The sequence below is a fragment of the Diadema antillarum genome, unplaced genomic scaffold (assembly GCF_040938485.1).
Source record: "Diadema antillarum isolate AM-2024a unplaced genomic scaffold, OU_Dant_1.0 seq00001795_RagTag, whole genome shotgun sequence".
In the NCBI taxonomy this organism is placed as follows: Eukaryota; Metazoa; Echinodermata; class Echinoidea; order Diadematoida; family Diadematidae; genus Diadema; species Diadema antillarum.
Window position 1 is genome coordinate 424,525 of NW_027272473.1, and position 72,089 is coordinate 496,613.

General features: G+C 38.1%; 1 protein-coding gene across 1 annotated transcript; it reads left to right on the forward strand.

The window, feature by feature from the left end:
* The first annotated feature begins 18,316 nt into the window (after positions 1–18,316).
* On the forward strand, positions 18,317–53,746 carry LOC139712372 (beta-1,4-galactosyltransferase 5-like). The gene is made up of 8 exons (XM_071624199.1): positions 18,317–18,434; positions 24,294–24,518; positions 34,737–34,790; positions 36,880–37,148; positions 39,312–39,428; positions 46,563–46,750; positions 47,110–47,334; positions 53,518–53,746. Exons 1-8 carry the CDS (start codon positions 18,317–18,319, stop codon positions 53,744–53,746), a joined length of 1,425 nt encoding a protein of 474 aa, XP_071480300.1.
* The last annotated feature ends 18,343 nt before the right edge of the window (positions 53,747–72,089 follow it).

Here is a 72,089-nt window from a genome sequence, read left to right on the forward strand (position 1 = left end):
GGAACAAGTTTCATAAAACTCTCCCTTCATTTGAATAGTGTCAATTGAATTCTTGCAATTCAAATTTTGACATGACACGATGTAGGCCTACATGAACACATTAATGCAAGTTTATCACATGCCTACAGTATAAAGGTTGTCAACAAAAGCAAACAAAACAAACTCATTGGGCTATGTTTTGCGCTAATAAAGTTGATTGATTTTAACTGTAACGTTGTTTCAGTCTGTTGTGGCGTATCGGGGTGATGTGGTATGACAGTCCGACAAAACACACGTACACAAAAAATGCACACACACACACACACACACACACACACACGCACAATTTTCTTTTCAATACATGTAATAATCTTATGTCGTAGCGTCAGGTAAGAAACATAGCCAGTGTGCTACATAAGTGAAGCGACGTCTAGACAACGTACAGGTAAAAACAAAATTTCCTGAAAATAATTACGATGTTATAAAGCTACAAGCATAAACACTGCAATGATTATTAGCTTAATGTGAGAAACAAAGACATATACAACACAATCAACTGTGGTTGTTCAAGTAGCACCTGAAGAAAGCGTGGATATACCACATAGGTATGATTATATTGTATAGTATTATTGAAGTGTAACTTTATCCTACATGCAGAGAAAGAGTGATAATATAATTGTATATATATATGAAAGAAATCAGATTTGAGGCGGACGTTGCTCTCTTCTTCTTCTCCTTTTTAATCGAGGCACCGTTTTGGGCAAAAACGACCTCTCGCACTATATAAAGTCCCAAGAATTTTATCTCAAAACGGGGCTATTTCATTTCTAATAAGTTAAAGGGATCGTATAGTTTTGGTTGAGACCTAATTTCAGGTTTCTAACATTTTTTGGTGAGATAATTAGAAACCTCTCATGAAGTTTGAAAGAGCATGTAATTCTATGAAGAATCCAACGTTTATTTGATGAAAATTGGTTTTGAAATGGCTGAGATATCCAAAAAAGCCTGCGATTCTAATAAAGTGTGGGACCCACAAATTATTACGATCGCTTTGTTTTACTTTGTTTTTTTGATGTTTCAGTCATTCCAAATCCGATCTTCATCAAATAAACTTTGAATTCCCCTTAAAATGGTATGTTCTGTACTATGTCATAAGTGTTTTCTTGGTATCTGGCAAAAAGTTAAAAGCCCAATTCTCATCTCCACCATGTACCATCCCTTCAAGATATTTGTGATTAAAGCTGCAAAAAGTGACAATGATGAAAAATAATTGCATAATGTAAATCATAACTTCAAGACAATATAAGGCATCACTGGAAAGGTTCTTTTTTGTTGTTGTTGTTGTTCTATCTGATGATGGACTTCACAGTTTAAAAATAGTGCTTAGCCCATTTTGTGTTGGAACTCTTCATGTATGATTTCATACATAGAACCAATGTTCTTGCACTGGATTTTTCAAAAGCCTTTGATGTCATCCCACACAAAAAGCTGATTCAGAAGCTAAATTTCTACGGAGTCCGCTCTAACACCTTACGATGGATCACAGCTTTCCTTACTAAGCGTTTTCAACGTGTATCATGTAAATAGAAAGAGCTCTGAATGGTATCCAATTTTTAGTGGTACACCACGAGGTACAGTGCTGGGCCCTCACCTGTTTCTACTGTATATCAACGACATCCTGAAAGAAGTCACCAGTACTGCTAGGCTCTTTGCTGATGATTGTCTATCATATCGCCCAATTAAATCACCGGATGATATGATTGATCTTCAAAAGACCTTGACGTAATGGTAATAGTCTCACAGACGGGGCATGCAGTTTAATCCCACCAAATGCGAATCCATGCGTGTTAATGCAGAAAGAGGTCTCCAGGTAAAACATCCTACAACATCAGTGGTGTTACTCTCCATGGACCAAGGAGATCAAGTACCTAGGCGTCAAAATCCAAAACGACCTACGCTGGAATTGCCATACTCACTACTCAACTTCTAAGGCTGCGAGTGTTTTGAACTTCCTCCGGCGTAATTTTCATCATTGTTCGTCTACTCTCGAGGAAAAATTATACTTCGCCTTAGTTAGTCCACACTTGGAATACGCTGTTGCCGCATGGGATCCTTACACTGACAAAAATAGTTCGTCCATCGAAAGAATCCGGAGACAAGCTGCACGTTTTGTCACCAACACTTACAGCGGAGAATCTAGCGTCATCAAACTTCTGAACTCTCTTGGATGGAAGTCACTACAAGCAAGACGAGAAGCACATCGTCTGACTTGCTTTCACAAGATGTTAAATACATGTAATAGGTTTGATATTGATTATTCATCACACACTAAACCCAAACTCATTAGAAGTAGACGCGGACATTCTCATTATTTTGAAGTAACATCCTCCAGACTGGAAGTCCACAGGAACTCACTCTTTCCCCGCACAATCAAAGCATGGAATGAACTTCCCTCTTCTGTAATCACATAAACTGATTCCGCTAAATTTAAAGAGATGTTACTTAATGGAATAATTGTTTAAACGTCCACTCTCCGGCACCTCCAGTTAAAATTCCAGTGGGAGTATTCAGGAGGATCCCAACCAAGTACCAAGAACCAAGTACCAAGTACAAATTAAGAATATAATATGAATAATATGTAATATATGTGTATATAGAAAGCTACACCATTATCTTAGCAAAATACATATTCGATTATCATATTGGCAAGCAATCAAGGTCCCTATTGCAAGTGAGTGACGTTCTGCTTGATGTCCTACTTGCTTCCAATTAAACAGTGAAGAAAAAACGAAAGACAGCGAGAGCTCCGCGTTAAACGTAATATTGGGGAGTAAATCACGTATCAAAGGTGTGACAATGGTCAGTAGACTTCATGAACAACAACCCGAGAGTTATCATTGTTATGACACCCTAAGTAGTCCGGTATTCGTTCTTTGTTTCGACCTCCACAATATAAAACCAATCGATACGACCAAACCGACGGGGCACTGTCCACGTCTGCGTAACTGCTGAAGATGAAAACGCGAGGTAAATTATTGGTCTGCCATCCTTTGAATAACTTTATTACACACGCGTAAGCGTCTCTTCCTTTTTCTGCTAACACAGAGGTTCCTATAACGCATCAATTCATAGCGGAATAGTGTGAAAAGGTACATGAATAAATTCTATACAAATTAATGACGAAAGCCAACAACGTTGACGTTAAGCTTTCTGTAGAGCATCAACATGATCAATACCCCGTTGTACTCCTTGATAGAAACAATAGCTGTAGTGAAACGTCTTACTTAATCACACACACACACACACACACACACACACACACAAGCACACACACAAACACACACACAAACAAACAAACACACACACACACTTTTTCTTTCATTTCCTTTGATTTTATTTCGATCTTATTCATTGCTATACATTCCACTTGAATGTTTAAATAATTATGTAAAACTAATATTGTACAAAACATAATATCTCATGTCCATGAGTACACTAAATAAAATGTGGCCCTGCACCACAAAACAAACAAAAAGTCGCCGAACGTAAATTTTTAGTTAAGACCATAATTATTCTGAAAGAGCGGACTGTAAGCTTTAAAATGATGTATAACTCAAGTCAAATGGACTCTCCTAACCTATCTAGATATTGGAAAGAAAGCACAAACTCAGGAAAAGTGTGAACTGAGAAAAGAGGCTCTGAAGTACAGTGCCTACTCAAGCGCTTAATGTTTACCAAACCGTGCTGGCTGTGCGATGAATGGGACAAAAACAGGAAGTAAACCGCCCGAGCAACAACAATGAGGAGATTATCAGATTAAACTGAAATTAAGCATGCATCATTAGCACATTCTGTCCATAATTAATGCCAACTTTCAAAGCAGTAGCCTTATCCCTTCAAAAGTTATTAGAGTCGAAAATGAAGAGTTTGTACAAGGTTTTTCAGAAATGAAAATGGGACTCTAAAGACATACCTACTCACACTATTCTACCAAAAATGTTCGAGACAAACTGCTAAAAAACACACTTTCCCGCCCGTTTTATGATCCCAAATTTTACAATAATGTAGAAGAAGACCTGCTCTCTCAGAAAAGATCGACTATAGGTTGACCCATTTTACTTATTTTCGATCATCACCCAAAATCAGTGTATGCGAATTTTTGTTCGTTTTGTGATGCACAGTCACAAATGTAAATGATATCTTTAAAACACAATCACACACACACACACACACACACACACAAACACACACAAACAGACACAGATATGCCTTTATTATTATGTGAATCATAGAATAATACCAAATACACATTTTTAATGATATTTCAGTCGTGCTATAGCTTCACTGTATGACGATGCCAGGTGTCATTTCGATCCATATACAGTCTTGTCGCTCTCGCACTCTTACTTTAATGCTAATCATGATAGCTCAACAGCTTGTTTAAATTTTATGTTCTTGTCTGTTTTCAGACACCTATATTATAGTCTATATTTTTCAAAAGCCCCCTTCTTCAGTGTTTTTCTGTTATTGTTGTTGTTTCTTCTGCTTCATCTTGCTTTCACTCCCTTCCTCACTACATAAGATGCTCAGATTTTTCTCAGTTTTCTACTTCTTCATTTTCTTTTCTAAACGTGTTCATTTTCTCATGATAAAAGCCCACTTACTGTGATTCATCTAGCCTTGTCTTTTTTTCTCTCTTCCCTCTTTTGTTCGCCATTGCACATGCTTTGCAATCATTTTGCCTCTTGATTTTATTTTCTGTATACTTTCTGTCTTCTCTTGAAATCCTTTTGTTCATTTTGCGAAGAGCATTTTGGATTCTTTGTTTTTTTTCTTCTTCTTACAAAGCCACTAATATCCCAAAAGCAGAAGGACTTTCTGGAATACCTGAACTTAAAGAAACAAACCAGGATTGCCTGTAAGGAAGCATACAACAACTACCTTACTGACATTGTAAGTCCAGAATCCAAAAGTAATCCAAAGCGATTCTGGAGCTTCATCAATAGCAAACGTTGCGAACGTACTGGAGTAGCTCCTTTAAAATCTCCTGAAGGGATAACATACACAGATGGACATACCAAAGCTGAGATCCTGAATGACCAGTTCATTTCAGTGTTCAATAAGAATGAAAACCTACACAACATCAAGGACAAAGGCATCAGCCCTCATACTGCCATGGAAAATATCACTATCTCAGCAGCTGGTGTCCTTAAGCTCCTCTCTGGTCTACAGACTCACAAAGCCACAGGACCAGATGGACTACCAGCTAGACTGCTGAAAGAGCTTGCTTTGGAGCTGACTCCCATCTTCACAATCTTCTTCCAAGCATCATTGAACCAAGGTGAAATCCCAGAGGACTGGAGGAAAGCAAATGTAGCTCCTGTCTTTAAAAAAGGAGAAAGGAACAAGGCTGAGAACTATCGGCCGATCTCTCTGACCTCCATCTCATGCAAAGTGTTGGAACACATTGTCAGCAGTAGCATAATGAATCACCTTGAAGAGAAAAACATCTTATCAAACGCACAACATGGCTTCCGAAAAAAAACGCTCCTGTGAGTCACAACTCATCTTGGCTATTCAAGATCTTGCTAAAGGGATTGATGACAAACAGCAACATGATGTATTACTGCTGGATTTCTCCAAGGCGTTTGATGTGGTCCCACACTCAAGACTTCTGTACAAACTGCACTTCTATGGCATTCAGGATAAAACCCATGACTGGATCTCTGCCTTCCTCCGCAATCGCACCCAACAAGTCACCCTGGAAGGAGTTTCATCAACCACAGGCCATGTAACTTCAGGCGTTCCACAAGGTAGTGTCCTTGGTCCCTTGCTATTTCTTCTATATGTCAATGACCTACCAGAATGCATATCTCCAGATACCACTGTACGCTTATTTGCAGATGACTGCATGTTGTACCGTAACATCAAGTCTGAGGCAGACACAGTCAAGTTACAACAGGATCTTGACTCATTACAGCAATGGGAGGAAGACTGGCTCATGCAATTCAACCCCAAGAAATGCCAAACTCTTCATGTAACCAAAAAGAGACGTCCGATAATCAAGTCCTATAACATCCATGGTCAGATCCTCGATCAAGCTGATACTGCAAAGTATCTTGGTGTCCATCTCACTCATAACTTGAACTGGAACCATCACATCAATGTCATAACAAAGAAAGCAAACTCAACCAGCGCCTTCTTACAACGCAATATCAGGTCATGTCCAAGAAACACAAAGGAGTTGTGCTACAAAGCACTGGTACGCCCCATAATGGAATATGCATGCACCGTTTGGGACCCGTTCACTCAAGACAATATACACAAGCTCGAGATGGTGCAACGTCGCTATGCTCGCTTCATCTGCAATGACTACAGACGAACAAGCAGTGTTGCAGCCATGCTCCACCAGTTACATTGGCCTACACTTCAAGAGCGCAGGGCTCAATTCAAGGTAGTAATGCTGTACCGCATCAAGTACTCACTCATTGACATACCCCCAGATATCATACACCCTTCTTCATCAACTTCACTCCGCGGACACTCTCACAAGCTCTTTATTCCATATGCACGAACTGTTAGCTACCAAAGGACATTCTTCCCAGACACAACCAGACTATGGAATGCTCTGCCCCAGGATACCTTCAACTGCACCACTTTAGCTCAGTTTAAGCAAGTGGTGCAGGATATTCAACTCCGCTAGAAGGGAATGGGATGTTTTTAGCTGCACTCTAGAAAATGTAGTCATTTTAACCTGCACTGTACATAAACACCTCCACACCATGCCTGCCAACAGTACGACAATACACCAAAGGTGGACTGTACTGAACAGGAAGAAGAAGAAGAAGATTGTAATCGCATTCTCAATGGCAAGCAGTGCATCGCATGGTGCTGCATGCTGCTAGCCGACAGAGTGAAATTGTTCGAATCACTTCCTTCTATAGCAGAGCGATTCACCAAAACAAGGACAAGAAACGTGAAGAAAGGGAAAAGGGGATTTTGTGGCGATTATAGGGACCAAGTGAAGTATAAAAGAGCTTACCCATACACTGGCTATTATTCTCGAGCTCAGATATCACGGAGTTGCCTCTTAAAAACCACCCTTTTGCTCAACGAAATAGCTATGGATCACTGGGTAGCCCGCAGTCTCCGTTCATAGTTCTCCGTGCCTCAAACAATGGCTACCCTAGAGGTGGCCAATGCTTTGCATACTAAAAGGTTTGTCATCTACTGCAGATGGTTGGAAGCTGCACGCTCTAATGCGCTCATTGCTTGGGGCTACGCGGCGTCCAGGTGGACATGAAATAGGTATAGCTTATGTAACGTGTGCTTGAACCAGGTTCTGCGAAAATTGCGCATCCGACTTTCTCGCGCTTTCGTGTTTTAAACCAAAATACAAATTTTAGCCTCGTTTGTTTATCGACTTTACTCCCGGGAAAGTTTTAAGATAGCTTTGTCTATTTCTTATCTTATATTTTTTTTAAAGAGTGCAATGATATTAAAGTGGAGTTAGACGGATGATGTATTGATTTGAAAAAAAAAAAGTGATTCTTCGTCGGTGTATGCGTGTATGTCAATCATCTTTCGAGAGGAAGCGATATGTGCTTGGACTTGTAAAGGATTATTAGTCCTGTACGGCGAATGAGAAGCGTATATCAGGGAAATTGATGCCATCCTGCAGGAGGAATCAAGCTGAAAAGATTGACGTTTAAGAGGAAGTTTTCACCGCATGTGTTGCAAGCCAAGCGGCCTCTCCCCCTACCAGTGACGTGGTAGTACCATTGACCAGGTGGACCGACCAGGTAAGCCCATTACACTAACGTGTCATTGTGACATTGTAACGTGACATTTTCATGTGAGTACATTGTATATACAATTTGTACATGGACTGGGACTCAATAATGTTGAGGTACACAGAAACAGGACTACAGAATCAATGTCTGTTTATCGATAATGTTATTGATGGAACTGTTTTGTGGGGTGGAAAATTAGAGAAATCTATTTTCTTACCTTTTAAGTCAATATCGGCTGTTTGATTGCTCTAGCTGAGTTTTCAATTTCAAACTTTTTTTCAGCAGTACGGACTTTGCCCAAAGGAGAAAAGGAGAGGGGAATAGTTGAAACCGTGTTAATGCTCATAGTAAGATCCTCCTTTATAGCCCTGAGGGGTAAACCTTGGGGCATCTGCATTTTTTTTTATTATTATGGACGCGATATGAAAACTTTAGTTGATAGAACATATCTATTAAATATATCCTGCATGCTTAAACTCTTCCGATTCTTTTTTTTTTTTTGAAAATCATTAAAAGACCATATTTTTTGATGAGGTTCAACGAAACTCTACATTTGAACGTAGCAGGGGCGGATCCAGGAATTCCGTAAGGAGGGGGCGCGTTTACAAAATTAAAGGGGGGCGCATGCACCCCTCCCCCATTTTTTTTTCTTTTTATTTCTTTTGTTTCAACAAAAAATAAAGGGGGGGGGGCGCGTGCGCCGGTTGCGGTCCTCCCTGGATCCGCCACTGCGTAGGCTACTTGTATGTTACTAGTATATCTCAAACAAGGTGTAGAAGTATCATATAGCAGACCCGTTGACAGCGATATCTTATAAATCTTCTAAAGAATGACACTGTGACATAACTGTAAAACATTTTAGAGTTTTAAAACTTGCAATTATTTCAGTGGTGCATCTTTCAACATTTGGAAAACATGTCCAAGTTATTTTGGAGTTACGGTTTTCATGTTCGACATCAGAGCCACAAGATATATTAATTACAACCGTTATCATGAATCTAACCTTCAATTACAATGTATATACCTACCGTTAATAACAAAAGATTTAATGAAACGAAGATTTAGACGTGCATTGTATTTAGTGTTCTCAGTTTAGACTGAAAAACTCTGTTTCAAATGGTGCTCAAACGATGTGTTCTTTGATCTTCAGCTAACAATTGCAAGTATGTAGAGTCTACCTTTTTTCCTCAAAATATTCACTAAATCAATCTTGTGATTGAAAAATTTAGACATCTTTATGATATCGCATGTCAAGGAAATATGCATACAAATACAAATAGACCTTATTCGAACAACTGACTACATTTAACAGTTTAAAGTGAAAAGAGGAAAATTCTTTATCAATTCTCGACTGCTGCTACACAGCAATCTTCCAGTATCTTCGGTAAAGGTTGAAACTATAGATGCGACGTGTTATACACTAACATTTTTAACATGAACAATGAAACCAATAGTACAACTATCATCATTGTGTGGTTTCGTGTTTTTAACTATCACAAACTTTAATATCGTGCTGAAGTGTGATTAATTATCTCTCTTGTTTGAAATGAATATACGAGTCCATCGAATTGCCTATTGATCAAAATTAACTAAATGTATACACATTCGCAAAATACAGTACCGTAGATGTAAACAGGTTGTCAAAGGAGACTTCCGGATGATTTTCAGGCTTTTGCAACTAAACATCTTTAAATTGGTTATACTGGGTACAGAGTCTCAGAATTTATTATTGTGGGGATAAAGAATAAGAATACTTACAAAATTGATAACAAATCACAACGATTGAGAATGATGACATACATGTAGCAGCTTCGCTAATAGGAATGCATATTTGGATGCTGAAGGAAACAGAAGAAGAAAGCATGCATAAATTCTACACAGGTGAAGTTGTTGAGCAAGAGGTATTGTAAATGACACTGCAAGGCTACATGACTGGGATACATGTACGACGTACAATGTATGTGGCCTCCCATGTCATCATCCTTCTTCAGTGTCTTACAATGTATGTTCTGGGTTTTTAGAGTATTGGTGTATCTGCTAAAGCATCATATTCAACTTCACGATTCTATACATGACACTATCTGTTATGAAATTATGCAAATTGCCTGAAATGTTTTTTTTTTAAATCTTCAACACAAATATCACGTCCGTATATTCATGTGCATGTACACTGTATGTTACTACACTGTAGAAATAATGTTTTATCTTGACTCTTATAAAGAAAGCGGGATATACATGATATGAATGCATCAACTTTGGGAAAATTAGTATGTCTGGATATTTTGAAGATAAGTACAATGCGTATGTTCTGTACATATTCCTCATGAAAGTATTTCATTTATGTTTGTAAATATTAAAAAAAAGGATCCCGAAATGTCCAATGTTTTTTAAAAATTATCTGAACACTAAATGTTTGTTGAATAAGGAGGCAGAATTATTGAGTGGCAAAAGGATAGGGGAAATTAAGGTTACATTTTTTTGACTGGAGGTTTGATCTTTGGTTTGATATTGTAGGTTGCTGTATCTTATGCATTACAAGTCTGTACTTGCGGCAAACTACGTTTTTTCTTTATTTATTTTCTTACGATTGATTGAACTGTATCTACTTTTTTCTAAATCAACCAAAATGGAAAGGAGAGAAAAGGCGAGATATGGTTATACTGTCATAGTACACATCACAACTGCTCTAACGTTGAATGTATGACTACAGTGGACACCCGTTATAACGAAGTCCAGGGAACCGGCAGTTTTCTTTCGTTATATGGAATTTCGTTATAACCGAACAAAAAATAAACACACACACACACACACAAACACACACACACACACACACACACACACACACACACACACACACACACACACACAGAACGAACGGATAGTGTTGCAGCCTGAATTTTTATTTCGTTGTAACTGGAATTTTGTTATAACCGTGTTCGTTATAAGGGGAGTGCACTGTACACACTCATTTTGCTATGACGACTCATGATCGACAAGTAATTCGCGGCATTTCCTTTGTAGCTTGGTCCCCTTGCAATGCTGGTATTAGTGCTATGCAATCATGTTTTATTCCGTTTGATTTTGCCGATGCGCTATATTACACTTTGCATTTTTAACTCTTTTTCTTCTGTATAGGCCCCCTACTAAAAATTCACAAATGACGCAGTTGAATATCTTTCCGGTCTCAAGTGTAAAACGTCATACTTATCATCTGAGAAAAAAAAAACAATATTCGAATTTCTTAAATGTTTCTTGATTATATCTCCACTCACATCTCGAAGTATTACATATGTACTAGGCTCAACGATTACAATTTGTGACGCAACAGTTTATGATACGTTTCAACAAGCCATACAAATATTACGTCTGATAAATCCTGCTTGTTTTCAAATAACATACCTGGTACACCTTATATCTTCATTTTCCACAATTGTTTGCGGAAAAGACTCCGAAATCATATCTCTTGGAAGAAGAGGCGTAAAGCGGTGCTTAATTTGCCCCTCCAGATTATTATTATTATTCTTATTATTATCATTTTAAACTATGGTACCGGTATTCTAAACAGTTCCTTATTTTGTTGCTGCATAACCTTTGCTCAGAGAACTGTGGACTTTCTTTTGTCTTCTCAGTCGTAGCCAACTTACAAACTATCCCCCCCCCCCCTTGTTGTTTTGTGAATTACATCATTCATTTACTTGCTTTTGTTCCTTCTTTCTTTTTTCTCCCTTGCTTGTTATTGTTTTATAGGTTTTTTTTTAGAAACTCTTGTATTTAATTAGTTGTTTTAATACTGTGAGGACCCCTAATTTCACAAGTTCTGCTTTTTTATAGAGTCTCCTCGTCTTTCTTCTTTCTCTCTGATTTAACCAGTGTATTCTATTATATTTGTATACTTGTTATTCTCTTGTTACATGTAATTGTCAGACACATTCAATGTATTATTGTAAGGAAGGAAGAAAGATGAATAAACTTGAAACTTGAAACTTGAAACTATATTCCTCTCATGTAATGTTTGTATTATGGCTGTATTTTAGGGGCTGGCTGTTCTAATGATTACAGCTGTAGTAATTCTCAAGGATAGCTTTGGACTGATTAAACTTGATGCTCCAACTGCTTTGTCTGGCAAGAAGTTCAGTTGTTGCAACTTCAAAGAGAGACAAACTTGTGACGTACTTGTAGCATACAAATTTGGATCTACAGCCATACATGTCCAGGCTGTAGGTCTTCTTCTCTTTCATTATTTGTTCATGGAGTCCGATGGAGTACACGTGATTTCAGTAAGGCATTAGATTCAGTCCCGCATCAACAATTGCAAAAGAAAATGGGAGCCAAGGGTATGCATGGTAACCTATTGAGCTGGATTAGGAATTTCCTGACCGAACGTAAGCAGTGTGTAAGTGTGGAATTCCTCAAGGAAGTATATTGAGGCCATGTCACTTTGTTATGTAAGTGTATATCAATGACCTTCCAGAAAAACTGAGGGTTCATGCAGAGATGTTTGTAGATGATACCAAAATATCCACGAGGATCTACATTGTATAAGGATTTCAACATACTGCAAGATGACCTGCATAGCTTGTGTTACTGGGCGGAGGAAGATCAGCTGAAATTCGATATCGGGAAATGTGGTATCATACACTGTGGGAGAAAACATTCACCCATGACACGAACAACGGAAAAAACTTTCCTATATCTCCCTCTCCCAACTACAATGTAAATTTGCCATATTATTCTACACTAGCTCAATCTTGTTGAATTACGCACTGATATACTCGCACACAGTTGGCAATTAAGTGGTGGGGTATGAGTAGTGTAGGGACATAAGGAAGTCTTGCCGAAAAAAAAAAATGTAACAAAACTAGAGACAAGAAAAGAAGAGAATGGTCTTGGAGTCACTTTCGACCCCACGTTGAATTTTGGCAACCATGCTGGAAGAGTGGCGAACAAAACTAATAGGATTGTTCTTCTCTCGAGAAGGATTTTCAATTGTATCGATGAAGACGTATTCACACCCTCTTCAAAGCTTTGGTGTAGGCCACACCCTGATTATGTTCACTGTGTATAATGCCCCCAACTCAAACGTGACATAATCACCATTGAGAAAGTTCAAAGAAGAGCAACAAAGCTGGTATATGCTTCGTGTACATAGCCTGCCATATTATTATGCTGCTATATACACCTGTGAGAATGATGTGTCTACTCTAGCCTAATAAGACAGCTACCCTCAGAGGTGACATGATTCAAGTCTTCGAGATCATTTTGTGGTTTTATTGAACCCGCCGTTCCTAGCTCTTCAAGACGAAAGATGAAAGAATGTATCTTCGTGGTAACGATTTTAAGATCCAGAAGCAACAAGCAGAACTATATAGACATCAGGAAAAATAACTTCACACATAGAGGAGTCGTGATGACTCACTGGAACATGTGCTACCAACGTCACCCTCCTGGAAAGAACACAGTGTGCCACAGTGTGTTCACAGTGTGTTCATATGGTCGACTCTGTGAAAAGGCTCGAATTTAACGGTGTGATGATGATTTCAAACTGGTGTGGTTTTCACAGAGTGTTCACATAGTAATGCTTTGTTTCACACCGTGAATTCATAACTCACATTGTGTTCACACTGTTAAAACGCTCCAATTTAACAGTGTGAAGAGATTTCACACTGTGTTCACAATGTGTTCACACTGTGTTTCTCACACTGTGTTCTTTCCAGCAGGGCAGCAGTGGAAGTATCCACAATCAATAGTTAGAAATCAGAAGTTGATGCCTTCGGACACGACAGGTACATCGTAAATGGTATGACTACTTTCTTGAATATATTGTATACAGATAGACTCTAGCTTCATTTCAACCGCCAAGGGGAATGATCAAGGAACCATCGGCCTCTGTATAAGCTATTTAATAGAATTTCCTTTTTTCTGCGATATAGAGTTCTTACTGCCTGTGTCACTAGGATACTTATGACGTAAGATCGGATAATCGAGGTCGGATTGTATTGTATTTTTTTGTCCCGGTTATAGAGGCCTACCTTTGAAATCTGAAAACTGAAAACTGATCACAAATTTATGTTTTGTGCACTGTGTGGCGGCCACTGCGTGCAGATGGCAAATGACACTACATCAAAGGAGCCATCTTTATTTGTACAACGAGAACTTCTTACTTCATATACAATGTGCATGCACTTGTGACGTTATTATTATTTTTTTTTTGGGGGGGGGTCAAAAACTAGTCTTTAGTACTGTACATACTTGTAGTACGAAAATACTCTGCCCACAAAGTCCGTAATTCATCTGGAAGAAGAAGAAGTCGAGAGAAGAAGAAGAAGAAGAAGAAGAAGAAGAACAAGAACAATAATAATAAGAAGAAGATAGGAGGAGAAGGAGAAGAAGAAGGTGAGGAAGTAAAATAAATAAGAAGAAGGAAGAAGATAGAAGAAGAAGAAGTAGACAAAGAAGAAGTAAAAGAAGAGAAAGAAGAAGATAACACGAGTTTTTGACCTCCGCGATGTTTTGCGTCATTCCTAGAAAGTTTCTACGTGTACTAAAAATTCCTTTGACTCGTTCACTTGTAAGGTCAATCCTTATTAAAGGTAGGTAGATTACAATGCACTTACTTTTACCCGAGGGGGACGCCTGAGGGAGACGCCTATTGTATTTTCCTACAATCACAAGATCATAGTATACAATAGATGGCTTCTCTCCAGGATTAGGTACTTGTAAAGCCCAAGGCTAAAAGACTGCAAGAAACGCTAAGATATGTTGGCAAAAAAGCTACCCACAGTGATATCATTTGCCTGCGGTTACACAGTTTAGCAGGCAAAAAATTGTCAGGATATGTTGATGAGAATCCTGAAAGAAGCTACAGTACATACGAACATGAGGCGATGTGTTACTTTTCATGTAAATTTGTAATTATGCAGGAATTATACGTCTTACAGGTACGGGTGAGAATGGGAGGGGGGGGGGGGGTCGGTACGTGGCATTCGAGGGCGTGGCCCGGGGTTGGTGAGCCTTTCTAGCCTACACCTTCACCACGATTATATTCATATGAAAGTAATAAGAAATTGATATCGGCTGCTTTGCACAAAGTTTAGACATAATAATATGCGAATCATCTCAACAACGGTGATATCACTGTCTATTTGGGTATAATTATTTTTACACAAAAGCGCACCAGCACTTCTTGTGTGTTATGAAGGAACGAGTGCTTTTCGAATAAAACGGCTGGCTCTAGTCCTTAGGTAAACTGACTTTGAAAGTAAATATTTTGTAGTATAGTTTAATACTTTGAATGATGGCTATACAAGATGGGAAATTAAGAGAATGGACTTATCATTTCGTACGATGTCGTCGCTGAATACCCGATTTTAAAGGCAAATATTGCACCATTCTCCTGCTGGTTTGATAAATGGAATAAAACCAGAAAACAAAAGGGACCGAAATTTTATCTAATACAAATCTTGGGCTTGTGTCATAAAGATCGGGCGTTTGCAAGAGTGATCTTACAAATGATGCAGCCCCCCCCCCCCCCCCCCATTAAAAAGTTACGCTCGATCTGCTCTTAAGTTTGTGCTTCAAATCAAGCGTAAGTATCTTTTGGAAACAGACCTACCATCAGCAATGACACTGATTAAGGAATCAGCGGAACGATCGGTCTCGTATTATTGAAAAGACCTGGACTGGAAGAATGAGTTAGATATACTCCTCTCCAGATTGCACGGCCATTATCAATACCTAAGGATTTGCACGCCTGGGTCTCGATACAGGAAGACTATAGAGGGAAAATGATCTTGATCAAAGATAGAGGCACCCGGCGGGATTAATGGAACCACGACCTTCTCGTCACAAATCTAGTGCATCATCCACTATACCACCGTGTTCCCAGAAAGATCTGTATATGTTAAAATATCTCCATTGGGCATGCATCGACGATAACATAATACTTGTCTGTCATATTACAAAACACTAACAAATCGTCATTTATTGTGTCACTTTGCTCACCTGGCACATATTTTCCAGCACATATCATTTTGTGCAGGAAATAGTGGTTATACAAATTTAGTGTAATTGTCAGGATGATAAAACTGGGGGAGGAGGAAGAGGGCAACATCCCGCATGCCAGATCCCCCTCTCTCCTTTCTCTTTCTCTTATCTGTTTTGCTGTTTTGAGATTCTTACTTTCTCTGGTCTTGGGGTTAATCTTTCTTCTCACAAATTTGACTGCCAAAGAATCTTTACGTCTTTTCTTCCTCTCCACATTTCAAAAACGCTTTCATCCCCCCCCCCCCTCATCAAAATCGGCGGCTTTGAATCGCAAAGTCAAAGGAAGCAAACACATTTTGTCATCTTAATTCACCAGGATACCACGGGCAGATGTTTTGACATTTTCATGTGTTACTCCATCCATGGGCTTTCTTGCTACAGTATTGTATGATATCGATTGCCAGCTATACCATACAGACTATCATATTCCACCGGAAAGCGCCAGCGCTTGCAAGGAAGGTATAAAAACACTTGCCAGATAAATCACACATCATTCACACGAGTAGGCTCTAAACGGCTTTCTTATTGATCATTCCAGGTTACTACGCTTTTTGTTGCGAATTGTATATTGGTAGTGACATTAAAGGGATGGTACAGTTTCGGTTGAGATGGGGCTTCAGGTTTCCAACATTTTTGATGATGATTTCTTGAGATAATGAGAAAACTCTTATGAAATGATAAAAGATCATAATGTAATTCTGGGGGGAATTAAAAGTTTATTTGATGAATATTGGTTGTTGGATGGCTGAGATATCCTAAACAAAGCGATCCTAATAAAAGGTGGGACTCATCTTTTATTATGATCACTTCGTTTAACTTTGTTTTTGGATATCTCAGCCATTTCTCAACCAATTTTCACAACCAGTTTCCATCAAATAAACTTTGAATTCCTCTTAGAAATGTATGCTCTTTGACATTTTTCAAGTGGTTTCTGAGTATCTCGCAAACAGTTAAAGCTGAATCCTCACCTCAAGCAACACTATACTATCCCTTTAAAGCATGATCTGGTGTTGTATGAAATCAGTGAAAAAGTGTCAAGCCTTGTTCACCTCCCCCCCCCCTTTATCCTTTTTACCCCTCCTCGCTCCTTTCCCCCTAATCCAGAGTCTTTCACCCTGTTTTACTGCTGAATACTCGGATCTGAAAAGCGACATGCAACAGTTTTCAATGGACATGATGGACGTATTTAAAAGTGCGAATAAAGCCTTAATCACCGCTTGCTTTGCCTTTTTTTAAAGGCATAATATCCTATTTGCATATGAAATAAAAACCCAGCATTAATGCTTCAAAATACGTCTAAAGTGTGAGTTAGGGATAGAAACAACCAATGTAAAAATTTGACTTAGAATAATCAATGTTAAGTATTGGTAAATACACAAAATATGAACAACGGTTATTATAATGTTTCCAGACTAACTCGTCTGCAGTTATGGTTTATTGAGAAAAAAAGTGATATCTCCTTATATTTTAGGTTCTATTGCAAAATTCTTATATGGTAGGATGTTTCGTGATACAACTGACCTACACATATGCATCAAGTGTGATATCTTGAACATTTTATAAATCACTGCTCCCAAAGGTAAACAGGACCTTTAATTCTTTTTTGTTTTTCATTTCTTCCCCCTCCTTTTGCGTCTATTGGTAACATGCTGCCACACCTTTAGGGTAGATCGAATGCTTGTTACACATGGACTATGCGTCTGCATATGGGCTGCTCGTTCGAACTTTTGTTGTGATTTTATTTGTAATGTTGGTGCATTAAAATGTTTATGCAGTTTCTTCTCGTCGTTAAAGACGTACATTTGTATGGGTCTATTTTCACGAATTTAACGCAGTGCAACCATGGTTCATATCACTTTGATGCTGCCTACATGGATTTGACATAGAGAAGATCAAGTTTGAGTTCATACTATTTCTTCTTCACCACTCGAGCTCTACAATCTTAATTATTTCCTTCTCTCACTTCGATGTTTCTCCATACCACGCACAGACTCTTCACTCTGATAAGCTCTGAAATAATTGCTACCTCTGCTAGATTAAATCATCTCATTTACTTTTTGAGAGACAAAATTGTAAGAAAACAAGACAAAAGAATCTCCCGATATATCCTACATATTCCTCCTTCGCCACACCCATGAATCCATTATTTGTCATATTGTTGAGTCACGCAACGCAATCATGTGATACGTCTGTTATCACATTTTTCACACTAAGCAGCCCTCTACGAACTTGCTGGACCCTCTTTTCGTTTTATTCGTCTGTATTTTTTTCTTTCTCTTCCACCCATTGTAGGAACTTCAAGGCAGTGACGCTCTATTTTTTTTCTCGGACTGGACACACCGGCGTGACGAACACGACGGACACCGCCTTAAGGGCCGTGACATTTTCATTTTAAGTAACCGGTGCCGAAGATGAGTGGAGCGCAGGTAAGACATAGCGGCGGCAGTGGGCAAGGACTGGTACATACCGACGCGTGTTGGCTACTCTACATACAACGGATGATGGCGCTATTTCGACCTCGCAGACCAACTATGTTCGTCACTCTCTACGTCTTCATTGGCATGAGCACCCTCACCACTTTCACCGTATGGCGCATGGTCGACAAAGATATTGGCGCGGGTTAGTATCAATGGCAACTTGACAACAACAACATTAATGACGATGATAATGATAACGACAACAACAATAATGATTAATGATTAAAACAGCAACAACGAATTACATGGAAGTTTAGAAGGGTTCACGTCACGAATTCGACACCCATTAGTCATTCTACAAGTCATTATACAACTCAATCGATGAGCTTGACACGAGGCAAATAAGGCCCATGAGTCCGAAACTATAGGTAAACAAGGCCCATGAGTCCGACACTATAGGTAAACAAGGCCCACGAGTTGTGTACAAGAGACCGACAAATTAAGCCCCGCCATGTAATGTCGGTCTCGTGGGCCTTTTTTGGCCCAATTAATGTGCCAATGTGGGACTCATGGGCATTGTTTGCCTACTGTCGGACCCATGGGCCTTATTTCATTGGCCGTATGACTCGTAGTTGTCGGTCTCGTGGGCGGAGCCCGCTTATAAAAGCCCGTGGTGTTGTCTGGAAAGCATAAAATTGTTTCGTCATTTTGAGCCACGTGCAGACGTGTGGGTAGTACAGGGTAATGCAGAATTGAAGACTGAAGTTCATGTATGCATGATACCGATCATGTGCCAAACAAACAAACAAACAAACACTAAAAGAGTCACGATGACACGATCATCTCATTTCCAAACTATGTGCCATATAATGCAGCCTTCACTTAGAATGACTCCTAGCAGTTTGAAACGGTCGGAGGGTTTGTTTTGTAGAGAGCCCAGAACTTGTGACGTATCTTAGATTTCCACCGGTCCCTGCGTGAGTTCCATGTGCATTGCACGAAATGAGTCATACTTGTCAGTAAACGATTGGTTAATTACTCATTGCAGGACCAGCACTGGAATGAATGAATGACTGAATGAATGAATGAATAATGATGATGATGATGATGATAATAATAATAACAATAATAATAATGATAAGGTCTTATCTATCCAGGCCGGGTAGCCTCTTCAGTGTTGCCACTGCTCTACCAGTAGAGGGCTCTGACATTATTATTACCCTAGCACTGCCAGGTAAGCATGAGCTTTACACACCTGGATCGAGAGGGGCATAGTGGGTAAAAACCTCTTGTCCAAGGACGTAAGCATTGGGCGGGAATCGAACTCGAGTCCGCCGATTGGGAGTCGGGAGACATATGCCACAGCGCCCCCTCTAGAATGAATGAATGGGTACGGGGGATAGATTGATAGATAGATAGATAGGTAGGTAGATAGACAGATAGATAGATAGATTGACAGATAGATAGATAGATAGATAGACAGATAGATAGATAGATAGACAGATAGATAGATAGATAGATAGATAGACAGATAGATAAATAGATAGATATAGATAGATAAAGAGATAGATAAAGAGATAGATGGATAGATAGATAGATAGATAGATAGATAGGTAAGTAGAGAGAGAGAGAGAGAGAAGGAGAAGGAGATATTTTGCGTCGTTTGTTTGTTTGTTTGTTTATTTATTTTTTAGCTATTAGACAAAATCAACAACTTCATTGTGAGTCATCACAAGGTCAAACAAATTGAGATGATTGTCTGTTGTTAAGAATTCTCAGTGGGAGCACCGCGGTATATGATTATACTAAATGTATTGTATATTTCAAAGCAAGAAGTCTTGGATTCAAAACTAATTTAGTTCGATGCGATTTATCATTGGACGAGAATGACTTGCCCCATTGTCGGTCTTGACCGCGGTGTAAATACGGGCCCTCTGTAAACAGCGCCCTCTGAGAGAGCTGTGTTTTCTAGCGGCTACCCTGGGGTTGCCTTTCTCTGAGAGTTGCTGCTGTTTGTTTGTTCGTTCGTTTGTTTGGAGCATCTTTCTCAAACAGCTGCTGCTGCTTATGCTGAAGGATATAGTTCATTTTTGGACTAGCGAAGCCCTTTTTGCATTTTCGGACTATCGGCCCTTCGGAACAGTGAACCTCATTTACGAACTTACGAACCCTCGAAGAAAGAGAGTGCGAGCGGGAGTGCATGGCTATAAAGTACATTGCAAATTTATGACAACAAGTATATCGTTTTGGCTGAGACGAGGCTTTAAGTTTCCAACTTTTTGTGAGATAACGAAAAACTCTTATGAAACATGAAAGCATATAATTCTAAGAGGAATTCAACGTTTATTTGATGAAAATTGTTTTTGAAATTGTTGAGATATCTAAAACCAAAGAGGTCCTAATAAAGGTGGGACCCACCTTTTATCATGACCACTTCGTTTTACTTTTTTTGTGTGGATATATCAACCATTTCAGAACCAGATTTTATCAAATAGACTTTGAATTCCTCTTAGATTTGCATGCTCTTTAATGTTTCATAAGAGGTTTTTGAATATCTCTCAAAAAGTTAAAAATGCACGCATGCACGCATGTTCAACCATGCAGGTCAACAATATTGATACGGTAGAAAAAGCAGGCGGCCATAACGAGCAGTTGCTTTGTACTAATATTGGCCTCGGGAAAGCAAACTCGGTTTTGAGTAAAAAGGGATATAACCATGCAACCAAGCAAAAACAAAAATGAGCAAAAAGAGAAGAGACAGTGCGAGCGGGAGTGCATGGCTGTAAAGTACATTGCAATTCATGAAAACAAGTGAATTATGTATCCGACAGTTGCTAATGATTGTACAGTGTATATTGCCTATAGGGGCGCAACTGCTGTTGATGGAGAACATGATATTTAGTATAATCATATACCACGGTGCTCCCATCGAGAATTCTTAACAACAGTCGATCGTCTCAATTGATGAAAGAAAGAAAGAAACAAACAAAAGGCTCCCTCTTGTCTGAAGGTGAAACCCACACACATTCCCCGTCACTATACAAATCGATTCGCCCATGCAACAATGCTTAGATGAGTTCAATATCAAGACTCTTGATCTACGCATGGAGCTTCAAGAATGATATTCGCTACTTCTTGACGCAACTCGGGCTTTACCCTATGAATATACACGCCCTGAGACTATACCCAATTTTCATTGCGTATTATCCTATCATTTTTTTTTTAATCATAAAACCGAGTCTCGTCGCTAGAAGAAGTTTTAGAAGTTATATTTTCGGAATAACGAACAATATTTTATTCTCGGATTATCGAACCTTGCTTCATTTTTAGGACTAAAGCACCTCATTTAAGTTTCGGACTAACAAAGTTTATTTCACTTTCCGATTAACCGACTTTGGAATAACGAACTATAACCATGATAACTGTGTGTGCGTGTGTGTGTGGGGGGGGGGGGAGATGTGTTTATGTGGGCGTTGACGCTGCCGAGAGTAGAAAGATGGAAAATGCATATTTTTTTGCACGACCTTCTTTCCCGAATCCACCCTCTGTTTACCTTGAGTTAATCAAAAAGTGTCTCCCCATGCAGTGTGGTTTTGGCCGTGAACAACTTTTCAGACAGAATAACAGATTAATGAGAGCCTGACAATATTGCTGATCACGTTATATCAGTCATTTTGGAAAGGCAGAAATGGCTATAAAAAAACAAAACGATGTTAAGTAAACATTTAGGCAAATCATAAAAGAGCTAACTAATGCAAACCAGCCAACTCAAGACATGGTGAAATAACACTGCAGCTGTCCCGTTGTCACTGAGCCTGTTTTGAACGCGGCTGTGGTGTATAGTGGGTAGAGAGCTGGACTCTTACAAAATGGGACCCGAGTTCGAATAGAACAAAATGTTTTACTCACGATAATGAGGATTACAGGCACGTTGAAAGAGAATTGCTCCTATATGATAATTAGGCTGCTCTTGGTAATTGTCCATATCATTGTCTTAATGTGCATCATCGCTATTGCTTTCATTAGTCAAGGTATAATTTTGACCCTGCGTCACAAAACCAACAAAAAGTCGCCAGACATGAAATTTTTTAGGTAAGGGCAGATTCTAAAAGAGCAGACTCCAAGCTTTTAAATGATGTATAACTTAAAACAAATTGACTCTCATAACCTATCTAAATGCTGGAAAGAAAGCACACACTCTGGAAAAGTGTAAAACCAAGAAAAGAGGCTCTGAACTGCGGGGTCTATTCAACAGTTCAAGCCATGCTAGCTGTGTGATGAATGGGACAAAAAAACAAGATGTAAACCACTGGAGCAACAACAATGAAGGGATCATCAGATTAGATTGCAATTAAGCATGTTCTATCAACACATTCTGTCCATGATTAGTGTCAACTTTCATAGCAGTAGCGTTATCTTTTTAAAAGTTATTAGAGTTGAAAGTGAATAATGTGTGCAAAGGATTTTCAAAAAAAAAAATGAAGAGAGGCCTCTATAGCATACTTGATCACACTACTGTACCGAGAAAAAAATAGGATTGTAGAAAAACTGCTGAAAACACACTTTCCCATTCATTTCATGATCCCAAACTTAGGAATTATGTAGAAGAAGAACAGCTCTTTCAGAAAATATGAAAGTCAAGATTGACCCATTTCACCTTTTTTGAGTCCTCACATGAAATCAAGGGATGCGACTTTATGTTAGTTTTGTGGTGCACGGTCACATTTTTTTCCCCTCCCCATTAACCTCAGTGATCATCACTGTCAAAATGTGGTATAAGTTATGATATATATATAAGAATTGAGGGAATGCAGCAATATTAGTAGAACACATCAGTGAAAGTTTGGGGAAAATCAGACAATCCATTCAAAAGTTATGAATTCAAGTGTCTGCACAGTCAGTACTGGATGAGAAGACTGCTAGTGCATGATGTCACATGCGTAGAACGATATAAGGAAAATAAAAACAGAATTCCACTACATTTCATTCTATGAAAAAAGAGTCCACACTCCCTTGACTCGCTAATGACATATGTTCAAGGTAATACTATTCCCCCTGCCTTCTGAAAGAGGCAAGTAAAGTGCTCTATTAGTATGCAAGAAAAGTGAGAATATGTTGAATTTTCTTTTTACTTTCCTTATATCGGTCTAGGCATGTGACATCATACACTGTGGTAGTCTTCTCATTCAGCAATGACTGTGTGAAAACTTTAAAAATTCATGACTTTTGAACGGATTGTCCAATTTTCTTAAACTTTCACCGATGTGTTCTACTGATATCGCTGTATTTTCTCAATCCTTATAAGTGGACTTGTCCTTCAACTGCACTGTCAAAACTGTTCCAGATGTGAACTTGGTAGTGATGACTCGGAGACGGTTTAACACATAAAATTTAGATTAAAGGCATGCGTTGCTTTCCGAGAACTTTAATATAGCAGATAAATTATGTTTTACCCCATTGTTTGAAATATTATTTAGGTAAGGTTTTAAGCTCCCCCCCCCCCCCGCGATCACATCTCAGGACTCATAACCTCCCTCGAAAGCACATCCCACACAAAAGATAGAACACCTATAATAGTCCCATAGTAGGGAGGTGTGTGATACCTCCTTGATCGTCTTTAAAGGTAGAGATTACCTTTGGGAGCAGTGATTTAAGAAAATGTTCGAGATATCACATTTGATACATAATGTGTAGGTCAGTTGTGACACAAAACATCCTGCCATGTAAAAATTTTGCAATTAAGCGTAAAATATAAGGGGATATCAGTATTTTTCTCAGTAAACCATAACTACAGACGGTTTAGTTTAGAAACATGTTTACTATAACTGTTGATCACATTTTGTATATCTAACAATACTTAACATTTGTTTTACTGATTCGAATTTTTGCATTGGTGTTTCTAACCCTAACTCACATTTTAGAAATATTTACTTTACAAGCACTAAAGCTTGGTTTTTGTTTCATCTGCAAATTGTAAATTATGCCTTTAACTCGCCGGTCATCATTGCCACCTTTAAAACATTTCTTCCATCCATTTGTCCCGTCCCCGTTCCCCATGCAGGTCAGCGAAAGGGGCAATCGCCGTACTCATCGGCCCGAGAGGATGGTCTGGCTCGGGGGTTGCGTAACCTCATGGCACAGGACATCAGTGATATTTTCGCAGTGCAGCCGGACACCAACCTCTACGACTTACTGCGGGAGAAGGACAGGCTGATCGCCGAGCTGATGCGAGATCGAGGTCGAGGAAACTTATCCGACGACGCTGCAGAGGGCAAAAGTTTAAAAGGTTAATATGTTTTATTTATTTATTTATTTATTCAGTGTTCTTTACCCAGGGTAGCCCCATCAGTGGTTTCCACACTGTTATCCTAGGGGGCCCTGCGACAGAATGACAAAATATAACGGTTCAACAAACACAAAAATTAATAACAAATCAAGGACATTCCTTTTTACATCATAACATCAACACAATATCAATACTCTATATAAATGAAGAAATGCAAAATTAATCATTGGCGATAATAATACACAAACTCATATTATTTGAGAGAAAAAAATACCTCAACATTAAACAGGAATATCAAAAATACCCGAATTCTACCCCAAGTGAGATATATATGCTCTTACGAACGCTTGAAGAGAGGTGGCGTTTCGGACTTCAGCGGGGAGCTGATTCCAAATACATGATGCATAGTGTGAAAACGATTTTTTCCTGCTTGAGTTTTAACTTGTGGAATTATGAGACCATTATTACTTGTGTTTCGCGTACGATATGAATGTATGCTACCAAGGGGCGTAATGAGTACTTGCACATATTCGGGCATGTTGCCATGAAGTGTCTTATAAAGACTGCTTTACAAATGTTCAAACGCCACCTCTCTTCAAGCGTCATCCAACGTAACCTTCCAAGCACCTGGCTGGTTGGCACTGTGTGATCCACTCTCCTTACCACTCTGGCCATTTTCTTGTGTTGTTTGATAAGCACATCTTTAAGGGTTTGTGAGCAGTTTGACCATGCACAAGAACAATAATCAAAATACGGTAGGATTCGTGAGTTTGCCAGGATTTTAGCGCTTCTTTCGGTTAGGTACTTCCGCAGGCGTCTCAGCAATGCTAGTCGTGTGGCAATTTTTTTACAACATTCTTCAACTTGCTTTTGCCATCTCATTGATTCATCCATCCAAACTCCTAGGTACTTACATGTATATTCCCTCACTCTATCCAATTCATTACCATCAATTTCAAGTTTCAGCCGATCAGCAGATAGCAGTTTTCTTGATGTTCCTATCACCATGAACTGAGTTTTCTTAACATTCAACGTCAAACAATTTTGTCTCAACCACCGGTTTACATTGTACAATTCAGTATTCAGCACGGTTTCAATCTCCTGGGCATCATTTCCACTGTAAAACAGAACTGTGTCATCTGCATATAACATTACTTCACACTTAATTACTGAATTGGGGAGATCATTTAACATAACTGAAAACAGAAGTGGCCCAAGTATCGAACCTTGGGGTACGCCCACACATACACTAGTATACTTTCCGACAAAACCCCCTTTAATGAGGTGCGCTGTGTACGACCACTGAGATATGAATGGAACCATCTCAATGCATTTCCCCTGACACCGTACATACATAGCTTTCCCTGTAAAAGTTCATGGTCTACTGAGTCAAAGGCTTTCTTCAAGTCCAAATACACCACTCCAGTTAATTTACCACGATCCGTGTGCCTGTACAAAAAATCACTGAAGTATGTGAGTACTGTATCAGTCGAGTGGTTTTTTCTGAATCCAGATTGTTCTTTCACAAGAAGGTTGTTTTCAGTAAAAAAATTGTGCAGCTGGTTGTGGACTAGCCTTTTAAAAATCTTCATGACTGCCGACATTACGGAGATAGGGCGATAATTGTTCGGATCGTGTTTGTCTCCGCCCTTGTGGATTGGGGTGACCTTAGCCTCCTTCCACTCGTTAGGAATAACTCCCGTTACAAGAGAGAGGTTAAAAAATCTCGTCAAATGTACATGAATAACTGGTGCTGCTATTTTCAACAATCTCAAGTCTATCCCATCAATTCCAGAGGCTTTCTTTATATCAAGCTTATTCATGAGTTCTTACACATCATGCAACTCTATATCATCAAAGCTAAAGACACTCCCACGGTGGATTTTGACTGTACCGGTATCGCCTCTCCTCTGTACATTATGATCACACATTGACACAGCACCAAAAGAAGCAAATATTTCATTCAGTTCATTTACCATTTGAATGGAATCATACACATGTATGGAACGCCATTAAGGAAACAATACAAAATTCATTTCACTCCAGCCAATATTCATTTCACTTTTAACAAATACATTTCACTCTCAAACATTGATTTTACTTTTTATAAAAATACATTTCACTTTTCACAATAATACATTTCACTTTTGAATTAAAATTCATTTCACTTTTCACAAAAATACATTTCACTTTTGCATTAAACTTCATCTCACTTTTCACACAAAAATACATTTCACTTTTGAATTAAAATTCATTTCACTTTTCACAAAAATACATTTCACTTTTCACAAAAATGCATTTCACTTTTACATAAAGATTCATTTCACTTTTCATAAAAATACATTTCACTTTTAGATACAAATTCATTTCACTCTTCACAAAAATACATTTCACTTTGGCGTACCATATCACTCAGACGAAACCATTTCACTGCGCTAAAACCATTTCACTCTGATAAAACCATTTCACTCTGATAAAACCATTTCACTCTGATAAAAAAAAAATACGTTCCTCTTTTTTCCCGTCCAAAAGGTGGCGCCAGTCTGAGAGGAGTCACAGTGCCATGGCACTTTGTTAGCACTGAGCTGAGGTGAGTAGCCGGCCAGCTGGCCGGCTGGCTATGCATGCAGTACCTAGATTTACTGAGTAGCCAGTCAGTCGGCAAGCCCGAAAAAACCCGTCTAGAATATCCAAGTCCTCGCACGCGAGTTGACCCCGCAAGTCATAGAGAGCGCGAATGGAGAATCGTTTTGAAATGCTCATATCTTGGTCACTGAATTACGTTTTCACATGATTTTTCTTTTATTTGATAGGTAAAGGTTAAAACTTGGATGCTATCTTGTTGATTTTTCCAAGAAAGACATGAAAGATTATCAACTTCGTGGCTAACTAATTGCAGATGTTCCGGAAATAATGGATACAGATATTCTTCTAAAATTCTCCTAAACGTCTTCTTTTTCATCGTGGGGCACCAACAAAAGTTATATCATGTAAAAGGAAATTTATTCAGCTTTAAGATGATACCTAAAAGTGTAATGTGATGATTTGTAGATGGGTCAGCAGCCAGCTGATATCATAGGGATGTCATTCCTTTTTTTCTCGGCACGAAATCGCGAAGTACTGTACTGTCCCACATATAGAAATTGACGTGTGTCCTCGATGCCTTTGTACGTGTGTGTTACTGTATGAGCGACCCCAGCGTATTGACACGTGGTCAGTTTCGAGCGTCTAGCTGTGATATACTGTACTTGTGTCTGTCATTAGACATTACGTACTAATAGTCTACAGCCTCTTGCTGGGCCTCTCTCTCTCTCTCTCTCTCTCTCTTTGATTATATGTCTTGTTCTTGTTATTCATAATACAATGTATGTTTGTTTTGTTTGCTTTGTCCACCCTTCTGATTTCGTCAACAGGAAGTGTCTGATTCTCAGCTTCATTCTGCCATCAATCATTCACATCACTCTCTCTCAATTCAAAGCATCCTAAGCATCCACTCAAATACATTATAACCACTACTTATACCGTTCACTCCGCTAAAGTGAACACAGTTACATTATATCGAAATTCCGCTTACATTATCCACTTTTTTTTAAATGCTTGATTATAACAACATTTTGATATAACAAAAGAAAGCTGTTGATCCAAAGGACTTCACTACATTACTTCACTCTATTACTATAGGCCTACCTAACTAGGCAGAGAAATTTACATACATTATTGCACGTGCCATTCTCATCAATTAATAAAATACCTTTTTTTTCATTAATAACAACAGAGAAAGGAGCACAATCCACAAGTTTTTTTTAATGAATGTATATACATTTCCATATATATATATATATACTTATTTATTACATGTAAGTGTTGAAAGAACTACATTGCAGTTAAGTTTCAAGGTACCCACCAATCTTCATGACAATGTATCACACACATAACAAAAAAAAAATAATACCTAAAGTAAGAGCTACGTAAGCAGTCTACAGTTTTATCTACTTTTTAGCAGTATAGTCAAATGCAGTTTTAGATCATTTTATTTTTTTTATTTATAACTCTCATTTATTTATTCATCCATTTATTAATAATTTTTAATTTATTTTTTGGTGGTGGTATTGGACTCAGTCTCCAGCCAAGTGGCATGTAAGAGACCTACGAAAGGTACAACTGTCAGCGGTCTTGTGAGTACATGTAGGAACGCGAGTAGGATCAGTCTGTCTCGACTACAACAGTGATGTACAGTGAACATTAAAAAAAAAATCCTTCTGGTGAAGCTCAGTAATAAGACAAGAGCAAATGAATGTACCAGGTAGTTTGAACAATTGCAGAGCTACATTGTATTGAGCAGATCTGTACAAATAATTTGCCGGCAAATTTTGACACTGGCAATAAACTATACTGATACCGATGTTGCACAAACATGAAACAGTTGTGAATATTGCTTGAATGTTCTGTAAGTGAATAAAATCAAGCAAGAATACCGCAAATGTTTTGAGGCAATACTCTGTAAATTACATGCCATCTACACTTTTGGCAAGGTTTCACTCAAATGATACATGTACAGAGATAACTTCATTAATAGTTCAAACTGCATGAATGTTTGAGGGTGTACAAATGCCCTTGAGTACTCTGAAGGCAGGTACACATACGTGTATCTACTATAGTATTCACATCGCCAAGGTTTCACACACATGAATAGAGGGTGACAGTAAACTGGCAGCTGCAAGAGCAATTTGAGGATGTACATGTATACATATGAAGTGTACTTACTGGAAACAAAGTGAAACATGTACAAAATATATAAACTTCATCGACAGTCCAAACAGCAGAGAATGTTTTGAAGGTGTACATATGCCCTTAAATACTTTGAAGGCAAGTACAATGTATCTATTGGTCACACTGCCAATGTTTCAAACACATGAACTGGCAGCTGCATCAACAATTCAGAAATGTACATACTACATATGAAGCTGGGGCGGATCCAGGAATTCCGTAAAGAGGGGACGCGTTTACAAAATTAAAGGGGGGCGCATGCACCCCTCCCCCATTTTTTTCTTTTAATTTCTTTTGTTTAAACAAAAAATAAAGGGGGGGGGGGGGCGTGCGCCAGTTGCGGTCCTAACTGGATCCGCCACTGTATGAAGTACACTTTATACTGAAAACTAAACAGATAAAAAATTTAAAGTAACTTTAAAACATCAATATTACTGGAAATCGAAGCAGACAGATTAGATTTGGCCTTATAGCATCTTGCAAAACATCTATGTGAAGAAATCTTTCATTCCCAACTTTAGCATTGACTGTATATAATCTTATCTGAAATGTCAAAAGGCAAACTAATCATCCCAACATCTCTGTCAACTGAATACACATGTATCAGTACATGTACACAAGCAGTATCATACACATGTAAAATATCTGTGTGTCACTCTCTTCATGGTTATGACTGAGTGAATGATACAAATGTGTATTCGAACCCCTTACCAGTAACAACACTCGACAACCCTGGGGTAGACTACAGGCCAACATGAAACCCCCCAGGTGTTATAAAAATCTGCTCATCTTACCTTTCACAAGGTCCACAATTTTTCTTTATAGGTATCTAATAAGAGCATGCCCGTTCAATGCGAACATGTTCAAAATTTTGGTTGATTTGGGGGAAGTACTAATGTAATGTATCATCTATCTAACTGTTGTGTCAAAATCTTCATCTTCCTTATCCCTTCTTGACCGTTCAATTCCTTTTGGTGATATACATTGTGTATCTTCCTGATCGAACAGAATTCTTACATCTTTGAAACCACTTCTGAAATGGGTCACAACCAAAATATTAGCAATAAAACATGCATACATGTACTAACTAAACTTCTTATAGTGCTTCAGTGATGATGTACAAATTAAATTCATACCTTCAGCAACAAGACATGCCCCCTGTCGAGTAATGGCTGTACGTCCAGATACTTCATACTGCACAATGTACTTGCTTCCATAACATTTATCAAGAATATCATGAAGGATAATATTTAGTTTAATCAGGGCTCATAACTCTGCCATCTGTACAGACTCCAAAGTAATTTATATGCACATAATTTAACATATACTATCTTGCATAGTTCCACACATTGATGTATCTGTAATGGTCGAACTTCACATTTACTATAACAACCGTGCTTTTCAAAGAATATACTGTACATGTACATCCTCTTTACTAAAAATGTTACCGTAAAGATGAATGAAGTTGATATACAGTAACATACTGTAATATGTTACAATTGTATATCAACTTCATTTTTCCCATTGTATCATATCACATATTTAGCACCTTTCTGAGGTAGGTTATCATGATCACATACTGCTCTAGGTATTTCAATGAAATGAAAAAGTTGACAGGTGTACTAATCAGTTGTTTCTATTCTTGTGAGGAAGTCACTCAGCGCTTGCAAAACAGCAGTGCTCTCCTTGATAAAAATCTGTCAGAGATTGAATGGTACGTGTGCATCCAAGAAAACAAAATACACTATAGAACTGACAGTGTAGATCTTCTCGTTTATGTCATGCAGATTTTCCTGGAGGCCACAGAGAAGAGAATCACCTTAAATATGCATGTTCCATCGGTGTGATGTCAGGTACTGGGGATACCTACATATACAATGTGACACAAATAAAGAAAGAATTAGAAAATGCATAACAACTTTTCCAGATATTACTCCAAATTAATCATAGATGATATTATAAACCATTATTCACAATAACATGTCCGAAAACATTATGTTGGAGTAAACCCCAATTCAAGCAGAGAGAAACTACAGACATGCACTGTACTATGGTAAACACAATGAAGAGTCTGTTCGCAAAAACCGATAAGTCCATTTTTGAAGATTTTCAAGTACAGTCTCTGTCATAAAGTACAAAATAACACCTTTTAAATGAGATATTGGTCACTACGTATAAAAGGGCATTTTTGAAGTTATGGTCAAAAGAAGCAAAAATTTTCTTAGTATTCTCTTTATTTTTCCTAACCTTTAATCGCAAATATCTCCATTTGGCAAATATGGACTTATCGGTTTTTGCGAACAAACTCTTCATATTATTCTGAGAATAATTGCATTCATTCAGACATCCTCGTAAACTTTATTGTTACAAATTGTAGATGCGGAAGACTAATAATACATCTCTATATTTACTGACAACTTGTATACCAACTTGAAAAATTCAAATAGCCTGGTACTCTATTTAATAGTGTTAACATTGCAGCCGGGTCAACTCTTAAACATGTCATGAAAATTATGTTTACATCAAATACTAGAATCGCTCTTGTGCCTTCTTTCTCCGTGCGAAAGAAAAAACTAATAATAATAATAATATTGAATCTATACTGTTCTTGTTTGTATTAAGTGATGAGTAAATCATATAATAATTAACTACTAAGAGATGAAGACTAAGACCCTGTTTATTCTTCTTCTTCTTCTTCTTCTTCTATAATCTTCAAAGGGCTATAAAATGCAGCCTATCACGAAGGATATTATAGGCAGCATACACATTGTACACTGTACAATTTTTGTGAATAAGTTGTAAATTCAAATTTACAAATTGCCATCGCCACATACAATTGTAGGCCTACCGCCACCGGCCTACACTGACTCACTGTACACAACACACGATATCACGAAGTTCCAATTGAGCGAATGAACAACGCTAATTTCAATATATGGGACTGACCCTGCACCTCCGCAGAGATCGTTAACAACGGTGCATTTACGGTCCGAAAAAGTCCCCTTCCGCACTAGATGCGATCACGTGACCTTCCGGAGGACTATATAGAATACATTATTTGGCCTCTAAAAATGCAATCTTCAGGCCTAATTTTTAACAAGTTATGCTTCTAGGGCACCGTCGATCTTGGTATCTGCGTAAAGCACGAAGTATTGCCGACCTGATGAACAAAAAGTCACATCAATCCCCTTTTTAGATGGGTCAGCAGCCAGCTATAAACACGGGAATGTTTTGAAAGAGGAAAAATACTATGTCAACTTCGAGATACTATTTAAACGGCAAAAAATACTCATTTTGAACCGGAAAAAATATAACATGTCGATCACAAGAAGTCAGACATCAAACTTACCCCACAACATTGCTGTTGAAAAGCGTTGTAAAACACACGTTATTCAGCAAGTCGGGCGTAGATTCAATTCTCGATGTAGTATGCATGTAACGGCACGAGCGTGCATGTGAGTGAGGCCGAGGCGAGGACCGTCGACTGCTAGCTCGCCTCGCGTCGCTTCCGCGCCAGCGTAGCGCGCTAAATCTAGGTACATTGTACTGCATAGCCAGCGGGCCAGCTGGCCGGCCGGCCACTCACCTCAGCTCAGTGCTAACAAAGTGCCATGGCACTGTGACTCCTCTCAGACTGGCGCCACCTTTTGGCCGGGAAAAAAGAGGAACGTATTTTTTTTTTTATCGGAGTGAAATGGTTTTATCAGAGTGAAATGGTTTTAGCGCAGTGAAATGGTTTCGTCTGAGTGATATGGTACGCCAAAGTGAAATGTATTTTTGTGAAGAGTGAAATGAATTTGTATTTAAAAGTGAAATGTATTTTTGTGAAAAGTGAAATGAATCTTTATGTAAAAGTGAAATGTATTTTTGTGAAAAGTGAAATGAATCTTTATGTAAAAGTGAAATGTATTTTTGTGAAAAGTGAAATGAATTTTGATTCAAAAGTGAAATGTATTTTTGTGAAAAGTGAGATGAAGTTTAATTCAAAAGTGAAATGTATTTTTGTGAAAAGTGAAATGAATTTTAATTTAAAAGTGAAATGTTTTATTGTGAAAAGTGAAATGTATTTTTATAAAAAGTAAAATCGATGTTTGAGAGTGAAATGTATTTGTTAAAAGTGAAATGAATATTGGCTGGAGTGAAATGAGTTTTGTATTGTTTCCTTAATGGCGTTCCATACACATGTTCTCCTTTATTCCTGAGACTTTCCACAGATGACCTACTCTTGGTTCCAGTAAGACCCTTTAAAATCTTCCATAACTGAGCAGAGTTCCTCCTATTTGCAACAATGTTAGACACATAATAATCTTTCTTCAATGTAAACCTAAAGTTATTACATGATTTCTGCATACACGACAAGCTTTCCAATCTGCAGTCAGACCACTACGTTCCGCTTTACGCTTCAGTCTGTCACGCTGATGTGACAATGACACATATTCATTGTTCACCCACTGTGTTTTCTTCCCTCTCATTCTCTGTGACAACAGGAACATGTTTGTTACAAATTGCCAAGAACGTTCGTTTCCATAGGTTCCATTGACTGTCTATGTCTAGCTGTGTTTCAGAACAGTTACGTAATAATTGGGAATTTTCGAGATCATGCAAAAAAGATTGTGCATCAAATCGTTTGAAACAACGAAAAGTAACCATTTTCGACTGCATTTTGGGCTGATAGAGCTTCTGTACAACATACACCAAATTACGATCACTGATAGTCTCAGATATGACATTATGCTCACAAACATTGTTTGGTGTGTTTGTTAGTACGATGTCAATCAAACTCTTGGTTTACATGCTTACATATTGTTTCATATGTATATTTGTTCGGTTAAAGTAAAGGTTGACACATATACCCATAAACATACACTCATGTACACTCTATTATGAAGATCACACACACACACACATATACGCACAAATAAACATAAATCTATATACAGAATACACGCAAACATACAAAAATACATATCTGCATACATATACACATGCATATGAGTAGGCCTACACACAAACATACATACATACGCGGAGGCATACACACACCCATATACGCACATGCATACACACACCCCTATATACGAATATACATACATTGGAATATTGGAACAGTGGGGGCATCCTAAACTCAACCCCCCCCCCCTTCCACCCCCACCGCCCCTAGAATCATGATCTTTTGGATCGTATGAATTTAGTTGTTACCCATTGGTAGAAGAAGGCAACAGTAATTTAGAATTTCAAGTCCTATATCAATGTACATGTGTATAGTGAGCTATAGACCATTTTTACCCGTATAATTCTGGCATAAAGGAACTGTACAAATACTTGAAAAAATTTTTTTTTTATTTTGTTTGTTTGTTTGTTTTCTTGTCGTTTCTTTTCTGAATTTCCATTCACTGTCATATTTTACTTTATGTACGTCTTTCACAACTTTCTTATTTCTATCCAATACAGAAACGTGGGATGAAGAGAGAATCATATGTCCAGAATTTGATATCCCCGGGCTAGGTAAGATTTTGATGTATCTCTTTAAACGTGGTGATTCCTCACTTATTTCAAGATGATTTCTGTGATGAGGGCAAGATTAGATGTGTCATTCGAATGCTGATTTCATTCAAAACCACATAGATGAAAATGTCTCCTTCGAATCAATTTATTGTAATGTTGCTACGAGTTAGTCATTTTCGCTCTTAGAGGAAAGTGGTTGAATCAAATGGACAAAAACATGAATCGTATGATATTTTGGTCCAGAAAAAGAAAAACACGGGGAAAATCAATCGCTTGTTGATTGATATCATGACCTCAGTTTCTAAGCTTTTGAAAGGTAAACGAACACATCGACTCCTGCTATTTAAGGGAGGCCGTAGCCAGCAATTGCTGGTACGTGAGCACCTCGATTAAATCTTATAAATTATAGAGTACCAAAGTGGGACGGCACAGTGTAGGTGACGTCACAGTCTTTTGTTATAAATTCAATAATGTAGTGTTCACAGATATTCGGGCCAGGGAGGTTGTTTGGAACCAGTTTCCATGGTGATGAATAGCTATGACATCACACCTTTGGTACTCTATTATGCTTGCAATTGACATCACGGGGGGTGGGGGAGTACAAATGTACTTCCTTGATATATCACTAGTCTTTGTCGAGAAAAACCGCGAAACTCTAAATTCCGTAAATTCCGCTGATTCATGTTTCTCTTTTTCGTTTGTTTGATTTTACTCTACTGTTTTAGCTAACTTGATCACCGTGTACAATTGCATTATGATGTCATCACACAGGGAAATCTATATACTTTCTCTAACTGCTTGTCGTGTCATAAGCAGATGCAAAAGCGGAAAAAATATTGCATTTAAAAGGTACACAGGAATAAGGGAAAGACGAACGAATGATATGATATAAAAATAAGGTGTCTGTTTGCTCGTCTGTTTATTCGTTTGTTTTGTTTGGTAATTTGTTTGTTTGATTGTTTGATTGTTTTGAGAGAGAGAAGGCAACTTCTATGATTCTAAGACTTTTTTATACCTCAGTGATTTGTGTGTGTGTGTGTGTGTGTGTGTGTGTGTGCAACATTCTAATTATCTTTTTGAGTGTCTCACAGTCTCTGGTCTGGCATTCACAAGTTCAAGGGTCAATGAATGATAAGATAAACATACGAAAAAAGTAGAGGAGATAATGGTGGGATTAAGAGGGCAAAGAAGATGGCAATGATTGAGGTAAAAGGGAGGAAGGTGCAAAAATGTTTGATATGATTTTGAAGATTCTGTTATTGTGTATGACATCAAAATTTGCTGTCCAAGTGCCTGTTTACAGCTGTTAAAAATCTAGTGTGTTTACCAACTTATTTCAACAGAAAGAGAGAGAGAGAGGGAGAGAGAGGGGGTGTTTTGCGGTATGGTGATTGGGATGTTCTTGCGCAAGCAGTGCAAACAGTCTGTCCATCGCCCACATCGAAAGCATGCGTTCGGTATACAACTATATGTATGAAACCACAGTTGACTGCTTTTTGTTCATTCTTTCTTCCCGCGTGACAATACGCTGTGAGCCAAGAGATGACTGTACAAAGTCTGTACTATCCATGAAGGGGAAAAATCGATATCACAACTATTTCAATACTTATCTTAGTGTTTCATCAAACAAAGGATGATCAATATTATTTGACCATAGCTGCAATTCAACTATTGTTATTGTTGTTGTTATCATCATTATATCGTTATAAGCCTTGTTATCCCCTTACGATGACTATAATTTCATGACATGATTATTATGATATTCTTACTATCATTAGAGTGATCATTTTATTTTTTTTTCACAAAGAAATTTTATTCACTTATCAATATTGAGGTACAAATAAATGTCACATCATATGGTACATAAACAGATATTGTATTTGAGAGGGAGCGCTATTATACGCCAAGCAGTCTAAATACATGTAGTATGAATTTGATTCCAATCAATATTGGATACAAATCTTTATTTTTTTTCTAAAAAAAACTCTTCTTTCCTCGCTTGACAAAAGCGGAAAAATCCAATGATTTTTTTTTCATCTTTATATTGATAAATTTTGTATTAATAAATTCTTTAATAATATACTGACAGTTGGTAGACGTAAATTGGATCTGGACGACCTCACAATGTCCGATGCGATAAAATTAGTCCTTGGAGAATCCACTCACAACGTCGACGAGGCAGTTCAGGCGGCCAACGACATCCTGAACAAGGAACTGATGAACGGGGTCGGCCGCGTCGCAAAGGAGGGCGACAGACGGTTCGATACATCATTTCAGTCGCAGTCGCTTAAAATCGGAAATTACCGATATCTCCCTGGGGGACATTGGAAGCCTGCGAGCTGCATACCACGCTGGAAAGTAAGTAAAAAACGTTCAAGTTCAAGTTCAAGTTCAAGTTCATGTTAATTCGTTTTTTCCACTATATACAAACATAAATCTCACTTTCTTGAGTGGCAGAAACAATGCATACAAATGTACAGAGAATACAACAGTAATAGAAAAAAGACAGTAGCGAACAGACAGGCATTATTTAACGTTTGCAGATGAAACAAAAACCCAACCTTTATGTCGTGCTTCAAAGATATTCAATTCTAAAATGTGAGTTAGGAATAGAAGCAACCAATGTAAAAATGTTAAACAGCATAATCAATAACAAGTATTGTTTAATATACAAAATGTGAACAATAATAGTTATGATAGAATTGTTACTAGAATAAAATGTCCACAGTTATAGTAACACTCGATTCTTTTTTTAAATCACTGCTCGCCAATGGTTAACAGTACCTTTAAAATTAGCTCGACGTTTCAAATTTCGATGTACTTTTGACGCACTCGAAAGTATTTTCTTAAGGTTTATGCTTGATTACGAAAACGCAAATAAGCAAAGCAAAGGAAAAAAAGACAAAAGTAAAGCAAAGTAAAGCAAAACAAAGCAAAGCAAAGCAAAGCAAAGCAAAGCAAAGCAAAGCAAAGCAAAGCAAAGCAAAGCAAAGCAAAGCAAAGCAAAGCAAAGCAAAGCAAAGCAGAGCAAAGCAGTAAAATCAAGGCAAAGCAAAGCAGGAAAATGCAAGACCCAAAACAAAGTATTTGTAACGCCAGAAACAACCTCGCCCACAAGAAGTGGACCATGATGCCACAAGTGAGAATATAATATAATTATTATGTCTTTTGTCTTCTCCTCCACTTTACTGAATTCGTGATGTTGGGAGTTTTCGTAACGCGGTATTTGTGTTCACATGTACGCATAGTAAATGTATATTCATCTGCGTGAGGATAATTATTTCCTTTCCGGTTTTCTCTATGCCTGCGTATGCTACTTAACCCACTAATTCCTGGGGTAATTTTGCACGATTTGTAATCTTTTTCCTTATTGAACTGTAATTTTGAATTTGTTTGCCTATCTCATACTGAAGTAAATGAACAATGCATGAAATTGATTATACATTTGATATGCACACAAAATCAGAAAGATATCTTTAAAAAGTGGATCTTGTGGGAGTGAAATAAAAGGTCTCATACTCTAGAAAAATGAGATTTAAATTCAAAATAAATGCTTGTTCAAAAGTAATAAATGTTTATTAAATATTTGAAAAAAAGCATAAAAAACACAGATATTGTTTAAATTGTTTGTATCAAAGAAATGTTTTTGTGTTGAAGTAATAGCTTTGTAATTCATTTATCCTCTGTAAAATTATGTTGCTTCGAGAAATCAATAAATTCTATCATTTGAAAAAAAATAAATGTTTATGTTTTATGAAGTGTGTTTAAGTTATATCTGGACAGGAACGCTGCAACATTTCGTGACGTCAGTGTAGTAATAAGATTTAAAGAAAGTCAGGCATCTAAGAGAATTCTTTAAAAAATTCTGTCATATGACAAAGACGTCCTTTTTACTGACGGACATACCAAAAAGTAATACATGTATTATTACACCTGCCTTCTGAAGGAGGCACATGTGTGCCACGGTGTATTAAGGTGGAGTCAACTATGAATATACGTGGAATTATCTGTAATAATATTGATCTTTGTATCGCAGTGCTCGCTCTTTAAGCTTGGAAAATGGATAAAAATCTTTATATTTTCTTTATATTGTACCCACTATGCTTGACATTACTAATTGTTGCAGTTTTCTTATCCAGCGACGATGACAGGGAACTACAAGAATTCAAAGCTTTTGAACGATTCTTTTTTCAGATTATCTTTTAAACTTCACTGAATTGTCATTTCAATATATCTGCATTCACAGAGTCAACATACTTATCAATTATATATATATATATATATATATATGTATAAAATATATTTATGATATCATATATAAATATGTATACATGTATATATAAACATACATATAACGCTTCTTTGTAATATTCATGTATGACATATATCTATGATTATATTCACGCGATAAGTTCCCAGTTTTTGCCAGCACTAACTTGACATGTGGCAAGGAAGTGAAACAGCTCTCCGCAAACTGATTCACTGACAACAATGCTTCTGGTCTCACTCTGTTCCACCCAGGTTGCGATCGTCATCCCCTTCCGAGATCGACACTATCATCTGCCGATCGTCTTGCGATACCTGATTCCCATGCTACAACGGCAGCTCCTCGAATTCAGCATCTTCGCAATAGAACAGGTTAGTCGATAGCACATAAGACTGCCGCCAAGCATGGGATACAAATCATTCGGGGTCATCGTCCCACGAGACCGATACCCACAGGTCGTGCGGCCCATTCGACTTTGAATAAAAGTCCACTAGTCATACAGAACACGAGTCATACATCCCATATACGTGAGTTCGACACTGTAGGCAAATAAGGCCGATGAGTCCGACATCAGGCAAACAAGGCCCACAGGTTCGACACTAGGCAAACAAGGCCCAGGAGTTTGAAACAAACAAAAATGGTCAGAAACGAGTTCGACACTATAGAGTAAAAATGACCCACAAGTTCGGCATTACATCACAGGGCTTAATGTGTCTGACCTAATAGTGTTTGCTAAGTGTAGAACTCGCTGGCCTTGTTTTCTTAGTGTCGAATTCGTGGGCCGTGTTTTGCCTAGTTTCGGAATCATGGGCCTTATATACTAAGACCCCGTTTACAATGAGTGAAAAGGCCGGGCTCGCGGCCCTCCTTTCACTGTAAACGCGCAGAAGGCCAAATGCGGTACCAAAAACGACCGCGCATTTGGCCAAGCCCTGGAGGTAGTCTCGGCCTGGCCTTTTCTCACTGGAAACGCAAACTGGGCCAAATGTGGTACCAAATTGCGACCGGCGCGCTCCCAGTAAAAATCGTTTGGTTGCAAGCAGAGCGCAGAGCCCGGGCCGAACCCTCCACTGTAAACGGACAGAATTGCGGGGCAGAGTATCGCAATTGAGACCGGGCTCAGCCTAGGCTCAGCCCGGGCTCGGCTCAGCCCTGCACTGTAAACGGGGTCTTAGGAGGTCTAAGGAAAAGGAATCAAACATGGAATGAGCGACGCCAGTTGGACGCGACGCCAGTTGTGGAGGATCTATATTCTACTTTCACCAAGTTGGTAACATTTTAAACTCAACTCTTCTTATAAACATGATGTCTAGTCAACGTCCATCTTGCCGCTATATTGAATACCAATATTTATTGTGACTTTTAGCCTGTCTTACAACTAAAAACTCTCGCTTTGGCTTTGTCTGTGAAACTGTGGGTGTCATTCATTACAGTCCCATATGCTCAGTATTGTGTTGGATGAAATGTCTGATCACGTACTTCATGAAGTCCCACACGTTCAACCTTATGTTGGTACTTCACCAGTCGTGAAGTTAACGTCGGGTTGCGAGGTTTTGTTTCCACGCCGAGGTCTTGCCCATCGATTTTCTGCTGTCATTTACAGCTTGCAACCTATTAACTCTTGATTAACGATTCTCTACATCACGTTGGAAATGAAGTAAATTCTCACTCCATGACTGGATAGACGTGACGACAGCATATAATATCATCAAACTCTTGTCACAATGGCTTCTACTAGGACTGTCACGATGCTCAAAGAAATTTTAGCTAGTGCTGACTTCATTGAAGCAATAACTGAAGCTGTTGAAAAACAGCTTGGTGTCATTATCGAGAAACTGAATTGCCAAAGTCAGCGTGCAGACAAACTCAAAGCTGATCTGAAAGCTACTGATAAACAATGTGCAGATCTCCAGTCCCAGCTTGCTGATCAGAATCACCGCCTGACAACCACATGCGAACGGCTTGAATCTACTGTCCTGGAACTTGAAGTTGAGTGCAGATCTCGAGCCAAAAGAATTGAATCGCTAGAGAAACAACTTGACTCAAACAACAATACAGCTCAACGTCTCAGCAATCAAGTCAATCAGCTGGAGCAGTACTCACGACGGAATTGTGTTAGAATTTTGGTATACCCGAAATGCCTAATGAAAACACCGATCAACTCGTTTGTGATACCGCGAAAAGAATTGGAGTTACTTTCAGCCCAAAAAGACATAGATCGCAGTCATCGAGTAGGTAAGCGTTCATCTGACAAGAAAAAAAGCCGGGGAATCATTGTAAAACTCTGCTCCTATCGAACACGTCAGTTACTCATCAAAAATCGTCGACAACTGAAAGGATGCAATGTATCCATACATGAGGATTTAACTGCATCTAACGTCAAATTACTCCAAGAAGCGAAAAGACATGTGAAAGTCACATCAGCGTGGATGTCAGATGGTCAGGTCTTTGTTCTCGTCCCATCACGTAATGGGACATCCAGCGTGAAACACCTCATCAAGTGCAATTCTGACCTGCATAATATTTAATCTTTTTATCGCATGGATGTATACATAGATTTATATGTGGATCAATGTGTGCATAACAGTGAAGTACAATGTTTGTAGTTCCATACTGACATTGAGTTATGATATAGCGGCACATTCTCATTTTTCAGGTTTTTATTGTGTAAATTTTAGGTATATCCTTTGATGTTCATGTACTATACTCAGTTTTATGTCTTCCTGTTTTTTGTATTAGTATGTCAAGTAATGTTTGTAGTTCGTGTAATAGACAAATAATATCAGGTACTCAAGGAACAACTATATTTGGTGGTAGATGGGTTCATACTAATTGTGTCAATTTTAACGGTCCTTCAGATGGAGATTTTCAAAGCAGTTCTTTACCAGAGTCAGCATATATAACAGCTAAAGATGTTAAGTCACTTAGTTATGGCAGTTCTTTATTTTCTTACATACATTTCAATGTGCGTAGTTTAAAAAAGAATTTTGAGAGTATGCAAGCATGTTTACAATTGACTGAAACTCAGTTTTCTGTTATAGGGATTACTGAATCCTGGCTGTTTGACCATGAATCACTTGCATCTATTTATAACATTAGTGGTTATACTTTTATTGGTAGAGGTAGAGACACACGTCATGGTGGAGGTGTTGGTATTTATGTAAATGAAGTTTTTAAATATAAGACTAGAAATGATTTATGTGTTTTCACTGATGCTCTTGAGTCTATTTTCATAGAATTGTACTTCAAACATAAACATGTCATTATTGGTGTTATTTACAGACCCCCTGGTAGTCATTCTCTTTTAAATTTCACAAGTCTGTTGGAACCAGTACTTTTTAAAATTGCAAATGAGAAGAAAGAGTGTTACCTCATGGGTGATTATAATATAGATTTACTCTCTTTAGATTCAAATATGGATACCTCCAGTACTTCAACTCTTTAATGCATACAGTTATACTCCTCTCATTTCAAAAGCAACCCGTGTAACTAGTCAGTCATCAACCTTAATAGATAATATATTTGTCAATGATATTGATGTTGTACATGCCTCTGGGGTAATCACCTATGATGTAAGCGACCATATGCCTATATTTGGATTGACTTCTTTGATAATGCCGGAAAGAATGCATGTTAATAAAAATATACGGATAATTAATGATGAAAATATTTATTCTTTTTGTATGGAATTACAACAGGTAGATTGGAGTGATATTTTGAACTCTGATTCCTCTGATGCAAATGGTTTATATGATGCATTTTTTGAAAAATTTGTGAAAATATACAATTTTCATTTTCCTTGTAAAAATATTAAATTTGCAAAGAAAAGAAATGATCGACCATGGTTTAATAATGATTTGAAAAGATTATGTGCAAAAAAGAATTGTCTCTTTAGAAAATTTGTCAAAAAACCCTACCCCATATCGTGAAAAAGTATATAAGGAATGTCGTAATAATGTTAATAATGTATTACGGAAGGCAAAAAGAAGTTATTACGAAACCAAATTTTCTTCTGTGAAAGAAAATTTGAAGGGTACTTGGAAAGTGATTAATGATATATTGAAGAGAAATATTAAGGATGATAAAATAAGTTCATTTGAAGTGAATGGAAATATAATTGATGATTCTTGTCAAATAGCTGAAAATTTTGATGAATACTTTGTTTCAATTGGACAAAATTTAGCAAACAATATGCCTCATGTTAATCATAATCCAAGTGAATTTTTACACGGAGACTTTGTAAGTTCCATGTTTTTTAGTGCTGTAACACCTGCCGAAATTATCACTATTACTTTAAATTTAAAAGATGGTAAAAGTCCTGGATTTGATGAAGTCGATGCTAAAGTTTTGAAACATTGTATTCATTATATTGCACCCCCTTGTGTCACATTTGTAATATTTCACTTCAGTATGGTGTTTTTCCTGAAAAATTAAAAATCGCTAAAGTACTCCCTATATATAAAAATGGAGATAAGTCTCAATGTTCAAATTATAGGCCAATATCAGTTCTTCCTGCATTTTCAAAGATATTTGAGAGATTGGTATATAATAGAATGATGTCTTTTATTGAAAGAAATGATATTCTTTATAATAAACAATTTGGTTTTCGTTCTGGACATTCAACTTATATGGCTATATTTGAGTTTATAAATAAAATTAGCAATACTTTTGAAAATGGTGATATCGCACTTGGCATTTTTTTAGATTTATCAAAAGCTTTCGATAGCTTAGACCATAATATTCTCCTTCAAAAACTTCACTTTTATGGATTCAGAGGTTCAGTTTTGAGATGGTTTCATAGTTACTTAAGGAATAGGAAACAATTTGTTTATATCAATAACTCATATTCTTCAATGCTTGATATTTCTATTGGTGTTCCCCAAGGCTCTATCTTGGGACCCCTTTTATTTTTGTTATACATTAATGATGTGCAATATGCTAGTCAACAAATATGTCCTATAGTATTTGCTGATGACACAAATCTGTTTTTTTCGGGAAAAAATATGAATGATATATCACATACATTGACTTCTGAACTTCCTAAGGTTATTTTATGGTTTACTACCAATAGATTATTGATTAATATCAAGAAAACAAATTATATTATTTTCACAAAACAAAAAAGAAGAATTGATTCTAATGTGCTTAGAATACATATAAATGATATGCAAATACATCAGGTGCAACAGACAAAGTTTTTAGGAGTAGTCATTGATAACACTTTGTCTTGGTCTGCTCATGTACATTACATTGTTTGTCGAGTTTCTCAAATTATAGGTGTTTTTAGTAAACTGAGACATTTTGTTTCTTTAAGAATTCTTACAAATCTTTATAATGCTATGATATTACCATATTTTACATACTGTAACTTGATATGGGGCACCTGTGCCAAATTTTTTTCAGATAAATTAGTGGTTTTACAGAAAAGAGTCATTCGCATTATTACTCACTCCCATCCAAGAACTCCAAGTGCACCTTTATTTCAAAAGCTTAATATACTCACGCTTGAACAACTTTATAAATTGCAAACTGGATCTTTTATGTATATGTTCTATCATGATCTTTTACCACCTGTATTTAATCAAATCTTTTTGTATAATGCATCATTTCATAATTATGATACTAGATTCTCTCAAAATATTCATTTACCGTTATTGAAATGTGCTGTCTCTCGTAAAACTATAAAATATACCGGACCCAAATTGTGGAATGAAATGCCTTTAGAAATACGACAATCACCTACCTTAAAGTCTTTTAAACGTAGGTATAGGGATTATTTATTAAAAGCCTGATAAACGTATAGAATGAATAATTCAAGTGGTAGGTTTGGCAGTGTGTGTGGGATGCTCGTTCTTTGATGATGATGTTTTATGCAATATATATACAGTTGAACCTCTATTATCCGGCCTCCCTTTATCCGGATCTCTCTATTATACGGACGCAATCTCGCCGTGATTTTTTTTTTTTATAATTACGGGAGGAAAGGGGGATTCCCAACTCCTTGAGAACTCCTACACAAACACACATGAATTACATATTACTTCCAACATGATTAACATACATTACATCAAATTTCCTTCCAAATTGCTTACCCTCAGACATTTTAACATCCCCAAACATCCCCAAATGTAACAATGAAAAGGTTGCAGTATACACATTACTACATGTGGTACTACAATGGATTACATCAGTACATGTGTATGTTTATGTACATGTATAAAGCATTGAGTCTCCCGTATCCGGCCAAATCCCTTATCCGGATGAGCCCCGGTCCCGACTTGTCCGGATACGAGAGGTTCAACTGTATGTAGTTTTACTTTTATATTATTGGAAATAAATGTTTCAATCTCACTCTGATGAGTTTCCCATCACTGCTAGCCATCCACTTGAAATTACTACACTCTACATTGTCTTTTTGAATTTTGTACTTGTTTATTGTTATTTGTATATTGTGATAACTGATAACTTTGTTTGATTGGGAGAGCTACCTCGAAAGGCCAATGGCCTATGTAGCCTCCTCCACACTCATTACTTTGTTATTTTTATGTCTTTTATGTAATAATGTGCATTTTTTATATATTTTATATTTCTTATGTGTCTCATGTTTGTCATTTGTCAACATGTGATTCTTTTATTGAGATGTGGAAATAAAAATGAACTTAAAGTGTCGAACTCATGGGTTGTATGACTGGTTGGCAGTATATCTCCTGGGCTACATGTATGATTCCTGGGTGTCACACTCGTAACGTGTATCTAATCATTTTTGGGAGTTGAATATCAAAATATGAAGGGCGCTTGATCGCAAATGTTTTGCACTAAAGATTCGGTAGGCATATGGTAGTCTGCAAGAGTGCAAATGGTGCAATACATCATCTGTCGAAGCATGATATTGATTACATTTTGTTTACCTGTGATTTTCTCGCGTACAAATCTATAGTTGCAATGATCGACCGTACACAGTTAAAGAAAAATTAATATCAGTTGGTTGCAATTAGCAGATGTTAAAGTAATATGTTGTCAACCATATGTCATTGTCACGTGTTTACAACACTGAACATTTTATCAAATATGATGTTATAACGTACTGTAACAAAACGAACTAGTCACATCGCGTATGGAAAATCCACCCAGTCAAATAGGATATTGTGCATACTTCTCGACCAAAATGATGCAAACCCATCTGGCATGAAACGAGTCTCAAGTGTAGTTACATTGCCCTCGAGATAGGTGAAGATTTCACTATCATGTAAAAACAAACGAGAAGTAGAGGTCGTAACCAAAATAACTGAGCAAAAATCGAAAACTTCAAACCAAAAGGAAAAATGCAATATTGGTCGAACATTAAGTCCACTGGCTTTAGTTCTCATGCGAAATGACTTCGTCGATATTGTTTTACGATTTATGCTTATATAATTTGATACTGAATATGCAGCGACATGAATTTCCTTTATGAAAAATACACATGGAGAAAAACTTTAGAATGTAAACATTTCTATGTTGAACAGGCTAACCAAGAGTTGTTCAACCGGGCGATGTTGATGAACGTAGGCTTCCTGGAGGCGCTGAACTTCACCGACTACGACTGCTTCATCTTCCACGATGTCGACCACATACCACTCGACGACCACAACTACTACGGGTGCTCGGGAATGCCAAGGCATTTCTTGTCCGGCGCGGATAGGTGGAATTACAAGTGAGTAAATATACTTTTGAAAAAACTCAAAAAATTATGGATGAAAATAAGACGACTAGGACATTTTCATAATATGCGGATTCTACCTTTGAAATGGCATCATATAGACCATTGGAATTTGCATTTGATTCGATTCATGTGTTCATTCGTCTGTTGAAATAAGTGAACATTGAATGTTAGTATCCGGTCAAATTGCTTATGCAGACTGTCGTCTGTTCCAACATGGCCGGATAACAGAGGTCAGACTGTGCTATGATAACAAAGAAATGTGATTGTTAGCTCCCTTATAGTTGCAACAAAATACACGACATAATATTGTAATAATAGCGTTGTTAATCGTCTTCATATTCCATACACAGATTGCCGTATAAATCCTTCTTCGGCGCCGTATCCGGTTTAACCGCGGGTCAGATCCGGCAGATCAACGGCTTCCCAAACGTGTACTGGGGTTGGGGTGGGGAGGATGACGAGATCTGGAACCGACTGAAGGAAACAAATTTGCCGGTTAGCCGCCCTGCAGGACCTGTCGGACACTACAACGTCATCAAACATCATCACAAGAGTGCTCCGCAGGCGAAAGACAGGTTTGATATCCATTCTCCATTTCACTGAACATTCATCCATCTTAAAAACCTACATTCGACCTAATGATAAGGAATTCACGAGACAATGCGCTATGACTGAAGCGATGTGATTTGAATAAGTAAAGAGAAAGACGCTATGTAATGCTTTAAAGGGATCGTACAGTTTCGGTTGAGACCTAGCTTGAGTATTTCTAACATTTTTCGATGACATAATAAAAAACCTCTAATGAAATTGCATGTAATTCCAAGAGGAATTCAATGTTTATTTGATGAAAATTGGTTTTGAATATGGCTGGGATACCCAAAACAGAGCAATCCTAATAAAAGGTGAGACCCACCTTTTGTCATGATTGCTTTGCTTTACTTTGTTTTTGGATGTCTCAGCCATTCCCAAACTGATTTTCATCAAATGAGCTTTGAATTCCTCTTAGAGTGATGGTATGCTTTGTACTCTATCACAAGTAGTTTCTTGTTATCTCATAAAAATGAATGCGCTCTTAATAGCCAAATCCTAATCTCCACCAATACTATACAGTCCCTTTAAAGACAACTAAACTGTGGCGATCGTTTCTTCATTACTTTCTGATCAGAGACATAGCAGTGTATTCTTTGCGATGTCGTTCAAGTTAGCGCCTGTTTTTTTCAGGAGTTTCTTTGGCTGCAGGAAAAAAATAAGATGTTCATATACACGAACATACATTGGTATTAGAAATCATATGGATCTAGCAATTGCAAAGTTCTATGTCATACGTGAAGGTAAAGTTGGAACACTCGTAATTATCATGATACAGTCTAACAAGGGCGTACCGAGGTGGGGGGGGGGTGTTTTGGGTGTTCAAACACCCCCCTTTGCCAAAAGGGGGGTGTTTAAGGTGTTCAAACACCCCCCTTGGGCAAAAGGGAGGTGTTTGAGCTATTCAACACCCCTCTTCAGCAATGCTTAGATGTTGACAAATGAAACAAAAGCTGTCTTTACCGCTTTTATTTCCGTTTTGAATTCCGCCTTTCCTTTCTTTTGCATTCATTTTCTCTCTCTCTCTCTCTCTTCCTTGTTTTAATGTTTGTGTGGATGATGATACATTATGGAGTTACATAATATCATACGCACTAAAGAACTCGTGTACAGTACGTGTTAACACTACGTTACTGCACCGCGCGCGAAGCTGAGCGCAAACAGAAAACCAAATCAAACAAGATAAAAACAAAACATGAATTCCATGAATTCCATGTTTTGTAACGCTGAAATATAAAAATTTTCGTCTCGCTCGCTGCGCCCGCTCGCCAAAATTTATCAAAAAAAAAAAAAAAATAAGAAGAACAAAACGTAATGATGACGTGGAAATATAAAAATTTCGGCTCACTCACTCAGAGTATTTTTCCAAGTCCTTAGTTTGTTGGCATAAATCGTTATCTATGAAGCCGTCACTATATCTTGATTAGAATTGTAAGATTTAATAACCAAAAATTGACAAGAATTCCATGTTTTATAAGGTGAAATACAAAAATTGTCGGCTCGCTCGCTGCGCTCGCTCGCCAAAATTTATCAAAATTTATCAGATTTTATATCACCCTCAAAAAAACCTTTTAAGTGCTCGAAAAAGCATATCAAGTGGACTTTTTTTAAGTCCATATACCGGGATGGGATTGGGGTTGAACACTGTTGGTATAAATCGTTATCTATAAGACCGTCACTATATCTTGATTAGAATTGTCATTCGAAGATTTGATAACCAAAAATGACAAGAATTCCATGTTTTGTAAGCTGAAATACAAAAATTTTCGGCTCGCTCGCTGCACTCGCTCGCCAAAATTCTTCAATATCTATTACATTTAAAACACCCTCAAAAGACCCCTTCTATAAGTGCTTGAAAAAGCACATCATGTGGACTTTTTTTAAGTCCCTACCGGGATGGGGTTGGACACTGTTGGTACAAATCGTTATCTATAAGGCCGTCGCTATGATTAGAATTGTAATTCGAAGATTTAATAACCAAAAATGACAAGAATTCCATGTTATGTATAAAGCTGAAATATAAAGATTTTCGGCTCGCTTGCTGCGCTCGCTCGCCAAAATATATCAAAATGTAGGGTTGCCTATTTATACATTTAAATCACCCTCAAAAGACCCCTCTTAAGTGCTTCAAAAAGCATATCATGAGGACTTTTTAAAAGTCCTTACCGGGATGGGGTTGGGGTTTAACACTTTTTCAGAAATTAGGGGCGCAATTTTCGGGCTTGCCACGGGCGCCGTTTTCCCTAGATACGCCACTGACTACCAAGTACAGTCAGTATAGTAGCCTACTGGAAGTAGCAAGCTCTGGAAGCTCTGGGAGTAGCAAGTTACTTGCTACTCAATGTAATTAGTAATAGCACATGGACTTGGTAATCTTTAGTAATAGTAGATATGAATTTTTTCAATGACTGAAAGTTAAAACTGAAAGATAACTGAATGTGAGTCTACAAATTGTGGTTGGATGACTAAATATTACGCCTAAAATTCATTAGATATCTAGGTCTAGGAACAGTGGCGTAACTACGGGGGCATGGGGGGGGGGGCACGTGCCCCCCCCCCCCCCATCCGCTGATTTAAAAAAACAAAGGAAAAGAGAAAGAAAAAAAACCTAAGAAAATGGCAATTCAAGGGTTAGTAAACTGCTTTTGAAATCGACATGAAACAATGATCAAGAAAAAAAGATATTTTTTTTAGATTTCTTTTAACCATATAATCAAAGAGGTATAACATTGTTCAAAAAGCCCGGAAACGACAAAAGATTGTGATTCAGCGTGATTCCTGGTTGGCATTTTGAATACAAGCAGGATGTGCGCAGTGTACTCAGAATATCGGAATGGCAAAAAGAGTCGCTGCAATGTTGCGCAATGTTTGATAGGTTGTACACATTTGCTATCAAAGCTTGATCATTGATTTTGCAGTGTTGCTTTACATACTAGTCTATATTAAAATGCCTTGCATTGCCAATAATAAGACTTGACCTTGGCTATTTCCTAACTTTTCCATCTATATGAAACACACACACTCACAAACACAAACAAATTAGGGGATGCTCTATATAAAGTGCAGATTTTGGACATCCTTCTCCCGCTTGGTCACTTCGACGCCCCCTCGCTGGTCATACCTCCCCCAATCATGAACATAAACCGACACCCTTGACTACCAGTGGCGGATCCAGGGGGCGCACCGGGCGCCCCCTCCCTCCAATGCGAAAAAATATATACATGTAGCTACAAACGACAGTTTTTGGATGGTAAAATGTCAAAATTTTCAAGCTCGCTCGCTTCGTTCGCTCGCATTTAACCGTTATATGCCATTCTCCTGATGTTACTGCCAGTAATTGCCAGCAGTTGCGCCCGGTGCGCCCCCCCCCCCCCCCCGAATTTCCAAAGCGAAAAAATATAGCTACAAACGGCAGTTTTGGGACTGTAAAATGTTAAAATTTTCAAGCTCGCTCGCTTCGCTCGCTCGCATTTAATCGTTATGCAATTCTCCTGATGTTGCTGTCAGTAATTGCCAGCAGTTGGGCCCGGTGCGCCCCCTCCCCATAATTTCTAAAGCGAAAAAATATAGCTGCCAACGGTAGTTTGGGGACTTAAAATGTCAAAATTTTCAGGCTCGCTCGCTTCGCTCGCTCGCATTTAATCGTTATGCCATTCTCCTGATGTTACTGCCAGCAACTGCCAGCAGTTGCACCCGGTGCAACCCCCTTAATTTCCAAAGCAAATATATATATATACATATATTACGGCAGTTTGGGGACTTAAAATGTCAACATTTTCAAGCTCGCTCACTTCGCTCGCTCTCATTTAACCGTTATATGCCATTCTCCTGATGTTACTGCCAGTAATTGCCAGCAGTTGCGCCCGGTGCGCCCCCCCCCCCGATTTCCAAAGCGAAAAAATATAGCTACAAACGGCAGTAAAATGTCAAAATTTTCAAGTTCGCTCGCATTTAATCGTTATGCAATTTTCCTGATGTTGCTGTCAGTAATTGCCAGCAGTTGCGCCCGGTGCGCCCCCTCCCATTAATTTTTAAAGCGAAAAAATATAGCTACAAACTGCAGTTTGAGGACTGTAAAATGTCAAAATTTTCAAGCTCGCTCGCTTCGCTCGCTCGCATTTAATCGTTATGCAATTCTCCTGATGTTGCTGTCAGTAATTGCCAGCAGTTGCGCCCGGTGCGCCCCCTCCCCTTAATTTCTAAGGCGAAAAAATATAGCTACAAACGGCATTTTTGGGACTGTAAAATGTCAAAATTTTCAAGCTCGCTCGCATTTAATCGTTATGCAATTCTCCTGATGTTGCTGTCAGTAATTACCAGCAGTTGCGCCCGGTGCGCCCACTCCCCTTAATTTCTAAAGCGAAAAAATATAGCTGCCAACGGTAGTTTGGTGACTTAAAATGTCAAAATTTTCAGCCTCGCTCGCTTCGCTCGCTCGCATTTAAAGGACAAGTTCACCTTCATGAACATAAGGATTGAGAAAATGCAACAATATTAGTAGAACACATCAGTGAAAGTTTGAGGAAAATTGGACAATCGATGCAAAAGTTATGAATTTTTTAAATTTTTGTGTTGGAACCGCTGGATGAGGAGACTACTACAGTTTGTGAGTCATATTATGCGTACAACAGTATAAAGGAAATGTAAAAGAAAATTCAACATATTTCCACTTTTTTCGCATAATAAAAGAGCACTTGACTTGCCTCTTTCTAAAGGCAGGGGGAATAATATTACCCATAACATTTGTCGGTAACGAGTCAGGGGAATGTGTACTTTTTTCAAAAGATGGAATTTTGTGAAATTCTCTTTATATTTTCGTTATATTGTTGTACGCATGTGACATCGTACACTGCAGTAGTCTCCTCATCCAGCGGTTACTGCACAAAAACTTCAAAAAATCATAACTTTTGAACGGATTGTCCGATTTTCCTCAAACTTTCACTGATGTGTTCTACTAATATTGCTACATTCTCTCAATCCTTATGTTTATGAAGGTGAACTTGTCCTTTAATCGTCATGCCATTCTCCTGATGTTACTGCCAGCAACTGCCAGCAGTTGCACCCGGTGCAACCCCCTTAATTTCCAAAGCAAATATATATACATATATATATATATATGTATATATATACATATATTACGGCAGTTTGGGGACTTAAAATGTCAAAATTTTCAAGCTCGCTCGCTTCGCTCGCTCGCATTTAATCGTTATGCAATTCTCCTGATGTTGCTGTCAGTAATTACCAGCAGTTGCGCCCGGTGCGCCTCCTCCCCTTAATTTCTAAAGCGAAAAAATATAGCTACAAACGGCAGTTTGGGGACTGTAAAATGTCAAAATTTTCAAGCTCGCTCGCATTTTATCGTTATGCAATTCTCCTGATGTTGCTGTCAGTAATTGCCAGCAGTTGCGCCCGGTGCGCCCCCTCCCCTTAATTTCTAAGGCGAAAAAATATAGGTACAAACGGCAGTTTTGGGACTGTAAAATGTCAAAATTTTCAAGCTCGCTCGATTCGCTCGCTCGCATTTAATCGTTATGCAATTCTCCTGATGTTGCTGTCAGTAATTAGCAGCAGTTGCGCCCGGTGCGCCCCCTCCCCTTAATTTCTAAAGCGAAAAAATATAGCTGCCAACGGTAGTTTGGGGACTTAAATGTCAAAATTTTAAGCTCGCTCGCTTCGCTCGCTCGCATTTAATCGTTATGCCATTCTCCTGATGTTACTGCCAGCAACTGCCAGCAGTTGCACCCGGTGCAACCCCCTTAATTTCCAAAGCAAATATATATATATATATATATATATATATATATATATATATATATTTATATATATACATATATTATTATACAGCTGTATATGGCTACAAACGGCAGTTTGGGGACTGTAAAATGTCAAAATTTTCAAGCTCGCTCGCTCCGCTCGCTCGCATTTAATTGTACAGTTATGCAATTCTGATGTTGCTTCCATGAGGTGCGCCCCCACCCCAATGTCTTGACCCACGGTACGCCACTGAACACCCCCCTCTAAAAAATCCTGGGTACGCCTATGCAGTCTAACATTCCTGTAGGATTTTTTTCGATTGATCGCTGATTGGAACTGCTGGCCATATTTGATCTTCCAGTGTCCAAACCTTTGCGACTATTCACGCACTTTTCATTCCTTTTCTCATCCAACAGACATGTGCTCCTGGACGCATTTAGAACTCGCTATAAGAAAGATGGACTGAGTGACATCGTGTATCCCGTCCCGACCTACACCTTAAACATGCTCTACACCAACGTCAGTGTTGATATACAGAAGATTAAGCCTCACTACCACATGCCGTCATCGCAGAAAAAGATCAAGAAAGAACATTTGAAAGTAGAGGGGAAGACCCCAAAGAACTCTTCTCTCCCGGCTCCCTAACCACCTCAGTATACCAGTGATAGCTATGGATTAACGTCTGTGGGATCTGTACTGCAGTATATCCCTGACATTGCCTGAGAGGGGGGAGAGAGAGAGAGAGAGAGAAAGAGGGAGAGGGAGAGAGAGAAAGAGGGAGAGGGAGAGAGAGAGAGGGAGAGTCATGCTACAATCCTATGCATACGTTGCGCTTTTGCGTATAGACAGTTCTACATCTACGTCCGAAGTGAAGTTTAACTCGCCCATTGCAAGTGGGCACCATGCTGCGAGGAACTCAAATTCAGGCCCCGATGGTTTGCCCACGTTGATACAGCTAGCATGGCTAGATCTGCATTTTAGGCTGGACTTGGTCCAGATGACTCTGGCGTGGCAGACATATTGTGTTTTTATCCATTTCTAAGATTCATCTTATAGTTATATCTTCCCAACCTTATAGATAGGATTTACCCAGGTTTTTACTTAGGGAATTAAGATACCCAAATGACGTCATCAACATGGTTACCCAAATGATTTAGTGCTAACTGTGAATGAAACGCGTAGAAAATTGCAAACTTCCTTTTGAAAGACAAAGCTGACTTTTTAATAACCACAATTTACATACGTACAAAGGTGTTTTGCCATGTTGCCTGCCGGCAAACTTTGACATATTTACCTGTCACAATTGTACAAAATCTGCCTTGGAAAATAGATTATTACCTTTATATCAGCATTTTAAATATCATATATTTTCCTTTAAGGAAAAAAAAATAGATATGCTTGCATAGGGCTTACAAAACTTCGAACAAAATAATAGATATATGCAAATTCATAGGTGTTAAGCTGAATGTACAGACCTGCAGTGCGAAGACCAAAGTTAACCAAACTTTTAAGTAGTGTCACTCTCCATTGTTACACTAATTCTTCAAAGCACATCGGAGGGATAACCAGGTGTGTTCCCAGAACACTAATAATTCAGCATCTTCAACTATAGTTTTCCCGCTGTTTATGTAGAAAGATGTGGCTCTTGTCTCGTTCTATTTTATTTTATCCTAACGTTCTCATATATACCAACGTATGGTGCCCTGATATCTTTAATATCACTTTAGCCGTGAGTGTGTTGGAACTAGACTGCAAGAAATATACATCACACTAGTGAAATTTGCGTGCCATTTCATAACAAAATGTATTTTCTTTTATTGTTGCTGTCCAAGCGTTATGTTGCTGTAGTTTCAGGAGTCATGTCCTCACACATTACTAATTGAGAATCACAAAAACACAGTAACGAAATGCTATAGAGGTACCAAAGAAAATGCATTTTGTGCAATTGCTCTGTACTCTTAAAGATACCATCTCCAAGTGTAGATTAGTAGTTGTGTGAAATGCCTGATTTTAGGCGTTTATTTTGATGACGTCATTTGAGCGGGTTCCTGCCGAGAAATTCTGAATGATTCTTAAAATAAAATGTAAGCTATTCTAAGTATTCGCACTTTCAAAAAGTTACGTGCTGAGAAACAGTGGCCAGTTCGGCGATAAAGCTACTTTTTGGCCATCGTCTACATAAGCACCCTCAAGTGTATCGAAATGAACAGTATAGTGTGCAATGTCCGTCCGTATTACGATTTTGTTCTATTTCTTCTTCTTTTTTTTGGGGGGGGGGGGGGGGAGGGAAGGGGGAAAGTGGAATCTTATGGTAATTTTTAGTGATCATTTTTAAGGCAAACTTAATTGGACTTTGATCGAGTAAATATGTTTTTTGGACAGCTGTCATGCTAGACATGAGGCACAATCGGCGAGATAATTATAATACATAATTGTGTTGCTGTTGTTGTTGTTTTGCTCGCCTTCACTCCTCTCTCTCTTCCTGCTCGTGTGTATATGTGTGTGTTTGTCTGTCTGTTTTTGTGCCTGATGATTCCTTTGCACACTATGGAAGAATAAAATTTACCAATTTTGCAGCACATTTCCAAGTAAAATACTTATGAAATATTTTCGTAATGAAATTGTCATAACAACTCGACAATGTAATAAGAGCTCCTGTAGTAATAATTTAAGTACATAGATATAGTTGGGTTTTGGACGTCCTGCTGAGGGGAAAGAAAATAGAGAAGTGATAATGGTGCTTTAGAAAGTGTATTTTAATGCCGGCTTTTTAGCCAATTTGTTCATTTTGTTTCTTTGTTTTAAAATCTCTCTCTCTCTTTCTGAATTATTGCCTCCTTTTCTTTTTAAATGAATTGTATATCTGTAGTGTGTCTAGAAACCACTCTTGTTTTTACTGTACACGACAGTCGACCTCATGTCTTTCATCTTTTTTTTTTCTTTTCTTTTGCATTTGCTATTACGTCCTGGAACATCGCAATGAAAGAAAGATAATCATTCAGAGGGGTGAAGGTTCAGGTGTGAGTTTGTGAGTGGAGGTTCAAGTATGAGTTTGTGAATTTGCAGAAGAAGACAACTTGAAGAAACTCACACCTGAACAATTGCATTGATTTATGGAATATTCCCATACATACAATTGCAGTTATCTCTGCGTGTAAATAGCTGAGTTTTATGTATATGCGTGAAATAAAAGGCATGATATAGGTACTACTGAGTACGGTGACAACAATCAGCATAAATACATGTATATTAGAAGCTCTGTGTGGGATATGTGATATACTGATTTTCATGAAACCAATTATATATGTGGCGACCTGTAGACTGCCATGATAGTCTTAGTTGAGCACTTCTCGTGTCTAAACAGATACCTCTTCACCTTTTCAAACATGCGCTGGTGCTGCTGCATATTGATAACCATATGCTAAAGTCTGGTAATTTCCCATGGGTTCAAAAGTACGACATCGACTATTAGAATTGATGGTTCAATTTGTCATCTACGATTTTACACATACGCGTAGGCCTACTCTCTTTCTCCTTTTTGTGTGTGTGCATGTATAGAATATATATATTCATATGAATGAGTGTGTGTGTATGTGTATGTGTATGTGTAATGCAATGTATGTGTAATTTCAAAAGGATAAAAAGTATTGCGGGTTCTTCTTACATCATTATAATTTATTGTATATATTGTATAAAATATAACTACATTATAACCATGCAGAGTTTTGAGTGCAAGATTCATGTTTAATAGTGATACTGCTTTCATTTCAGGGTGTTTTTTTCCCTTTACAACAAACCAAATTCGACTGAGCGATTTTCATAATTATTGTAGATACTACTGATGCAACTGGACCGGAGGGAATTCTTAAAACAATGGTTGATTTGAACATTAAATTGTTATTATAGAAAGAGAATATTTTGATTGCTCCACCATTTTGATTTTTATAAGTTTTTTTTTAAACAAGAACTCGAATCCGAATCCAATCTGTATGTGTAACAGTATCTGTTTTCAACTGCGTGTATTCGGTACGGATCATATAGCTTTTGTTATTCACCATATCTTGTACTTTTTATCGTTCATTTTGGTGTCTATCGGATATATTTCATATTGAATGTCCTTCCACCTTGTACATACATGTAAAAACTGGATTTTATGCAAGAAGTAAAATAAAAGAAAGAATTGAAGAATATGACGTGTCTTCATTCATTTCTTTGGAAAGATAGTCCTGATAAAACCAGATCAAAATGGGAGAATCTGATTTCATTCTATACAAAAATATTAATCGAATTTAACTTGTAGACGGAAACATGTTGAGGGCCCCTTTGGTCAATTAAAGAAAACAACAACAAAAGACAATAAAAGAAAGCAATAGTTTAACCAAAGGCTTGATAAGCACGTCAACCGTTGACTACGGGGGTTGCATCTCTTATTGACTCCTGATGTTCTGCATAAATAATCCCAGCGTTGTCTAGTCTTTTCTTGCCTGCCATACACACACACACAAAAACCCTTAACCAAACAGATGTATTCACAATCAAGTCGTTTCGTTGACATTGACACCATTTCGTAAGGGTATTGAAATTGAAAAATACATTTTATGAAATACGACACATTCTTTTCCTACTAATTCCCACGCATACCACCATAAACTTTTATTAGGAGATTTAATCACAGAGTCTTCACATATACAGATGGTGTATCATAATATGCTATTTGAATCATTTGCATATATACATTATCTTAGTTAATATACGATTGGACAGTCTACTCTTAATTTAAAGCTGTATTTCAAGTATATACATGTTTTCAAGTATATAGTGTAAATCACATTGATCTATGATCTAGGCTTATAATGCCATGTTATTTTCAATGTGGAGTGATATAAAGTGATAAACAAACATCGCATCGTATGAAAGGTTTGTCACTGCCTCATTCGTCAAATCCTTTTCATAGCCAGATATTTGATAATGGTTGTTAAAACATACGTCCAAACATCACTGTTCGTCACCGTAAGAGTCCACATCCGATATTCCCCGTCGCTAAAAAAAAGAAACATGTCATACATCGAGACCATTCAGGGCCGAATCCAGGAATTCTGTAAAGGGGGGGGGGGGCGCAACTAATATTTTTGGTGCCACTGCCGGGTTTCATTTCATTTCTTTTCTTTCATTTTTTTTTCTTTCGCTTTTAACGAAAAATAAAGGGGGGCGTGCGCCGGTTGCGCCCCCTCTAGATCCGCCACTGCAATTTCAGTCAGAAAGGTTATCAAGATAGTTCTGCTATCGCATCTCTTAATTTATTCAACCAGCTATGCTCGAGAACCTTTTATAAACTGGGATTAAGAATTAAGCCAATCAGAGACACAAAAATGAGTGACCTGTGCTCACTTCATTTGTTTTTCTCGCTACTGCACGGGAGTGCAAAAGAGCGCTGTAAAAAAAAAAAAAAATGAAAAAAGGATAACTGCTTTGCTCGTTATTATTGCGACAAATTATCGATTGCTATGTGCAGCTGTGTGTGGGGCATGAACCCAATTCACACGGTTGTCTACACGGCTGATCAAACTGTGTCCATTGTATTGTCCAAAACAAGGTGTTTTTAATGTGTTTTTATTCAAACCAGCGGACGTAATAGTTTATAAACTCATTTTATGAAACAAATAATGCATAGGTTTAAATTCGTGATGTTGGTGGAGATGAAACACACTCTCGGGCATATGCCGTGCCGAGGGGAGTGTTGGATGGATAGGTTTAAACACTACCACGGCGCGTATAAGGCGTTTTTTTTTTAAACTATACCACAACGTAATGATATGACAAACAACCCAATCATTTCTCCATCCTACGAGGCCATAGAATGCGCATAATACCATACCAAACGCTGCATTCGCCGCTGAAATGCAAACACCATTGGTACCGGTATACTACCACTGACTACAAAATATGAATGCACACTACGAGGCACGCCAAACAAATACGGTCATCGTACAAGTTCAGCTCTCATATTAATGCGCCTAAACGCGACAGCCGCATGCATGCTATAATGAACTGAATAGTGTACATACATGTATCTAAATAGTCGAGGTCATTTCCATTATCACAAACCCACGCAGTCTGTTATGAATCCTAGCTCAATTTCCTGACAATGTGATTGTAAAACAAGCACGTAGTTTTGCAGGTCTCCTGTACAGTATCGAACCACGCTACCCCATGTATGCATCTTATAAAACGTTCAGATTCAAAGTTTGTAGACGAAGCGCATATTGAATTCAAGCAAGATTTCTCTGTTCTAAGTGATGAGGCTGAGGGTATTAAAAACCGAAACATTGGATATCACCATTGAAAGGCATAGATTTATTGCCTGGTAAGTCAGTATAGTTATTGTTTGTTTGTTTGTTTGTTTGTTTGTTCATTTCCATCTGAGAAGATGGCTGGATAACCCATATTCAGCTTTCATAGGGTCCAGTTGGATGTGATCGAGGTAGGACCACTTCACCGGGTTAAACACCCTGCTCTTTGCAATGAATGAACGAAGCGGGATCATTTACGTGCATGAGTTGTTACTCTCTCATACACGGGACCTCCATTTTATGTCCTATCCCATGGACAGAGCGTTTTGCCTCTTGCTAGAGGGGACGGTATGCTTACACACAACATTGCTCAGTCCAGACTCAGGTTCGAACTCGGGCCTTTAGGATCGTGAGGCAGACGCGCTACTGACTGAGCCAACTCACCGCCATTATTGATACAGTCAATCCATGGGTTGTTATTACAATATGAGTAGAGTTATGGTTCTCCTGAGAATGTATTGCTTTCTCCGGCTACCTGAAAAAGTATACATTCTTGAGCAATCGCTCGCTTCGTTCGCTCGAGGGTCCCTCGCGGGTTTTCAAATAGTGTTTTTTCCTGACTTCCTTCCGCAATTGAACAGAAAACAGAAAACAATCTTAAGGCCTATTCAGACTATTATTTTAAAAAGAGCACAACACTTTTCATATCTAAGAAGTTCTAGACGTGTATAATCAGTTTTCCGCTCTAAAGTGATCAGGCTTTTTGAGGGCAAGATCTTCTTCTTGGATATCGCTTTGGAGAGAAAAAAAAAGCTATGGATATATGATATAAATGGTAAGTCAACTATAGTTATCGCGGAAATTAAGTAGGATCTTTATGCTAATGTGTGCTGAGATAGTCGTGCTGATGTGAATATATCTTTGTGTGAGTGAGGGTGTGTGTGCGTGTGTGTTATGTGTGTGTGTGTGTCTGGGTGTTCTCCAACTCGCGTTGCCTGTAGACTCGAATATTAGATTTTCTAATAACTTGTGAGAAAGTCACGAAACAAAGGTTTCGATAACATGTGTATGTTTATTTGTGTGTATTGCTTGTGTTTGTCATGCTGTGAACTCTTCAACCGAATTGCACAAATAGCCAGGATCCGGAACATTAGTTATGCACAAAGATCATTGTAGAAAGAGTACAATTTACTGTACACAGTATAGAATAATCGATCGTTACAACGACTGAACAGAATCCCATTTTGTTGAAATCGTGTCATGTTGATGTGAATACCAGGGGCCCGTTGCATAAAACTTACCGTTGAATTTCAATGGTAACAGCCAATCAGCATCAAGGATTATAAAATTTACCGCTAATTTGAAGACTTACCGCTAGAAAGGAGCGGTAAGTCCAGCGGTAAAGGTTTTATGCAACAGGGCCCAATACGGTCGAGTACGGAGAAACAAAAACAAAAACAAAAGGTTTAAGGATTTTATCGGTTTGTTCGTGGGAATGGAATTTCATGTGAAATACATGGGTCGGTTGTAATAGTGCCTGTTAGGCTCTGTGTAAACAACACCTGTATTAGCAGCCCTCCCAATAAAGAGTAAATTGTATAGCTCACAGATCATGCTTTGTTGAAATAGAGGCGCCATTTTTTCTTACATACAGAAAAGAGAAGAAAAGAGAAAACGAGCATCCGCTAATAAAGCAAGGATCTGTTGACTTTCGTATCATTATCGGTATCCTGTTTGCATGTAGTATAAAGTGATGTTATGCGATATTCCGAAGATGGTTCATTGTACATTGTACATTGGACATGTGCAAGCGTTCGCGTGTCAGTTCTGTCTGTAATATGCCATTGGTGTTTACACTTTTCTCCGATGTTATTTTGATTCTGTGCTGGAGAGGTGTATAGATAAATGTAACATAATACATGCGATTGATATCATCATCACGATTAACACGAGAATAGGTGCGGCAAATGTGCTCTACTCTTGCTGGCCACGAATCACTTTTTGATGTAATATACTCAAGTGTCATTTCTCACACGAGTCTGTAAACATGGGTTACGTTAAAGATACAGTCAGACCATTATGTTATGTTACTCCCGCACGCACTGCGCACGGGGCTGCTTCGTGCGGCTGCGTGCAGGTTCGTGCGATCTCGCACGGGAGCGTATGGCTCCGTGCGCCCCTGTACGCGGCCGTGCGTGGTCGTGCACCTCCGTGCGGATCTGCACGCCCCCGTGCAGATCCGCACGCCTGCGTGCGGATCCATACTCCCTCGCACGCTGTCGCACGGACCCGTGCGGGTCTGGCGCACGGGCCCGTGCGGGTCGGGCGCACGGACCCGTGCGGCTTTGGGGTGCGATTTCGCACGGCCCCGTGCCGCCAGTGCTTGGTTCCCGCATGATCCCATCTCACCTCCCTGGTTCCCGCTGTGCTTACACGGTACGTGTGTATCAGGTGTATACCGCGTGCGAGTCCATGCGCCATTCCCCGGCCGACAGTTTCAGCGCAAGCGTGAAATGAGACGATTCCCGACAATACAAGGCTTGTTACTTGCGCCAAGGAGCTTCAAACCCTTGCTTAAAATTGCGCATTGCCAGTCAGTCGGCAAGCCGAAAACCCCCGTCTAGAATATCCAAGTTCTCGCACGGGTGACCTCGAGTTGACCCCGCAGATCATGATAACTGAATTACGTTTTCACATGATTTTTTTTTTTTTTTTTTTTTTTTTTGGACAGGTTAAGGTTAAAACCTGAAAGCAATATTGTTTAAATTTCCCAAGAGCGACATGAAAGGTCATCGACTTCGTGCCTGGCTAATTCATTACCGATGTCCCGGAAATAATGGGTTCACATACTCGTCTAAAATTCCCCTAAGAGTCTTCTTTTTCATTGTAGGGCACTAACGAACGCATACCATGTAAAAGGAAAATTATTATCCAGCTATAAGATGATACCAAAGGTGTAACGTGATGATTAGATGGGTCAGCAGCGCGCGCCAGCTGAAATCATAAGGATATCATTCCTTTACTCGGCACGAAATCGCGAAAATATTGTACTGTCCCACATATAGAAATTGACGTGTTCCATGGATGCCCTTTGTGTGTTATGAGCGACCCCAGCGTAACTGACATGGTCAATTATAAGCGTCTACTAGCTGTGATATACTGTGCTTGTGTCTGTCGGTGGGCATTATGTACAAGTAGCCTATTGCCTCTTGCTTGGCCTCTCTCTCTCTCTCTCTCTCTTCTCTCTCTCTCTCAACAAGTCATGAATTCACTTTACCCATCGTGCCTAATCGAACTACGACATGATTGAGGTAACTGCGCCTTTTTATTCTCATAGTCAAAATCAAACTAATTCTTTACATAATTTAAAAAAAAAATCTTCATATAATTTCTCAAAATACTCAAAAGATGGCCTCAATCAAAACTTTCTACAAAGATTGCATACGGCAATCTTTACGGCCTAAACAAGTTTTTTAGAGCTATTAGTTCACCCTGTGACGATGACTTCGATTGCGTTTTGAACTTGTACCGAACTACTTTCAACACAACTATTACCTTTATAGTTCGATTGATGAACTAGTCTTTTGAATTCATAACCGACATTCGTAATCGTAAGCATACAGTAACAAAATACTGTCAATAACAGTTGGAAAATGCAAATGCTATAATAATAGCGCGAAATACACGATTAACGATCATCTGCATACATTCTAATTCCCAAGTGATGTCGCTTTGAAAATGACACCTGGTTTGACTACTGCTTCAAGCAAAGAAAAGGAAAAGGAATGGGATATACTTCTAATGATAATATCACGCCGTACAACAAGTGGTACAAGGCATTCCACTGTATTTGGTAATGTCGGTTACGTTTTTGTGCGCTTTACGTACGGAAAATAAAAGGCAGATTGATGCTATTAAATGCTAACACAACGCATTCAAATTATTTTTTTTTTAATAGACCGTGTACAATGTAATGTTTTAGTATTCGGTTTGAAACTTTAAATTTGCGAGTCCTTTATAAAGTTATATGGGTTATTACATTATCAAGCAAAAATTACAGTACATGTACTTTAAGGATTCGGATTTGCTCAGAAGATTAACAATGCTATCTTTGGCAATAGTTTGCAACAGAGACATAGATATACAATGTAATTCTGTTTTTATAGATAGAAAGGAAAACGTAAATAAGTCAACTTTATAACTTCAATTAGCTTTCTCACCAACCGAACTTGATTTGATCTGCCGTGCATGATATCGCTGTGTGTTCTATTAATTCTATGATATTGTTTAATTTGATATTGTTGAATTGGCACGCGTGTTTTTTTTTATGCAGAATATTTCAGGTAAGTATAATTCATTGAAGCTAATAATGTTTGTACATATGACGTGTTCGTTGTTTTGTATTTTCATTTTTATAATATATCACGTGTCCATTATCTGATTATGACTACGAAAATATGACAACTGTTTAAATGCGGAGTATGTACTGGAACACTAATGTCTCCCACCAGTATAGACAAACTAATTTCTAGTCGTCTATCCCCGCTTGAAATGGAAATGAAATTACACACACAAAAAAAAGAAGAAAGAAAACGAAGTACAATTTTCAGCAGATTTCAACCGTTTTGTTTAGTGCCTGATACATGTAATGGACAAAATTCTTTAACGCATAAGCAATCACACAACTTTTGGGAATAAATGTATGTCTTAATGATTGTATCTTATGGAAGAAAACTCGTCTCCTTGCCTGAATTTTAACTTCTTCTTTTTCAAGCTTGCGGGAAAGAAATAGTTGAACATCAATCGCAATCATAAAGAGAAGCCACATCCTTAAAAATAAACACAGGAGTACTGAGACGCACTACGAAATAAAAACTGGCCTTTTATCTCTATTGACAACGTATGACAATGAAATGCTTCCTTTTGTTGGGGGGGGGGGGTTGATTATTCTGAAGGTTCATAGATCACAAAATTTATATGGTTCGCTATTAGCTTAGGTTCGTTAAGAAAAAAAAATAAACAGATAAATGCGTTCCTTTTCCGGTGGTTCCTTTACCCGAAAGTAATCAAGCAATCACTTATTTCAGTATAAGATTTGTGAATACAAAACGAAACGAGGACGGCCTTTCAAGTATTAATTCCGAATATAATTGTAAATATGATTATCGGTCTATACTCAACTTCTCAAATGCAGAAAGATTGCAACTGTAAATGTGGTGTTTTGTAAAAAAAAAATAAATAAAAATAGGTTTAAGCTACAAGTTAATGGTTCTTTATATGCTATGGTATCACAAAAGTGACCGAGAATAAGAAGTACTATAATTTTAAATTAATATGATACAATCATAATTATAAAAAAAAAAAACAACATGAAGCTGTCAGACCTATACATCAACATTTGCTTCTGATACGTATAGTATAAATTATGTGCAGCTTTGGCAAGCGCGATAAAAGCGATAAATAATGTGGACGCAACGCCTGTAAGGGGAATGTGCCTAATATGGCGGGAATTCAGAATGTTACGCCTGTATACAGCTGTAGCAGAGCAGGCACGAAAGCAGTCGTTGATGCTCTGCAACATTACGACCATGTGCATTATTAGAGTGTTTTTAGTACACGCAAAGAACACGATCTGAAAAGACGACTATCGTTAATTAACTTCATTAACTTTCTCTACTGATGCTGTCTTTTGAATCCCCGCCTACAATGGGTTCTCAGGTTCTATTCACTCTAGTATAGGTATTGGTACTTGCTAAACGCATCTCTTGTACGCTTGTTGTAATACGCATTGCGTGCCTTTCTTTCTACTGTTTCCTATTGTTTGTGAGTTAAAAACTTGCGGCAACTAAGTCACCGCAGCCGACACACAACGCTTACCGACTCATTCATGCGGCGGCAGCGGCACGGACACAAACGCACTTCAGTTTACATTCGGGCTGCCGTATTGGTTAGAATAGTTAATGATAGACCTGTCCTGCGATTGGGTCATTATCTTACACATCCAAACTATCGCCGTATACGGTAGTGCGTGCGATTGAGCGTAAACGCCGTCGCTAAGCAGGACTGTTGCATTGTTTCGTCCCGTGAAAGAAACAGGTTGTTAGCTTGAACATAGCCCGAACTTATTATTATTATTATTATTATTATTATTATTATTGGCCTTTTAAATAGTTCAATTTCATATCGAAATTCCGAGCTAAAACGGTGCAGTATTGATGGTAATGCGTAAACAAGGAAATGTGCTAAAGTGCCGAAAACTGTAACTACGACAAGCAGCCTCATACGCATCTACGCTGCCCCATACGCATCTACTCTGTGCTTGTGGGGCTGCCGGTCGCAGTTACGAAAACTGGCACCCTCATCAGCGTAATTCAAATCATTTTGACTGAGCGAGGATGACAATAAATGTCTGTAATTAAAAAGAAAAAAAAAATATATATATATATACATATTGGTTGGAAATAAAAGAAATATTGATATAATGATAGAATTTAATCTTTTTAAAATGAATATTAATAATTGAATCATAGGGAAATATAGATATTATATAGTCTGGCAAAAATAGTCAAAATTATGACTAATTGCCATTAAACCTAAAACAACAACAACAACAACAACCCATCATTGTTTCTTAACCCGCTGGTGTCCCGAGTATACTCGGGCTGAGCGAATGAAATGAAAACGCATTTTTAAACTTAGAATTTCACCAACAATTCGATGCCTATGTTAGAAATGAATTATATTTTGTGGGACTACATACATCAAAGTTGCCATCTGTGTACATTTTGTGATGATTGGTCATAGGCTACATCATGTCTATAAACAAGCAAAATGTCGGCAAACATGAGTGAAATTTTCACGACATTCAGACCTTTGCAACGGTTGGGAAACTGACCAATGACGAGCAACCATCCGCACGCTCTCGCGATCTCATTTGCATCGTTATGCAAATTGCCACACTCGAGTGAAAAGCGTGCGTGCGGCGGTCAAGAGCATTGTGTGCACGCACCTACCTTATTAGCACACATTTACATGATAAAGAATTGTGGCATACTACGTCGTATATATCAGTAATGCAGTTACGGATTTTCTATGAAAGCCATCTCAGCACGGCGACCTACTTACCATACTGGCATGAAATGTTGGCCTTTTTCTGCTGCCGAGTCCTGAGATTTACCAAAACTCGGCAAATTGAATAAAGTCAAAAGTAAAATCGTTAGCGTGTCCCTGCATGTTGTGTTGATGTTTTTTTTTGTGTGTGTTATCATGACAGCAATGTTATTTATAGTTATTTGAAGGGTTTTACCGTCATGAATTATAATCTGATTATGTTATAAAATCGTTAAAAAAAGACAACTTGGCCCGGAACAAACCTAGTACAGGATGTATGGCATACAAACACCGCAGTCGATTGTGCTACTTAATCGAAGTCGTATATTCATCATGGCGTAACACAGCGTCACATGTGCACTTGTTTTGGGCGAAAATATTTTGAATAGACCTGCTGGCAATTTGAGTATCAGGTTACATTGTATCTTTATGAATAGACTGGATGCAGATACAAAAACATTCCTAGATAGACCCTCTCTTTGACGCAATCTAAAAGGGCAGGGGATTAAGAGCATAATAGAGAAGGTCATAGGTCGATTACTGGCAGTCTCTTTTTTTTCTGTACCGGTCCATATAGAATGGATGTTAGCGATGTGCTTCGGATGTATTACGTAACCATAACTTTATGGTTGTTGGGAATCGAATGTGCAAGTTCTCATGTGCATGTTCCAAACATTTATCTATTATAGAAATTAAAATACAACGAAATACGCTGCAATAAAGCGAATAAACAAGACACATCGCACAAATTTTCTCTCATACGCTTATAGCATTTGGAGAAATTGTCTATGAAAATAACGATCGGTATTTGATATCTGCAACAGTTAGAAAAAGTATATTAGATAAAAATTATATCCCATATTACGTTGAAAGTGACAATAGTGACTTTGTCTGTGCAGTCTGATTCTATATTTTTGTATGAATTCTTTATAATATGCTTCTTTTCAGCCGCAGTCGCTCGATAAATTATTCAAAATGTTTAGAAATCTGGGTCTTTTAGTTCATTTGTTTCGTAAGTTCATAAGTCTAAATGATTTTGCAATCATCGAGTTGCAAGGATATTAGCCATACGCGAGTGGTTGTAGTTCAATCCATTTTCAGTCAATCGGATATGACAACTTATGCCAAAAAAAAGAAGAAAGTGTCTATTTTTTATTCAAATTTGTAGAAAGCGGTCAAAATTTGCAAAGCGCTTATTCAATTCTGCGAAAGACCGAGATGTGATTATGGAGCCCTTGTGTAACACTCGACTTCTTGGGAGTAAGGTATTTCGAGCAGTAAAAGTACGAAATTAACTTCTTTTTAACTGATATAAATAATGTTTTATTGCTATTACTAAAGTGGTTTAAGCACTTGTGCATGTGTCTTCTCTCTATATCTGAATTTAGGTACATGTTTTCATTCGAATTATAATAGAGTTCATGAAATCGCGTTGCCGCATTTTCATATTCATAAACGATTGCAGCAAATGCTTGTTTGCCTAATACATTATGCATAGTGAATGAGAAAAGTACTTTATTTTCTGTCTTTTATCGGGGGATGATTGATACACACAATGAAATGATTTACACTCTTGACAGAAGAGATGATAATTTCATGGGAAGTAGCCGTTTGCCATGAGAGATCGCTGAATGTCGGGAGAAATGTTTTAATTTCAACAAACATGTTGTCTTTTCGTTATTTTCTAAAGTGTTGTATCGATGTTAAGCCTTTAAGCCTGTGTGGCACGTGTTCACCATTCTTCCATGGTCATGCCGACTTCTTCATCTTCCAGGTGGCAATCCTTTTGTTGCTAAATTGAGTGAACTCCTCTGACGAACTCGGAAATGCTCACCTGCGACTCTGTTTGAATAAAAAAAAACAAAAAAAAAACCAAAAACACTCTCTCATATAGAGACGACAGTAAGTTCTCGATTGGCATTCTAAGACCCCGTTTACAGTGCGGGGCCGGGCTCGGCCGCGGCTCGGCCGCGGCCGAGCCCGGCCTCAATTGCGCGGCCGAGCCCCGCAATTTTGTCCGTTTACACTGCTGGGCTCGGCCGCGCTTTTGATTCAAACCTTTCAATATTTTGTCGTAGTGGCGCTCTGCTTGTAAACAAATGCAATTTGGTTTTGTCTGGTTTTCAGACCCTTTGCCACATGAATTCCGTGGCGACGAAGTCGCCGTTCGGGCAAAGGCCTTTGCCGAAGAAAAGAATCCTTTGCAGGACAAAACCACCTTAAACTATACTAGTTTTCGACGTTGAGGGGGTTAATATCCTGAATAGCGAAAGATAAAGGCAGAAGGTTTGGAAGCCAGACTAAATTGGCCGCGCATTTGGCCCAGTTTGCGTTTACACCAAGAAAAGGCCGGGCTCGGCCGCTGCTCGGCCGCGGCCGAGACCACCTCCAGAGTGAGGCCAAATGCGAGGCCAATTTTGGCCTCGCATTTGGCCTTTTGCGCGTTTACACTGAAATGAAGGTGGACTCGGCCGCGGCCGAGCCTCGCACTTGGATAAACGGGGTCTAATAGTTCATGGGCCAGGCCAGATATTGGTACCACCTGAGGTGGCAAAACCTTTTTGGTGTCATTTTGTTTGTCGGGCATAGATATGCTTGTCAAGCTATGATAGCATTTCCAAATGAGTAGCTTGGTCATAATAAATAAATTTTTAACCAATTTGGTCTCGTTGTTATATCCCTATACTTCTGAATCGAAATTAACCGCTATACAAAGAGGAGCGCTGTTTTCTGTATGTTCCGTAGAGCTGCAAAATGCAGCTCTCTGGTATGTTCACAGGTATTCTGTTGTAAACGCGGTGCGCTTAGTCTTTATTCTAGACGGCGAAGGGAATATCCAAAGCTTATGATACAGTGTATATCCTTTTATCTGCAAACAACAACAACAACCAAAAAAAAAATTCCTCTTGAATTTTACCGTATTTTGCAATTATTTATCATTTTCCGGCAAAAACGCTAGTGTGAAAACGCTAACACCACGCCGATGTCGCTTTATTTTCATCCAACCAAAAAGGATAATGCAAAAACAATGTACCGGTACACTACAATACATTATAATGAATAATTGTAAATAAACAGAGTGATTTTTGTTTAAAATTGATTTATTTGTTTAGAGGGTAGTATAAAAATAGTATAGATGATCCCTTTTATGAGGAACTTTAGATATGATAACGGTACATTGGTCCTGATAAAGACTAAGCGTACCGCGTGACAGCTGTGGAAATCATAACCCTTTGGATATTCCCTTCGCTGCCTTGAATAAAGACTACGCGCATCGCGTTTACAACAGAACACCTGTGGACATATGGAAGACAGTGCTCTTCTTTGTATAGCGGTTAGTTTCGATTCAGAAGTATAGGGATATAGAAACGAGACCAAATTGGTTTTAAAAAATCATTTTTTTATGCCTAAGCTACTCATTTGGAAATGCTATCATAGCTTGATAAGCATATCTCTGCCCGACAAACAAACTGACACCAAAAAGGTTTTGCCACCTCAGGTGGTACCAACAACCCATTTTTCGGGTCTTGGCCCATGGACTATAAATTGAAGTGTGTTCATGCTGCATTTGAAGAGATAGCATATAGCGAAGGGAAAACAAACCTGAATGGCCATCTTCAGGAAGCTATTTTTTGTTGGCGATTATGAATTACTTAACTATGAAATTGAAAGAAAAACATACAGAAAAACGACTGCAAAATGTTTGCATAATGTGCCATTATTTATAATCAAGTTTCCATTACTTTTCTATTATGATACAATTCCTTCGATTAGTGCTCCTTTATTCTTTCCCAGTACATTTCATCACTTTCCTTTCCAGCTATCCACTTCATTCCCGCCGACAAACGTATACAGATATTTTGCCCGTATATACAATCTAAAAAGATATTGCCATAACATAGATAGGCAAACCTGACCGGATGTAACATTACATTTCGATTGCTAAAGTGTGATCGGATTACCATCCATCAAAAAGAATTTAAAAGACCATCATATTTCTCCCCCCACCCTCTTTGATCTCTCTCCCTCTCTTTCCAGTTATCCAATTCTTTGATTGAATAGTATCATTAGTGAAGATCACTTCTCGATGATGCTTTGCCTGTATTATATATATATATATATATATATATATATATATATATATATATATACATACATATATATATATATATATATATATATATATATATATATATATATACATTCATCAAACAACATTTAGAAGACCAGCCTATTTTTCTCCCTCTCTCTTTCTCTCCCTTTCAATCTTTCTTCTCATCGCATAGATTCCAGTATTTCACCTGAAGACCGGAAGACCTCATAAATGTTCTATCAAATATACAAATTCCACAAAACAATAGTCTTTCCGGTTAGTGATGAGTTTTCATCATAATCATATTATAACAAATAACTTCTTTCTTATCACTATGTGAAATCTTATTTCATGTGATTCGTAATGAGCAATACTTCTTGGCAGTAGAGTTTAAGTCAATTATAACATTGTACATAAAATTGGCAGCATTTAACCCCCTACTGTTGAATCACAAATGTGCTCGTTGATCTCTTTTATTTATCCCATGGAAATCTTAAGTCATATCTGTAGGCAGACATAATGGATAATTCCAGAAAGCAAACTTCTTATACAAAAAAAGAGAAACTTCTGTGTGGATGGCAGGTACCGCAATAGCATGGATTTTTCAGATTTAGTTATCATAAGTTGTCAAAGAAAGCAAGAAAGATGCAATGATTTATTTGAATATTGAAAATCCCATCAGGCTCTTGTCAACATTATGAAAGGGATAATTGCTGAAACAAAACCGAGAAATAAACTCAAATGAAAGATTGGTCTGCGAAACTCAACTTCGATGCTGCTTGAAGTTTTTTTTTCCTTTCTCTCATACTTATGAATGACAGTCTGATTATGTCATTTAAAGATCGTTCAAATAATCTACTTGGCCAACAAACCAAATAGAGGATATTCTGTATAACATTCATGCAACGCAAGAGCCGATGGTTATTGCCTTTATGGGGTCCTATATATTCATCATGGTGAAACACAGCCTAACATATGCGAATGTTTTTATCAAGAACACTTTGAATAGACCAGGTGGCCAGAGTATCAGGTTACATTGTACCTCATTGAATAGACAGGATGTTGATACAAAGACATTCCTGGACGCGCTCGTAGAAAAGTCGGGGATTATGAGCATAATAGAGAAGTTCAAAGGCCGATTACAGACGGTCTCTTTTTTCTGCACCAGTCCATAGAATGCATTTGCCTTCGTAGAAAGCGCTCCAAATTTGCGAAGGGTGATTCAATTTTGCGAGAGATGGACCTGTGATAACCCATCGCTTCAATTGAACACTTTGTTTAGGAGTAAGGTATTTCGGGCAATAAAAGCATGAAGTGTTCTTGTCTTATCTCATGTGTATCGATGTAATCAAATGTTTTCATGTTGCTATTGAAGTGGTTTATTCACTTATCGTGCCAGTGTAACATATATATGTAACATATATATATATATATATACAGGGCTCGACACTAACGGTGGCCCGGTGCCCCGGGGCCACCAAAAACGCACGTCGGG

What these genes read in the sequence shown, in the direction of transcription:
- LOC139712372 (XM_071624199.1), top strand. Translation starts at nt 18,317, where the DNA reads ATGGCGCTATTTCGACCTCGCAGACCAACTATGTTCGTCACTCTCTAC. An exon ending in ATTTGATATCCCCGGGCTAG is followed by an intron (nt 34,791 to 36,879) that starts GTAAGATTTTGA and finishes ATATACTGACAG; the next exon opens with TTGGTAGACGTAAATTGGAT. An exon ending in GCTCCGCAGGCGAAAGACAG is followed by an intron (nt 47,335 to 53,517) that starts GTTTGATATCCA and finishes CTCATCCAACAG; the next exon opens with ACATGTGCTCCTGGACGCAT.